General features: G+C 52.8%; 3 protein-coding genes across 3 annotated transcripts; 1 reads left to right on the top strand and 2 right to left on the bottom strand.

The window, feature by feature from the left end:
• Positions 1 to 207: 207 nt before the first annotated feature.
• LOC311193145 (cytochrome P450 4B1-like) lies at positions 208 to 10,793 on the top strand (the record flags this gene model as incomplete). The annotated part of the gene is made up of 13 exons (XM_084265870.1): positions 208 to 393; positions 950 to 1,091; positions 2,322 to 2,366; positions 3,033 to 3,160; positions 3,593 to 3,717; positions 3,813 to 3,964; positions 4,156 to 4,262; positions 5,065 to 5,255; positions 5,505 to 5,638; positions 6,108 to 6,172; positions 6,879 to 6,961; positions 7,644 to 7,821; positions 10,632 to 10,793. 13 exons carry the CDS (start codon positions 208 to 210, stop codon positions 10,791 to 10,793), a joined length of 1,698 nt encoding a protein of 565 aa, XP_084121996.1.
• Positions 10,794 to 15,841: 5,048 nt separating this feature from the next.
• PDZK1IP1 (PDZK1 interacting protein 1) lies at positions 15,842 to 23,319 on the bottom strand (the record flags this gene model as incomplete). Its single annotated transcript, XM_084266394.1, has 4 exons — positions 15,842 to 16,377; positions 16,916 to 17,014; positions 18,942 to 19,050; positions 23,247 to 23,319. 4 exons carry the CDS (start codon positions 23,317 to 23,319, stop codon positions 16,305 to 16,307), a joined length of 354 nt encoding a protein of 117 aa, XP_084122520.1. The 3' UTR covers positions 15,842 to 16,304.
• Positions 23,320 to 40,110: 16,791 nt separating this feature from the next.
• TAL1 (TAL bHLH transcription factor 1, erythroid differentiation factor) lies at positions 40,111 to 50,720 on the bottom strand (the record flags this gene model as incomplete). Its single annotated transcript, XM_084265869.1, has 6 exons — positions 40,111 to 42,030; positions 46,283 to 46,374; positions 47,182 to 47,782; positions 49,552 to 49,685; positions 49,730 to 49,895; positions 50,717 to 50,720. The coding sequence occupies 6 exons, from the start codon at positions 50,718 to 50,720 to the stop codon at positions 41,612 to 41,614; spliced, it is 1,416 nt and encodes a 471-aa protein (XP_084121995.1). The 3' UTR covers positions 40,111 to 41,611.
• Between the last annotated feature and the right edge of the window lie 3,271 nt (positions 50,721 to 53,991).

The raw sequence follows: 53,991 nt of genomic DNA, 5'->3' as shown, positions 1-53,991 counted from the left end.
GGCCGCCAGCCAAGCTGAGTCATTGTTACTATGATGTTCTGCTGCTATAAATCACTGCCAGCAATGCTTCACCAGGCTCAGCTCCAGCAGAGCAGGAGGGAGAGGATTTTTTGCCTGTGCCTATTCCTGTCAAGCCCAGGTGTAGGAGGAGCAGAAGAGGAGCAGGCAGGAAAAGGCAGTGCCAGGTATTCTGGACACGGGGCCAGCATGGCATCTCTGCTAGACAACATACCCAGACCTTCTGCTGCTGTTCTGCAGCTGTCTGTGCTGCTTGGTGTCATCTTTGTGCTGCTGAAGGTGACCCAGTTCTACCAGAAGAGGAAGAAACTCATCAAAGTTCTGGAGGCATTCCCTGGTCCCCCGAAACACTGGCTCTATGGCCACAATCACCTGGTAAGGAGCAAGCTGGGCTAACTCGTGGTGGGATGTCCCTACAGTTGTGCAAGATATCAGTCAGGGTGAGAGGAAGCACTGGGTAGTGTGTGTCCCCTGCTCCTGTCCCTTCCTACAGGAGAGGACCTCTGCACAGGGAGTACCAAACTTCTGCAGGGCAGGCAGAAAGGGAGCTGGGATATGGGATCTGATGGTTTGGTAAAAAACAGAGCCATGTTGTTTTCAATCATGTGCTTAAACACAGAGTTAGGTGATTTCTGGGACTTCAATGAAATTATTTAAATATAAGCAACCATAAAATGTCTCCTCTGGCATTACTATGTGTAGCATTAAACCTTCTACTCATAAGAGTGTCTCCCCCTGCACCCCCTTAAGAAGACATGACCACATGCTGTACAGAAAGCCCTCTGGGGCAAGTCCACCCACTCTCTCCCCATTTCCCAGGATAGGAAGTCTTGTGTGTGTCTTGCATGAGGGGGCAAGTTTAGACTCTGCTCTCCTTGGCACAACCCTCATTTTCTGCTTGAATTCAGTCCCTGCTTAACTGTCATTGCAGATAACTCCTGATAAAGCATTAAGTCAGATAGTGTCATGGGGAGAAGAATACCCCTATGCCTTTCCCAGATGGTTTGGACCAGTCCTACCTTCTCTAGTAATCCACCATCCTGAATATGCCAAAAGCATACTAGGCCGAACAGGTAAGTCTCTACATCTGGTTTTGTGAAGTCATGTGCTTGATGCTTCCCTACCAAGAAAATTCTGGGAAACTTGCCATCCTCTTTGCCAACTTCCTTCATGGCTATTGCAATTCCTCCTTTGCTTCCATTTGCAGAACACCAGCCCACCCTAGATTTCATGGAGCAGTTTGTATTCTCATGCAAAACAGTGACCATAGAATCATAGAATCATAGACTCATAGAATGGTCTGGGTTGGAAGGGACCCCAAGGATCACAGAGTTCCAACCCCCCTGCCACAGGCAGGGCCACCAAGCTCAGGCCTTGGATCTACGCAAGGTTGCCCAGGGTCCCATCCAACTTGGCCTTGAACACTTCCAGGGACAGGGCATCCACTACCTCTCTGGGCAGCCTGTTCCAGCACCTCACCACTCTTTCTGTAAAAAACTTCCCCCTAATACCTAATCTAAACCTTCCTTCCTTTAGTTTTAATCCATTCCCCCTTGTCTTGCCATTGTCTATCCTTTTAAAAAGTTGAATCCCCTCCTGCTTACCATGTGCCTGTTCCTCCCAGTCCACTGTCTCAATTATTGTCAGCCTTACTGTCTTCTATGGTATCTACCACCACAATGTCTGTGTTTCCCATTAAACTCAGTAATGTGTATGAGCTAGCACAGCACTGGCCCTCAGAAGACATCTCGAATCTTCTCTGCTCCTTTCTGTGGAGCATGGTGCCTGTGAGTGGCATCTCCAGGAACTCACATCCATTGTTCTCAACTTTGAGAACTGCCATGGCTGTTTCTTCTCTACACACAGTTTTTGTTACACCTCTCTGATTTTCTCAAGTCCACTAAGGTCATATTTGTAGAAGACCACTTTTAAATTCTACCTGTAGTGCTAGAGTATTTCACATGTTGAAATTAGACTAACTACACATTCTGATTTGGAGGACAAAACCTGAATTTTCTTTTTTGTTGTGGTGAATTCATTAGTGATTCATACTGTTCACAGAATGACAGACTGATTCAGGTTGGAAGGGACCCCAAAGCCCACCTAATTCCACCCCTCTGCCATGAGCAGGGACACCCTTCACTAGTCCAGGCTTTCCAAAGCCCCATCCAACCTGGCCTTGAACCCTGCCAGGGATCCAGGGGCATCACAGCTTCTCTGGGGAGCCTGTGCCAGGGCCTCACCACCCTCCCAGGGAAGGATTTGTCCCTAATGTCTGATATGCTCTCTATTTTGTTTCACAGACCGCAAGTCCGATATGCCCTACAGATTCTTAGTTCCCTGGATCGGTAAGCCATTCCCTTCCCTCATCCCTTTCAGCCACATCACACATTTCAGCAGCTTCTCTCTTGTTTTCTGTTGTTTCACTCTCTTCCATTCTAAACCCAGAACTTGCAAATGAAAGGGTTTCTTTGAGTGTGTGCACTAGTATTAGTGCTGCCCATCTAGTTGTGGAGCACATCAAGTGGCTTTGCCCTGGATCACACACCCTGACCTTCACAAAGCTACCTTCAGCTGGCTCCAGGACTGAATATCACCATGGGTAACAGGGGTGATGCACACCAAGGATGGGAAGGTTCAGGGCTTGCCCACACCTTTGAGGCAGCCCTCAAGGGTGCTGCTAACAACTGTCAGCATGGGCTGCAAAAAGCACCCAAACATTTCATTTAGGGCAGGAAAACCCACCTGGGAGAGCAAGCCACCAAGGTTTTGGTTTCAGGGTAGATGAAACATGCACAGCTGGTCTCAGTGAAGGGCATGTTGGGCATGCTTCTCCAAGTCATCCAACGAGGGCTGCTGTGGGTGGCCTCAGAGTGCTGGAGAAAAGGTTCCACCACCAACCCCTGCTCCCCTCATACCCTGCACGTTGCCCTGCCCTTGGCCAAAAGCAGTAGTGAGGCTGTCAGAACCGTGATGAGAGTCTGGAGGAGCTGATTGCTCCTTTGTGTCTCCAGGGCGGGGGCTGTTGATCTTGGATGGGACTAAATGGTTCCAGCATCGGAAGCTGCTCACCCCAGCCTTTCATTACGATGTGTTGAAATCTTATGTGGCCCTGATGTCAGACTCAGTCAAAGTGATGCTGGTAAGAATCACCACTCCTGCTACTTCTACCTTTTAACTGTGCACTGGTGAAAACAATCAGGTCTGGGAATGACCAAGGGAAAGAGGCTGGACTTAGATGGTTCCCAGAGTTTAACTGAAAGTTTTGTGTAGTTTTGGAGTTCTGAAATTGCTCCTCTGGCCTTCCTCTGGCCATTCCATTTACTCTCTCTTTCACCTGCTTTCCAATAAAATCAGCCATGGCTGGAATATCATTTCCTAGCCCAGTAACAGTAAACCTGGAAAAAGAAATGCACTGAAGGGTTTGATTAGACCCACAGAATGTACAGTGAACTAGGTAGAGCCTCTGCTTGGGGAAAAGAAAGTAATTAGCAGTGTGGATCTGGGAAAAGGGACAGGAAAATATGACCATAGATGGTAGACTGTCCCTCCTTACCCCTGTCTCCACCACTAGGATAAATGGGAAAAGAAGAACACGGAGAGGAAGTCAGTGGAGCTCTTCCAAGACGTCAGCTTGATGACACTAGACAGCATCATGAAATGCGCCTTCAGTTACAATGCCAACTGCCAGATCCAGAGGTCAGTACCTGAACTTTCAAATTCTGGGAAAGCAAGAGGGCCTGTGTCCCCTTCTTGTGCCACTAACACCAGGTTTAACCTTGGTCTCCTTACAGCAACTCAGACCATTACATCAGAGCTGTTTATGACCTGAGCTACCTCATGAGCAATAGAATCCAGAATTTTTCTTACAAGGATGTCTTCTACGACTTGACCAGCAAAGGCCGCGAGTTTCAGAACGCCTGCAAGCTGGCTCACACCCACACAGGTATTTCTCCCCCTTTCTCCCCAGACCTGTCTCCCCTGTTTGCACCTGAGGCAGCTTGGAGTGGGGTTGCAGCAGCACTGGCCAGAGGGTTACACATTAAACAGAACCCAAGCTGCTAACCAAGCAGGCAAGTGCATGAGCTCTCTGGAGAGGGAGAACACCTCTAATGTTTTGATAATCCTTCTATGCAGATAAAGTAATAAAAGAAAGAAAGATGTTGCTCTCCAGTGAGAAGGAACTTGACAAGATCCAGAAGAAGAAACACCTGGATTTTCTGGACATTCTTCTTTGTACCAAGGTGAATGTTTGAAATAATCGTATCAAAAGGCAAAGAACATCCCTGTGTGGTATCAAGGGTGCATCAGCAGAGAGCTCACCTCCCCTGGCTGGAGGTGCTGGCAACAGCTTCCCCACTCCAGATGTCCTAGCTAAGGGAAAGGTGGTTTGGAATAGAAGGAAATACGATTGTGTGAGATCATTGAACATAAATAGCTCAGGCAGATTTTTGTCTTCCTTGTTCATTTTCATTGAGTACATTAATGGCTTGAACAAAGTAAGCTGTCAGAAATCAAAGAATGAGACCTTTGGAAAGGTTACCAGGAAGCCACCTTGGCTGTAGCCCTCCTAAGAGGTTTTGTTCCTTACAGTCTGTAGTTTTACCTTCACAGACATCTTCAGACACTCTGGGCAGAGGCTGCCATTGGGTGTCCAGGAAGAAGATACCCTCTGTGCTCACTCTGTCCTTCTGGAACTTTCTTTTGTGTCTCAATTGAAACAAAAGTCACCCAAACCAAACTACTGAAAAACAGGGGCCCTTGATGGCAGATCAGGTAGAGTGTCCTTCTGTAGCGCTGGGATCTGGTATCCCCTCCAAAACCCAGCACTGTAACTCTGCTCACTGCAGAGTTGGCAATCAGCAGGTCTGACTGTTCTCACATGTATTTGATGTATTTCCTACTGGCTGGCTTCCTGGTGTCCAGAGAGACACAAGAGACACACAATCAGGTCCTCCTCCATCAGCATCTGGGGTTATTTTTATACCTGAAGGAGCAAGTCCAATTAAAGAGCACTTGCAAATGAGACACTCTTCTCTCTGTTAGGATGCAAATGGAGTTGGGCTATCTGATGAGGACCTGCGTGCCGAGGTGGACACATTCATGTTTGCAGGTCATGATACCACAGCCAGTGGAATCTCCTGGCTCTTGTACTGCCTGTCATTATATCCAGAGTACCAGCAACGGTGCAGGGAGGAGATCCAGGAGATCTTGGGAGACCGAGATACCATTGAGTGGTGAGCTAGGACTTCCTATTTCTTAATTTTGAACTCTTTACACTCATCCTGAGAGGGAAACTTCATCCACCTTATACTGCATCTGCACTGGGGCGTTCTGCTTTTCATGTGGCAACGCTGGCAGCAAAGGGACGACTAAGGAGAAAACCTAATAGGAGATTCAGCCTACCCAGCCCCCATTGCTGTTGTCTTCATTGTTGCCACTCAAACACAACCTGATACCCCATCCCACCCCCAATTTGCTTTCAGGGATGACCTTGGGAAGATGACTTACACCACAATGTGCATCAAAGAGAGTCTGCGCCTGTTCCCACCAGTTCCTTCCGTGTCCCGATACCTCTCTGAACCCATCAGGTTTTCCGATGGACGCAGCTTGCCAGCAGGTTTGTTGAGTTTGTTCATCCTTCATGCTGCTGTCCATGACAAGTGGGGTATCCTTGCTAGAGCTGCTGTGTGGAGGGGCTGCTGGGGCTTCCAGCCTCTCTTCTCTCGCCAAAGGGCTGTTTGGGGCCACCCCAGCTCACAATGATAGCTGTCCCAAAAGGGTGACTGGAGAGAGTTCAAGGACATGCTCCAGGGCACTGGAATGTTTGCAGAGCTCAATGGACACTTGCAGAGTGTTGATCCTGGACAAGAGTAAAAGCTCATCTCTGGTACCAAAATGGGTCCCCGTTCTGATGTCACTGTTTCTTCCATGTAAGGGTTTCAGGAGGTGGCTTGCCAGGACAGGCTGGGTATCCTCCCTGCCATATCTCCTGCAACAGCCCTGGGGAGGGAGACCATCCCACAAACACCTCTCCTGGGTCTTCAGTCTGACATGTCATGAGCTTTTTTTCAATTTTTATTTTCCAGGGTGCCAGGTTGGACTGCACATATTTGCTATTCACAGGAACCGGGATATATGGGAGGACCCTGAGGTATTTCACTTCTACAACAAGCAGTGGCAGATGATCTCAAAGCCCAGACAACCACTCCCCTTGAACAAGGCATCCTGTGCCTCCTCACCACAAGTGGATTTTTTCCCCCCACCCTCTTATTCCAACAGTCCATATCCAAATGCAAAACTCACTGAAGTTACCAAACAACCCAAAGTCTTTGAACATGACAAAGTGCTGGGAAAGGGTGCTGAATAGTCTCAGGCTGCTTTCAGCTGCTCTGGATAGACTTAGATCCCAGCGTGGCATGAGAAATCCCAAGCCCTCCAGGCAATGTGTGGTTTGAAGTTGATCTCTTAGAGGCCACAAGAAAAGAAATAGCTGGGAAACTTGAAGGAGGGGCTGCAGTTGCTTCACTCCAGCAGCTCTCTGGAGAGGCATGATCAGGCATTTCTGGACGGGAGCGAATCTGACTTGATCGCTGCTGCCATGGATAAAGAAATGCCTGCAAGCATCCTGGGTACTGTAGTGGGTAATCTGGATATCTCCAAGGGGAATGGAGACACTGTACAGCCACCAGTGCCCTCTTCTCATCCATCTGGGTGGCTTTGCAGAGGGATGAATGTCAGCTGCAGCTTCTCTGGGGCAGCAGAAGCCACATCCAGTCCTGCCTTGGGGACTGGGGAAGAAGCTGGTGTTGCCCATATCACAGCCAACAGTAACTAAATGGCCTTTTTTGCTCCCACAGATTTATGATCCCTTGAGGTTTTCTCCAGAGAACTCAGCACAGAGGCACTCCCATGCTTTCCTGCCTTTCTCTGCTGGATCCAGGTGAGAGATCCTTCATCACTCTCCTTCCCTGTAGGCTGCATCATATGGGAGACCTAGCTCAGAGCTGAGCTCCTGAGGTTAATCCCCCCTTAGTGCCCATGAGCCGACTTGGCTTAGCCAACTCAAGCAGGCTCTCCATAACAGGATCTCCACCATGCTCCATGAGCTCCAGAGCATTTCCCATACCCCAGGCTCTATGGTTGCTGTAGGGTTTCACACACTTTTCTTGTGGATTTGTGAAGAGGTTTACATTTTCTGGTGTCTGCATTTGGAACATGGGCTTCCTTCCTTAGGGGTGAATACCCAGTACACCTGGGTCCAAGTCTGTGTGGCTTCCATGCTGTATAAATAGACAGGTTACTGAAACCTCAGTATCCTGTAAGAAGAAATACCCTGCACAGGGCCAAAACAACTTTTCTGAGGTGTCTGGGGTTTTAGCTGGATTCCTACAGCACTTCCTAGTGAAGTAAAGCCCAATTCTCTCAATCTCATATCTTTAACAAATGAGTGATGCCCCATCACAGAGCTGGGTGCAGTTTGGTGTGGCATCAGGGGATTCCTAGGTAAGCTGTGTCATCCTTGCAGCAACTGGAGGACCCTCAGCTTGGCAGTGGCTGAGCCCAGGTCGGGGGTGGTGGGGGATAAAGGCTGCAGTCTGAGACTTTTGTCATCCTCTTCCCAGGAACTGCATCGGGCAGCAGTTTGCCATGAACGAGATGAAGGTGGCGCTGGCCCTGACCCTGCTGCGCTTCGAGCTGTCCCCCGACCCATCCAACCCTCCCACACTGATACAGCAGCTCATCCTCAGGTCCAGCAATGGGATCCACCTGCATCTGAGGAAGATTCAGTCTCCTCGTGGGGTACCACAGCAGGGGCCAAGTGCACTGCCAAGGACCACCCTCCACCCTGAAGTTTAAGAGGGGCAACTAAACAGACCCACCCACATCAGACCTCTCCACCTTAACCTCTCTCCCTGCTCCCACCCAGGGGGTTATGCTGGCCCCCTCACACACACACTGAACCCAGCAGGTCCAGATCCCATCCTTGCACAGGGAACAGCTCTGCCCAGGGGGTTTCACAGTGCAGCCGTGGCTTAACCTTCACCTCCACGAGCATCCTCCATGTCCTGTTCATCTCCTCAACTCCAGCCTGCCCTTGCACTCTGCCTGGTGGCCCTTCTGTCACCTACCTGTGCATCTGCACCATTGCCAGTTCCCACTTGGGCACGGCAGTGAGCAACACCATGGTTTGCATGGATGCCTAAAGCCTGGACACTGCCCAAGAACAATATTTCTTCCCTGCCTTCAGCCTGGGAGTGCTGGGGCAGGGAGCTTCTCCTCGAAGCCACACTACATCTCCATGCACCACCCTAACCCATTCCAGGGCTGGCTCTGTGCCTGCTGTTACAGGGATTAAGGCCAGAGGGTTTTTCTGCCTTGACACTGGAAGTTCTTGAGCTGAGGGCACTCAGGACCCAGCACAGAAACCTGTCACCAGCTGACCTGGAGAGAGCACTCATCTCCCTCAAAACAATGTGTAATCAGCCTTGTCCTCCTCTTCTCTCTGAAATGAGAATAACACCTTTCAGATGTACTCCCCAAGAGGGGCTTTGGCTTCCTTTGCATTTATGGACCAAGGGGGGTACAGGGTAAGTCCCCACAGCCCAGAGGCATGGCTGTGCCCAAGGGTACAGCCCTGCGAGTGTTTTCTTAAGCTGCAAGGGTTGTTTTAGAGGGTTTGCCCCTTGTTGAGCCTGAGGAGCCTGTTTCCACCCCTCCCATGCCACAGGTCACCAAGCCTTTGCCTCCGGGAGTTTCCATGGTAAGGAAACAACTGAAACATTCTGGGGTGACACAAAGCACAACAGAAATCCTTGCACTGCCCACCAAATGCTGGCAACAAGAATGAAATCGGCTTCCAAACAAGAAAGTCCCAAGAGGAAGCACAAGTCCATCTCAAGCTCTTTTCTGCACAGGCTGAGAACTGACTGCTCAGTACAGGAGTGAGCCGCCAGAGGGGTGTGGGTGGGCGCTGACCCTGACACCAGGCTCATTTTGGGGGTTCAGGCACCCACTGCAGGGTTTCCCCACCAGCACCGGCCATAGGTGGGCTCCCAGCCAAGGGGGGAGACCTGCTGTGTGAGCTGCGGGTCTGGGATGGGAAATGGATCACTAGGTGGCAGTGGGAGACCCAGGAAAAAAAAACAACCAGTCGAAATCCTCCCTGGTCCCTGGCAAAACCCCCTGTGCTGGGGAGGGAGCTGATGTGCCCCAGCCCACCCCCGTCCCATGCTCAGCTTCAGCCGTGCTGGGCAGCAGAGCCGGCACTGCTCCCTCACGGTCCCCAGCAGGATGCCGGTGCAGGAAAAGCTTGTCACTGGGTGTGCCCGGGCAGTCAGCAGGCATCGGGGGAAACTGAGGCAGGGAGGGCTGTACACATGCCACGTCACGGTGAGAGACGACACTGTTTGCCCAGCTCTCGCTTATGGCAGCAGCATCTCCAGCATCGCTGGGCACTAAGATAGCCAAACCCCTTCTGTCTGTCTGGGCAGCTCCACTCTGCTCGTGGCCAGACAAGGACAGCCCAACCTGAGCATCTCCCCGCTTGCATAACCCTCTGCAGCCCCCGGCTCCCCATCTCTGCCACGTCCTCAGTCTGAGAAACAAAACTCCCCCAGTGCTGGATCCGCACTGGGGCTTTGGCTGTCTCGGTTCCTACCGGCACAGGGATGCTGGGAATAACCAGCAAGGTGCAGCTTGTGCTTATTTTACAAGGCAGCTGGAGACAAGGTTCCTCTTCTCCCCACTCCCTGCCCCTCTCTCTCCAGGTGCAGGTTGTGTAGGTGCTGATGCCACCACCCTTGCACTGCTGCTGAGCTCAGGCTGGTCTCAAACACCAGAGTCCAGCTCTCCTCCCCAGCTCCAGTACAGCAAGGCCGTTGGAGGGCAGCAGTTTGATGCAGCTTCTTGTTACTGGCTCTGTTTGTCAGACCTATCAGCCACCCACCCAGCCAGCAAGCCACCTTGTAGCTTTGTTCACCCCCTCTCCAGCTCGTGGTCCAAGCAATGTTCTTGGGGAGTGTTTGGCTGCAAAGACCCATCCCTGCCTCCTTGGTGGTGTGTTGCAAAGGAAGCTAGGTGGCTCTTGAAGATGTCCCTATGGCATCTCCTGGTTTGGGCATGGGGCCTAAGGTCAGGGTAGGAAAAGTCAGATCTGATGAGGAGCCAGAACTGCTGCCCATTCCAGTGTCTGCGTGGTGCCCTGCTTGGCGTCCCAGCCCTGTGTTTCGAGGCCATCACCCTACTCACTGTCATGACCAAGGATGCTCACTTGGTTTCAAAGTGTCCTCCCAGCAGCTAGCAACAGCCAAACCCTGACCACCTCCAGCAGAGACAGACCTTCCCTGGGGAAACTGATCTGGGAAATCCCAAGAAAGAAGAAAAATTACTGCCATTTTTTGTGCCAAAAAAGGATCATTATTCCAGGCAGTTCTGACAATAATTGAGGTAACCTGAGCTAAACTCTTCAAAGTCTCTCCCCATTAGGAATCACACTTAACCCAGGTTTGCAGTTTGAGGGACCAAAGCTTTTGGGGAAAGATCTCCCAGCACCGATGCATTATGGATCCATAATGCAGTGGCATCAGGGAGAAAATTCTTCTGCTTTTCAGCTTATTCAGGTCAAACCAGGCAATCCAAACATCCTCCCCACCTTCAAACGCTGGCAGTTTCTGGACAGCAGCACGTTCAAGATAACCTCCTGTGCCAAGCCACCATTAAACGGCTCTGAGAGCAGCAAAAAGCAGCACGAGGAGCCGAGCAGCGCCCAGTGACACAGATCTAATCACCCCAGCATTTGCCCCAAATGTGTCCCTGCCAGGCTGTGACATTTCTACGCTGTCTCAGCTCTCTCCCTCCATCACCATGGCTACGGCAGCCGCCAATCCACAGGCGAGTTCTTCCAGGGTACCACCAAACCCTCTGGGAGATGCTACGAGAGCCAGCCCCTTTGGCAGGGAGACACTTCGGGGACCCTGGGACAGCCCCTAGCACTGAGATGTCCCCTTTCTCTTCTTTCCCTCCTCCTTTTTATTTTTTCTTTCTCTCTTTTCTTTTTTTTTTTTTTTTCTTCTTCTTCTTTTTTGAAGCACAAACAATGGAGCTAAAAGGTTGGGTATCAGGCCGATAATCATGAATGACGTGTCGTTATTACACACCACACATTCATTATCTCCCACTCCAGCCATGTCACAGGCGGCTGGAGGAGGGCAGATAACGGGGTGCCTTCATGCAGATGGCTTATTATCAGGATGTTCCAGGAGGGGCTTTAAGACAGTTAGTGATGCTGTTTGCCAGTTAAAGATTAGAGACCCCAGAGAATAATTAACAATCCCAAAACCCAGTTTTTCTGCTGGATTCTTCTGCTTTCTCCCCCCTCCCCCATCCTCTTTAATCTATTCACTCTAGCAGGTGTAATAAAGTGATAAGGACAGGCTCCGGGGATGTTTGTTTGGCTACTACGGGTGTATAAACCAACAATGGATGGTATTTTACTTCTGGCTTTCAGTGGCTTGAATCAAAACCAAAAACTTTGCAGCCCCCTTGCCCACACACAGCTACCCCTACACACAGGGCTCCCACCTGGGTTCCTTCCCCAGCATGAAGGATTGCAATGGTGGGACAGGCTCCCTTTTCACTTTTGGAGGTCCAAATCGCATTGCCTGGGTGTCAAGACACCCAATGCCAGGACATAAATCCCAGGATATACTGCTGAGGGCCACGGCTGAAGCTGGCAGCCCTGTCAGCAGCAGTTTACCTGTGTACAGCAAGGCTTTAATTAAACCACCTTAGAATAATTTCTATGGTAGGTGTCCACCTGTTCGAGCTGCCGCAGGGTTGTGGTCACAGCTGGAACAGAAACATCTTAAAACTCCACAGATAAAGGGCCCCAGGAGAGATTGTGGAAACATCAGAGTAAAGGTGGCATTCAACAAGATGCCCTGTTATCTGGGGATCCAGGAAATGAGTTGCCACCTCCCTGGACACAAAGGAAAGCTATGCTACATCTTGGAACAAAATGGTAAGGCAAAAAGACCACCCTCACTATCTTCTGCCCAAAAGGAGACTACCCTGTCAACAGCAGGTCCCAACCCTGAACATCTTACTGAAGCCCAGGCTTCAGAGACACTGGCATTACAGAGTGAGGGGTGGGATAGGGTACCCACAAGTGTTCTTCCTCTTCATAAATGAGCATGGGGTGACTTACAGAGGGCACAATCATCCCCCATGGTGCATGAAGAGAGGTGCTGGGGAGGATTTGTCCCCCAGGCAAGTTGGCTCAGGGCCCTTCAGATAGGTCAGCAAGGTTGTTAGAAGTGCCCATCACTTGAGAGCTCTCAGGTACAGCCCTAGCTCTGGAGGGCATCCCCCCAGCTCATAGGGTCAACACAGCAAGTACAAGTGCTGTGACACCAGAAGTTGCCTTCCCAATCATGCTCATCCTGCCAGGGAGGGATGAGACAGCATTGTGCTTTAAAGAGCATCCCCAACCCTATCAGCAAGAGATGAGATATCCTAATTATGGCAGTACAGGCGAGGATCCCGGCCGTATCAGCCAGCACAGAAAGGTAAACAAGAAATATAACAATGGACCCTTAACACTCATTAGCTGTGTCAGATAATACCTCACTTTTCTCCCTTTGGGGCTTAAAATCTAATTAAGATTTTCCAACAATAAATTTCATTTATGCTCGCTCCCTTTTGTTCTTTTTAGGATCACACTGAGAAGCAGCCATGAGTCAGCTGCACGGCTTGTGGGAAGGCAGCCCGCTTCACACAGCCAGCCTTGGGTCCTGTTTGACAGACAAGAGAAACCGAGGCAGGGCGGCACCCCAGGCAGTGCAGAGGTGAGGTCCCACAAGGGAGATGACACCCTGGCTCTCGTGAAAGGTGTTTTATCCAGGAAAGTGAACTCTGGATCCCAGAGCGTTAGGAGGTGGAAAGGACCTTAAAAGATCATCTAGTCCCACCCCGCCCCCCGCCAGAGCAGGGTCACCCAGACTAAATCACACAGGAACGTGTCCAGGTGGAGTTTGAATGTCTCCAGAGAAGGAGACTCCACAGCCTCCCTGGGCAGCCTGTCCCAGGGCTCCATCACCCTCACAGTGAAAAGGTTACTCCTTACATTCACATGGAACTCCCTGTGCTCCAGCTTGCACCCATTGCCCCTTGTCCTATCGCTGCCATCACTGAGAAGAGCCTGGCTCCATCCTCCTGACTCTCGCCCTTTACATATTTATAAACATTAATAAAGTCACCCCTCAGTCTCCTATTCTCCAGGCAAAAGAAGCCCAGCTGCCTCAGCCTTCCCTCACAAGGAAGGAGTTTCACTCCCTCAATCATCTTGGTGGCCCTGCACTGGACTCTCTCGTGGAGTTCTATGTCCTTCCTAAGCTGAGGGACGAGAACTGGGCACAATATTCCAGGTGTGGTCTCATCTCTGGTGTTGAAACCAAATGGTATGAAAGCTGGTATGAAACCAAGTACCAGGGTTCCTGAGCTACCCTGAAGCATATAGTGGTAAAGCCACATCCCTCTGTTTGCTTGGACCTACAACCACGAGACGGATCCATGGGAAAGGGACCCACCGAGCCCCCAGCATGCCTCCACATCTGCACCCATGCATTTGTCTCACTGCCAGAGCCTGCTCAGGGCAGGGAATAAACTCCTGCTGTTACTCATTATAAGGACACTGCTTCTAACTCCTTCTGCAACCAAGAGGTAAAAATTAATGGGCTCCCCTCTTCCCACCACACCCCCAGCCCGAGTGCTGACGCGGCAGGAGCACGCAATGACTAATCCACCTTAAACCCTGCCAAGTGAAGCATTACCCCCAACTCCAGGAAGCTTGTTTTTCCCAAAGCCCTCTGACGTTTGGCACCTGCCAGAGAAAAGTCAGGGGAGCAGCATCCACTCAGGGAACAAGTGGGGAGGTCCTGTACCCAGCCTGGGGCTGGCTCAACCTCCAGCTGCCCAAGGGAAGGTGGTAGAAGGGCACAGCTCTGATGTGATGCTGGGGATGGCAGCTGCCGTGCCTCTGCACCTGAGAGCTTGACCCCTCCAACCCTTCTGCCTGTTTTCTTCTATCCCTGTGGAATTTCTCAACTGGAGTTGTGATTTCTCAACACTGAGTCCTGAGGGTGTTTTCGAAACGCTTGCCTACGTGAGGCTTTTCAGGGAGATGCCTTTCGGGGTGGGTCTGTTATCAGAAGGCTCCTGTTTTACACCCATGCCCAAATTTTTGTGTCACCACCTGCTAGGGACATCAACAGCTTCACCTGCTGGAAGTGAGAGAGCGGCTCATGGTGAGCAGTAGCACCAGGGTCCAGCTCCAGCTCTCTGCTCCATCCCCAAGGGCTCCCCAAAGTGGGAAGAAGCCTGTTTTGGGCTGAGCTCCCCAGTAGGAGCATGACATCTTTGCTTTGGGGATCATCCATCAGGTTTCAGTGTTGTAGGAGAACAGGGTGTTCGGCAAGCCCTTGCCTGGGGAAGAAATCTGCTGCCTGCACCATGCTGGGTAGCACCTCTGCCAGGGCAGGCTTGGGGCTTTTAAGATCACTGACAAGCACAGAGGGGCAGGAAAAGTCCATTCAGGGTTGAAACACACAGAGCAGGAGCTCTGATAGTGGGAGGCAGAGATGCCTCCCGCCCAAACACACTCCTGCCTGCTTCTGGCATCACTACCTGCAAATGGGCCTCCAAAGCACCTCCTGGGCAGAAGCCAGGGCTCCTCCCAGGTCCTGACCCATCACAGCTGCTGTTTGACAGCAGATCTAACATCTCCCTTTGCCTCCATGCTCAGTTGAAAGCAAAGATGGCTCAGGCACCCAATGTCCCCCTGCCACCTCCTCCCCTTGCATTTGCACAGCCCCAAGCACAGCAGAGCCCCAAACCAGCCAGCTCCCCCCAAACCCAGCACCTGCCAAAAATGCCTCCCTTATAAGCCTCCCATCCCACTACTCCCAGTCCTGCTCCAACTGCAGCCCCCAGGCTGCCACGATTGCAGACCCTCTTAACCCTTTCCTCGCTGGTCACAGGGAGGACCCAGCACAGCATGTGGGCACCTGATGTCCCAGGGAAGAACAAAGTGTCACGGGTCTCTTGCTTCAACCTGCAGATGCAACAGCTTGGGAGTGATTGTTGCTCCCATGGTGACCCCAGCAGTGTCCCCACCACAGCGAAAAACAGACCCTGGTTAATGAACAGCCTGGCAGGAGCAGGTTGCACCATGGCCACTGCCCTGGGAGAGTCAGCATTGCTCAGAGCAGCCCCCAGCCACATCCTGGCACCACCAGCAATCACCATTTGCAGCCTCCAGCTCTGGGAACGGTTCCCAGTTGGCTGTGGGTCTGTGCCCTGTTGTTGTGGGATCCAGGGACCGCTGCCTTTCACCCATTAAGTAGTGCTGGGTCGGTGCCATGCCTCAGTTTCCCCACCTGGCAAATGGAGGGGGATACTGCTCACCTCCTCATATGGGCCTTTGCAGCAATCAGGTGGTCCAAATGCAAAGCAAAAAAAAAGATGTTCCACCTTTTTCTCTCCCCTGTTGGCACAGAGACACACACAAACCCACTCCTACCTTCATCCAAGTGAGGAAATAAGAGATGGATCCTACCCAGGAGGGACCACAGGGGAGGTGGGAGTGCTGACCTGCCTAAGCACCCTTCTTATTCCACCTTCGCTGCTGTCCTTCCCTTCCCAAACTGCCCAAAGGCTGGGAGTGCTTCGAGATGCCAGAGAGTCTTTTGGGTGATTAGAAAAAACGACTGTCCTTGCAGTTGTATGGGCAACAGTTCTCTTTATTGCTCACAGGGGAGATATATACAGGGGAGGTTTGTTCTGACATTAAAATGCCCGGTGTAGGTCTTAAAAAGAAAGTGAAACAGGGAGAAGAGGGTGGGTTTTCCATCAGCAGCTCCCCAGAGGGCAGCTGGGGATGTGGGGAGGTCCCAGGCACCCAACAGGGACCCCTCCATGTGTAGAGCAGGTCAGCACCCCCCTCAAACCAGGGATGTCAGCCTTGTCAACCAGCTGGGGTGTCAGACAGGCAGGAGAGGTGGCACCTCCGGACCTCTCCTGGGGACTGATATCAACATGGACAGCAGCCCCCGTGGCAGAAGAGCACGTCCTGCAGGTGGGAAGGGAAAAGATCAGCAGGTGGTGGTGCCATGGAGAGGTTGGGGAGCCGCAGTGCATCCAGTGCAGAGGGTCCCTGTGACAATGCCCATCACAACAGCAGGAAGCAAAGTGAGAGGAGGAAGGAGAGTGGCCAGCTGGTGTGCCTGTTACATGGAGGTGGTGATCACCCTCTCTTCGGGCTCCAGGGTGTTCTCGTAGGCGTGCTGACTCTCTTTGGACCTGTGGTGGGAGAAAGAAGCACAGCAGTGAGCTCACACCCAGCAAGACCAACCTTCCCAAAGCCACAGCTGAGTCCCTGACCTCTCTGGTGCCAGCTGTGTGTTGAGCAAGGGACGAGGTGGAGAGGGTGGGAGGACTCCCCCTGCAAGGAGAGCCAAGCGTGGGATGGGAATTGCTCTGATTTCTAGTGAGCACTGTTTTGACAGTCAACATCTTGCTTAGTGACCTATGGCCACTTTTAGTAGTTTCCTCTGTTTGAAAAGTGTGATGCAGAATAAGAAAAATGTTGTGTAGCAGGTTACAAGTTGGTGGATGGACCAAGGGCTCATCTGTGGATGAGGGCAGGTCGGGGAGGAGGGGCTACTCACTCACCACCTTCTCCTTAGCTGCTGGAGAGGACAAAAGCCCCTAAACCAAGTGAATGGGACATGTGAGATCCCAAGTGGGAGACACCATGGCTCTGTATGCCTGAGCTGTCCCCAGGGGGATGGAGCAGAACCTGGGAGCTGTGGGTTGGAAGTCTGAGCAAGTCCCTCACCTGAAGTCAGCTGCAGTACTTATGTGTTTCCCGTCGTGGCCATTGGACATGACAGCCTCCTGCTTGTCCTCGACGCTCACCACTGTCTCGACATTTTCCCTTGAGGAGAGAGAGAGAGAGAGCAATGGAGGGGACATGCCAGCACCTCACAGCAGTGCAAAGAAAGGGACCACTCCAGCACCAGAGACAATAAGGCACCTGCGTGATCCTGGCCCCAGGCACCCAGCTCAACCCCCTTCCCAGCGGGACATGGGACTGGAGATACCCTCGTGGCAGATTCACAGGGGCTGTGCCCAGACACTGAGCTGGTACTCCCAGAGCTGGCACTCAGCAAGCCTCATTTGTCAACACATGAGATTGTTTTCTCCCACTAACTGGTTCTTCCAGTCTTCTATGTAATCTGTTGCAAAATAACCCCCCTGAGTCCCAACAGACAGGGAGAGGAAGGCCGGGGCTCTGCCGGTGCCGCAGCGCTGCTGCAAGAGGGGGGCACACGTGTGGGTCCGTGCAGAACCGAGCGGCTTCCCCTCAGGTGTGAGTCTGGATCGCTCACAGAAGGAACTGTGGAGCAGGGAACAGATGTTCACTCTCAGCCAGACCTAAAAGCTCAGCTCTGGAGCAAGCCCACGAGCTGAAATGGCCCTGGGAGGGTTTGGCCATGGTGGGTGGGTGCAGGTTCACCCTGTGCACACATCCTTGTCTCCTCCAGTGATTCCCCAAGGATAATGTGGGTGGCTTTTCTGAGGAACAGACTGTCAGAAAGAGGCAATAGCTTGAGCTGATCACTGCTATCACAGAGACAGCATGGAGCTGGCAGTGCTGCTGGCTCCTCTGAAGAGAGGCCAGATTAATTAAACCAAAACTGCTCAAGCCCTCCTCAGCATCCTCTGCCTCTGGGCTGGGAAGAGGCATAGGCAGAGGAGGGAAACACTGTCCTTGCTTCCCACTCTGTGGACTGGGGGCTCCACCAGTTTGAGGACAAAGGTTTATTTTTTTGAATACAAAGACTGCAGTTGCAAATCAGACATATATATATATAATAAATATTGTATATATATATTAGGGGGGTTGGACCCGATGATCTCTCGAGGTCCCTTCCAACCCCTACAATTCTATGATTCTATGATTCTATATACATATATACACACACATTGCCCCTGACTGCAGCCCATAGGGTCCCCTTTAAATGCATCTGGGACAGAAGCAAATGTACTGAGTGTTGGGGTGCACCTCAAGTCCCCACCTCCTTGGCCAGGACAGGCTGCAGGGATGCACAGATACAAAAACACCCTTGGGTGCAAAGCCCAAACTGCATGTACCAGTGCAGAGGAACTGGGTACCAGGCTTCAGGGCACTTTGGGTCTTCATCCCCTGTTGACTCTGGGCTCAGATTCAAGATCAGGTTATTACAACTTAGCCAGTTAGCCTGGGTCAGCTGAGCAGGAGCAGCAGCCCGTGGCTTTGCTTCTTGCTGGCAGCAGGCAAGAGGTAACCGGTCCCACAGAGCCTTTTTCAGATGAATAAGGCCACCTCATTCACCTGTGCCATGGGGTCCCAGTGGAAAGTGCTGTCATGGCACGGCTACCTCCCTCTTCTCTCAGCTCCTCTCAGTGCCTTTGCACAACTGGGCTTGGTCTGGTTTGCAAAGAAAGCTGTTTGGGGCTTTTCCCACAGGTATAAGGCAGCTGGGAGCTGTACCCCCAAATCCATAGGAAATCAGGCTCAGGCCAGCCCCCTGAGACACATGCCCATGTAAACCAGCCATGATGAGGCAGCTCTCCTGTCCCCAGTGCAGTGCTTTCTCATGGAACCTCACGCCTGGCAATAAGTAACAGAGAGCAGAGGCCAGGACAGGGAGAAGAAGACAGTGAGACCAGGACAGGGAGTCTTTGCTCTCCCAGCCGGGCTCCTGGCAGAGCGATCACAGTGTTCCCAGCCCTGGCACAGGGACTGAGTCAGCTGGAAGTGACCCATGCAGAGGCAGCTAAGCCCAGCCCGAAGCACCCCCCAGTACTCCCACACTTACACCTTCTTCTTACACCAGAACCTATTGACTGCAAAAGCGATGGCCACCAGGACTAGAAACACAACCACCGCGATGACACCCTGCGACCATGGCTGGAGACTGCCCAGGGCTGAAGAAAATAAACAGAAAAGAGGACATATGTTAGAAATACATCCTTGGGCTCTATCTGCTCAGCTTCTCCCATCCTGCCTCAGCAACGTCCAGCCAAAAGCCTGGTCCTGCAAAGCCAAACAGAGCATGTGGCTGTTAATCCAGGCAGGATCACCTGGGTGATAGCAATGAAATAAAGTGCAAATAACAGCAGTGTCATCAGTGTTTGCGTGTGGAGCGTGGTGTTTCCCCTGAAACTTTGGTCAAAGAAGGCAGCAAACTGGTTTTTCTCCAGCCCCAGATGCCACAGACACCATTCCCAGGTTACTTTCCAAATGCTGTCCAGTACTATAAGGACCCCACAACCGAGACAGCATAAAACTCAGTTCTCACTCTCATGGCAAGTGGTTGCCAGCGTGGATTTCAGTAAAATCTACCTTTCAACAAGTTTCCAGAGCAGCAAGTTGATTTATGACGGGAAATTGAAGGCTGAAGCGTTCAGAGCAACGGCCTCCAGCACAAAGGCCAGGTGGGGCTGGCAAGGGTCCAGGCATTGTGGAGGGAGGCAGTGGCTGGTGGCCTGGAGCCGACCACAGCATCCCTGGCTTCCCTGGAGTAGGTGGCTTCATAGATTCATTTTGCTCTAGGTGGGTTCAAGCTGTGATGCAGCCACGGGTGGGAAAGCTGTGAGACGTATTCCTGGACACGGGAGGAACTCAAGGGCAGGGTGATAAGAAGAGGAAACTTTGTCCCAGCCCTTGCAGGGACAGGTAGTCCTCACCTGCAAATGGCTTTTGGGCAACAGGGATGTATCCAAACCCATCCCTAAGTGTTGTCCTGAACACCTGCATTCAGCACCAGGAAGTGCTTGTCTATGCACACATATCCCTTTGGGATTTAATTACTGCTTTTTTAGGCATGGCCTTTCCTCCATCCCATGATCAAAACACCAACCCTTGCACGTGGGTGAAGTCCCTCTGTGTGGGCAGACAAGGCATGTGGAGGATGCTCCCCACCAGCACCAGCTTGGACCACTCGGACCCAGCCTCTGCTGCTGGCACCACAAAGCAGAGCTGCCCCAGGATGGGTACGTTGCTACTTCGACTCAGGAGCTTTACATGAGCTGAACATGGTATCCGTCTCACAGGAGACAAATCCCTGCTATAAACAACAAATAATCTTTACTAGCAGCAATAAAGATGGGCTGCGTGCCGCTCCATGTGTGCAAACTCCTCATCCCCAGCCAGCTCCACACCAGTTCTGCTGCTGACAGCCCTCATCTCCTGAAGGCTTTGGGGAGGGGGAGACTATCCTTTGGTAAGACCCCCAGCTCCTTGAATCCTCAGGTTGAGAGGCTTTTATTAAAAAAAAAACCAAAAATAACCCAAAAAACCCCTACACAATCAAAACAACACCCATCCAAAGCTCTTGTCTTCTTGGAAGTGAAAGTGTGGCTGGCTGATTCACTGCCTGTGCCAGCCTGGAAAGCAGTGGAACCCCTGGGTGAGCAGCCCCAAGCAGCATCCCTCAGCTCTCCTGCCTCCCCACAGAGACACTTGCCATGTTAACTGCAAGGTCTCAGGCCCTAAAACTCAACCAGGAGGAATTTAGGGAGAAATCCCCTCTTGTATCAACATGTTTTGGCTGAAATCCCATCATATCAGCAAGCTGGTGGTGGTGGTACCAGGGGGTGGTGGCAGTGGAGAAGAGCAGGGTTTGGTCCCCTCCTGCCCTACCTGATGGGCAGTGATGCTTCTGTCCTGGCTGCCCACGGGTGCAGCCCCAAACACACCTATTGCCTCCGGGCTGAGCTTTGGCCCTCTTTGCTTCCTCCTTTGCTCTGCCCTTGGCTGTTATCCCAGCCACATTTATTTATTAGCCATGGTTTATTTTCTCTGCCAGGGCCAGGGTTTCCAGTGAAGCCTAGGAAGGGATGAACAGGTTGCTGAGGTTTCTGCTGGGCTTAAGGGAGTTTAAGGTCAGTGGTGGAATGAAGTCAGAGATTACTTAAACTGCCAGATTTGCATCTCAAATGCAAACGAGGACAGAAGATAAGTGATAGGAAACCTCCTACACTCAGCAGTCCTGGGGAGGTACTGAATACTTTTGCAAGTGATACCTCGCTCAGATGGACATTTCAACCAGATTTCAGAGCATCCAAAGCCAAAAAGGAAAATACCAAATGTCCAGTTTTGGGCTCCCTGGTATAAAAAAGACAGGGATCTCCTGGAAAGAGTCCAGAGAAGGGCTACAAAGTTGATTAAGGGCCTGGAACATCTCCCCTATGAGGAAAGGCTGAGTGAGCTGGGACTGTTTAGCATAGAGAAAAGAAGACTAAGGGGGGGACCTTATTAATATTTAATCTTAAGTATGGGACACAGAGGGAAATGGCCAGCCCCTTCTCAGTGGTCTGTGGGGACAGGACAAGGGGCAATGGCTGCAAGTTGGAGCACAGGAAGTTCCACACCAACATGTGGAAGAACTTTTACACAGTGAGGGTGACAGAGCCCTGGGACAGGCTGCCCAGGGAGGTTGTGGAGTCTCCTTCTCTGAAGATGTTCAAGACCCATCTGGATGCCTATCTGTGCAATATGAGCTGGGGAGCTGCTTGGCAGGGGGGTTGGACCTGATGATCTCTGGAGGTCCCTTCCAACCCCTATGATTCTGTGATTCTGTGAATCCAAACCCAAACAGTTCTGGCTTTGAGACACCACATAACACCTAGCTGCAAGGGGAGGTGAGGATGGCAGGGGAAAATGCCTCTGCATGGGCTGAAATAGCCCTGTGGCTGCAGGGAACTAACAAGGGCATAAGGAGGAATGGGAACCAGGCAGAGGGACAAGCTTGATAGCATCTTCTCAGGAAGATAGAGGATCGTGGCCTGGGGAGAACTGCCTGGCTGGAGCCCCACCAGAGCACACCTTGCTGCCCTGCCCTGCTAGGAGGGATGCCTGAAAGGATGAGTCCTATTCCAGGAATAATGCTTTAGCAAGGATGTCCCACCCAGGGCAGTCAGTCCCTCAGGCTCTGCCACCTCCTCTCAGTTTCACCACATAGCAATGATGGGTTTCCCCCTCCCGGAACAAGATCTTCTAAGCCAAAGTAAGCAATGTGGTAACTGCACCCATGACAGACATATGTCCGTATTTCTGCAGCTACAAACAAGACCCAGGGAAGTGCCAAGGCCTTGCACATGGTGTATCTCCATTTCCATACTCAAAGGCTGGTTTGAAGACACAGACCTGCTTTTTGATCCATCTTTCCCAAATGCTTGGAAAGCATCAACTAGCACCTATCTTTTCCCCTCTCTGAGGAAGCTGTGTCAGGTTTTGAATCCTCATTAGAGGGGTTGGTTGTTTGAGGTTTGTTTGGGTGGTTTTTTTCCTTTCCTTCCAAGCAACAGCAAAACTTTCAGTCCTGCTGAGGATGGAGACCCCAGCCTGTTAAATGCTTAGCAAGTTGGTAAATAAATACAGGAAGAGCTGTCAGGGCTGGGGCATCAGGGGGAGAAAGGGGGAGGGTGTTTGCCAAGACTTTGGCAGCATCAGATGAGTTTTAATTACACCTTGTTATTCATAGTGTTAGACAAGTCCTTCCACGAATTCCCTAAAAATAATGCCCAAGCCGTAGGAAGTTTCTCTATTGAGTCTTCAGGAAGGGAACAGGAGGATAATTTGCAGAGGAAAATATTTGCTCCCTTCACCTCAGCAGTGATCAAAATTACAGATTAACAGGAAAAGCTGCAAGCTGGGGAAGTGACCCCATGCACTGCTTGTCATGGGAGCAGAGTGGGAAGAAAGGAGAGAAAGAAAAAAAACCCAAAGCCTTAAGAAAACAGATTACTCATCCCGGTGCACAGTCCTGCCAGAGGTAAATCAGAGCTGCTATTATCTCTGTGTAAGCAGGAGAAATAAACCCCAGGCAGCAGTTTCAGCCTTCAGCAAAACAGGTAGAAAGTCTCTGCGTCCCAGGGCCAGTAAGTGGGTTCTCTTCCAACCCATCCGCCCTCATCACCTGCTGGGGTGAAGGCAGAGCTGAAGCTCAGGCAAGAGCTGGGATGTTTTTTCTCTTCCCAAGAGGCTCTCTCTCAGCTGTCCCTTGTCCCCAAAGCCACCCCACCGCTCAGCTCCCTCCTGCGCAGCGGGCTCAGTGCATCTTCCTGCCTCCCCCTTGCCTCAGTTTCCCCAGGGAGGTCAGGCAGCTGCCTGCACTTACCTTGCTGGCAGCAGGCAGGCTCCAGCGCCAGGAGCAGCCCCAGGAGGGGGAGGAGGAGGCAGCGGGCAGGCATGGCGACAGGCAAGGCCACCGGTTCTCGGGGCGCAGAGCAGCCGAGCACGGCCCCTCCTCGCAGGGTGCTGCGCCTGGGCACACCGCCCTCCCACAGGAAGGAGCGCTTGGTCAATTATCAAACGCATTAACGAGGGAGGATGATGCTCTCACCTGGTTATTCAAATCCTGCTGCGGGAAGGAGGTGCTTCTCTTTTTCTCCCAGGAAGGCTGGTGGGGAATGTGGGACATGGTGACTTGAACCTGACTGTCCCCTTAGGGTGTGGAAGGGGACTGAGCTACCATACGTTTGCATCAGCACAGGTGGGTAAATCTCTTCCCCAGCATGATTGGGGAAAGTGGCCAGACTTTGATGTCCCCCAAGTCCCCCTCCCATCAGCATGAGAGACAGGGGGTCCTCCAGCATCCCTTCCCACCCCACAGGACTCTAGATCCTGGTGGCACCAGGAGCTGCCTGGTACAGTCCCTGCTCACTTCCCTGCTCTTTTTTATTTCAGCAAGTGTCATTAACAACCAACAAAACACATTTGTGGCTCAAAATTACCCATTTAATAACCCAGACTCAATGCTGAGTGCTGCCTCCCACCTCCCACACCTTGTGTAATGGAGACTGTTAAACCAAGCAAACATGGAATTCATTTTATGGAGCCTTCAGGACTGTTTCCAAAGTTTCTTTGATACCAGAAGAAGCAAAAACACATGAAGACCTGCAGCAGATAGCAAACCTGCCAGGGTCTTCATATCAGCTGGGTGGATGCTGTGGGATAGGGAAGGTGTTCACAGGCCCGTAGGTCCCAAGTTAAGCGTGGTCCCAGCCCACACTGGGTTTGGGTGGCTGACAAACCCACCTCACAGGAAGAATAAAAGTGTTTTGGCTTCATGGCTGTGCAACATTGGTTATTCCCAAAGGAAATTTTACAACTGTGAGCCAGTGACTTCATCATCACTCTTCTCCTGGTGTGTCATAGGATCTCTATGAGCCCAGCCCTGCATCTGAGCTCACAGTCTCTGGGTCTGGTGGTCCCCCATTCATGGGCTCACCTGGACACCCTGTCTTCACACAGACACCCACAAGGGACCCATAGTCTGGAATACACATCGCTTCAGGAATACGTACCCACCAGTGCAGGAGTGCCCTCCTTCACCTCTCTTCTTTCCCCTGGATCTAGAATAACATTATTTATCCTGAAAACAAGCTGGATCTCCTTCCCCACTCTCTCCCAAATTTCTTTGCATGGCCAAATCCCCACCTGCAACATGGGACAACCCCACTCCCAACCCTGCTAGTTTTGGCTTATGAACTCCACAGGGCAGGGACTCTCCTGCTGCACCCAGCAAGGAAGTGGTATGAACAGGGACCAGCCCATAATAAGGCCCTGTAAAAGCAATCTAATCCTGTTACAGAGAAAAAGGAATGGCTTATGAAGAAATAAAAATGAGACTGAACTTTGGGTTCCCCATGGCTTAAGTCCATGTTATCTATCTTGGAAAGCATGCAGAACTTGTGATCTTTGCTGCCTGCCTCTTACTTCTCTCTTAGCAAAAGCCCAGCAAAAACCCTGGGTGTTTAGAGAAAAAGGCTTTATCAGCAGATCAGGAGTCCTAGAGAAGCCAGTCCTGCTGCTGTCCTTGGGAAATTCAAGGTCTGAGACATCTCTCTGCTATTGGTATCCACCCCCAGTCATGCCTGGGGCTGCAGGAGGTTGCTCATGACGTTCCTCTTTGTCCTCCTCCACACATACTCCAGGTTGTCTGCTCATCCCAAGGCTCTGCCTAACCTAGCTCCAGTGACCTTGGGCTGATCTTCCAAGGACAGGGATGTCTCAAGGATACACCCCTATCCTAGGGTGCATTGGGAGGGAGGGACATGACAGACCAGACCACAAGTTGATGGCAGGGCTGCTGTGCATTCCAGACAGGGGTCTTGCCATCAGCTCCATCCTGAGGAGCAAGTAACACTTTGCTATTGCACATTCCCACATTTTTAAGGAATTTAAGGAAATTTAGCTGTACTGGTCTTGTGGATGAGCCAGGGAATCGATTGTTTTCTTATCTCAAACTCTCCTGTGCTCAAATGCATCTCCTCTAGCCCATGGCAGCTATTAGGAAGGTATGTGCTATTGTGGCCAAAAGTGCTGGTGGCACCTGCTTCGTTGCATATCGCTGGGTCCAGCCTGGGGGGATGAGAAACAGCAAGCCATTGTAGTGGCAGAAGCCTTGTTGCAGGGGAAAAGTCAGAAATTTCAGTCAATAATTAGCCTTATGGCTCATCCTTTAGTCATTCTGGCTGTGGCTTGGGACCTGAAGAGATGAGAAGCTATGCCTTTCTGCTGCAGCATGCTGGGAGTCTTGCTGCCTCTCACATTGATGCCTTCAGTATTGCCCAGTTGTGGTGAGGCAAAGACCTAAAGGTCCACATTAAAGGTGAGGGAAACTGAGGCACAAGTCACCTTAGGAGCAGTTAATCAAACCCAACCAGAGCCAGACCCAGGTCAGTTCTCTCCTGGGGACTCATGTGAGCAGTTGTCCATACAACAGGTCTAGCACAAAGCAGGTATTGGAATGTGAGGATTTATGCTTATATTCACCAAAAATTGGCATTTTTCCCCTAGGAAATATGTTTGGCTTAGCCAAAATTAGCATTTGCTCAAAGCAACCTTCCTGAGCCTAAAATGTGTTCCTGGGTGATATGACCCAGAGCAGAGATGCCAGTTCCTCTTCAAAAAATGTTGTGGGGCTCTGTGGTTCAATGGGTGTTATTTCCCTCCCTCCCTCCCTCCCTCCCTTCCTTCCTCCCTCCCTTCCTCCCTTCCTTCCTTCCTTCCTTCCTTCCTTCCTTCCTTCCTTCCTTCCTTCCTTCCTTCCTTCCTTCCTTCCTTCCTTCCTTCCTTCCTTCCTTCCTTCCTTCCTTCCTTCCTTCCTTCCTTCCTTCCTTCCTTCCTTCCTTCCTTCCTTCCTTCCTTCCTTCCTTCCTTCCTTCCTTCCCTCCCTCCCTCCCTCCAAAAAACCCACAACCCAAATTTTTCATTGCTTAATTCTTTTGACATTTGCCATCAAAACCAAATATTCCTTGCTTGCCCTCAGAATTTCCCATCAACACTGGCTTTCAAATCCAGGCTGCTGCTGGGGGAGAGCCAGGGGCTACACCCACTATGAAAAGGGCATTTCCTTCTCCCAGAGTGCCAGCTTGGAGAAATGGCAGCAGAAGGCAGCCCCTGCTCAGGCTTTTCATTCATCACACCTCTGTACCCTCTTTAAAAGTGCCTTTAAACAGCCATATGTTTCCTTATTTATGTGCTGCTGTAGACCCTGGTGTCAATGGGGCATCACCCCACACTGGCCCTGGTCCTTCCTCCACCAGCACAGGATTCAGCTGGGACATTTGCTCCCCCACCCTGCACACAAACAGGGCCAAATAAAAAGCCACCTATACAGCATTTTATTAGACATTTTGTAAGATGGCTCATGAGTCCCTCAGGACTAATTGCTAATTGCAAGCCTTGGATAAGCTGGGACCTGAGAGTGATGCTGCTGCTCTGTATATTTAAGGGCAGCAATGGGTTCTCTTCTCTCCTCTTCCCAGCTGCCCATCTACATGCAGTTGCCAGGATTTGTCTCCTCTCAGCTCCCTGCTCCTCTCTCCATGGAGTTAACAGCTGCTGGGGATCTGAGGGCACATTCACATCACTCTCAGATCCCACAGCCTTGAGAAATTAGGCTGAGGAAACACCTACCTGGTCTGTCCCACCTTGCCCTGGGCTGGGAGGAATCAAACTAAAAATCCCTGAAACAAGAAGAAAATCCACCTGCCTCCAGTCTGCCTCCTTGCTGGGGGGTGAGCCTGCATCCGTGGTTCCCTCTCAGCTTTCCCATCTGTTCAGAGAGCATATTGCACCCCTAATTATCTCCAAGCACAGGGGAAAGTGCCGTTGCATTGCTGGAGTGGCAGATACCCAGGATCCCAATACACGATGCTCAGAAAGGCAGAAGGGAGCTGGCTTCCCTCTGGATATTCCCTCCTGCCCAAAGATATCGAATGGAATGAATAATTTACTATCTGATCATCTCTAATCTTCATCCCATAAAATCAGCAGCAAGCTGGGAGGGTTTTTGAAGCCTCCAGCTGCATTCACTGATAAGACATGAGGCAGAAGAGATTGGAAGCCCATAAAAATGATAATCTCAGGCTTCAGTGTAACTTGGTGGAAGGGTTTTCTCCTCTCCTTTCATTAAGGATGGATTTGATGATCTTCCTTAAATAACAACAACCCTTCTCATGTGGAATCTCCCACCCGAAAACTGATTGCATCATCATTAGGAAACTGGAGGCCAAGCAGACAGGAAAAAAATAGCTGGTGCACAGGCCAGCAGAAGGGCCAAGTCCCTGCAGAGTGAACAGCACCCATCTCTATGGGGTGGGAGGAAAGGGGGTGTCCGGAGGCAATTTCCAGATGCAGAGTGAAGCTTGAGGCATCCGGGCTCTGCCTGAGGAGAGCTGGGCACCAGCACCACGCTCATCTGCTGGCTACAAGCCTGATCATGAGCCTGAGCCCCATTGCCCTCATCCCAGATCTCCCTGGTGCAAAAAGAAACATCACATCTCTTTCAGCTTGTTTTGGTACAGCATCCTCCTCTCCATCCCCAAATCTGGTGAGACTGGAGAAAGGAAGGGCAAAAACTCAGCTCACCAACCATTTCCATGTCAATCTCAGCCAAGATGGCCAAGAGGAGAAGGAAATAGTTGGCTGGCTTCATAGGGGTGGATAGTTTCAGGAAATAATTATCCCAGATGCCAGAATAGGAGAAAATTAAAAGTGTAAACTATAATCAGATGTTAAGTTGCTTTTCTTCTGCTAATTGAAAGAATGTTTTCTCTGCTCCCCACCACTCTACCCCTTTCAGATGCTAATCCCTATCAAACACGGACTTACAATTACAAATTCATAGGCATCTTTCCCAGGAGCAGAAATTGCTTTGCCCTGTAACCTCTAAGATGAGGTCTTAATAGGAATTCACGAGCAGTCGCTGGTAAAGCTTCATTAGCCGGAGAGAATAGACAAGGGCAAGTTGCAGTGCTCCCTAACCACTCTAGGGAAAAATTAATTTAAATTACTTTGTAAAGTAACAAGGCCAGATAATGTGTTTCTTTCTTGGATTATTGTTTTCTGACACCCTAATGCGCTCACAGATTAGGTTGCTTTGCCTGTCTTGATGGTGGTCCATGCTAAGTTGTGGTTTATGGAGAGCAGAAGCCTTTGGAAGAAGAAACACCCAACCCTTGGGCAGGAGCTGGGTGGAGATGGGGTGAGGATCGGGCTGTTTCTCATCAGGTTGGGTTATGAAGGGCTGTTTGGGACACTGAGGCAGGCAGCAGCCACCTCCAGCACTGCTTCAACACAGCCTAGAAGAGAAACCTGGCTGCTGAAGGTTGCACCTCAGCGTTTCCCTGGTTGAAAATTGGTCCAAGGCAGTGGAGTGGAAGGAGCCCTGCTGATTTGGGGTGGCTCTGGATTTGCTTCTTGGAGACGAGATCCCGAGTGATGCTGAGCCACCCACAGATACTCTCAAGGGCTATACCAGCACAGAAAACCTCTGCCAGAAGCCATCACCCCTCAGCAGAGGGGCTGATTCCCAACCAATTAAAATTTAATATATGCTAAAATGTGCTGAAAACCAAGCCTGCAACCTCAGGGTGGGAGGGCTGTAATTTCTCCCCCACCTCCAGCCCCTGCAGAGACTCCCCAAAAGGGGCTGTACTTCTCTTCCCCTGGCACCACAGGGGATGCTCTTCACCCTGGGCTGGCAACGTGCTGTGCTTTTATGGAGCTTTGCAGTGAGCCAAGCAAGGGGCCAGGGGAAGATGCAGCGATAGGAGCTTGGCAGAAGAGCTGTGACTCTTCCCAGCACCCTGGGCTGGCAGCCGGACTTTGGTGGGTGCTGCCAGCGCCGGGTGTTATTAACCTGTGAGCTGTCACACAGAATGGGCCTGTCTGGCTAAACCCTCAGGGACATGAGCATCATTCAACCAGGAGACAAAGGGTTCAAAGGGCCTTTGGGCAACAGACAGTGCTGATCATCTCAGCTGATTAAATAGGTTCCCAGAGGATCTGGGAGTCCTAGGAGACCAAACTGAAGCTGGGAAGATTTATGGGGAGCTACCTGAATTGGAGAGGGAATAGATTGATTTCATTCTTGGCTTCTGAAGGGGATCTCTGGGGTTTTTTTCAGAGCAAATATGCATTGAGACAGAGGGATTGATAAGTAAATAAAGAGAAGAATGGACAGACTCATGACCCATACAATCATTTTCCTGTCCCCACTTAGTCAGGGGAAGATAGAGAAACCCCATGACACCCAAACCTACGTCCTGTTATTCCCTCATCCAAAATTACAACCCTTAGAAAAGGGATTATAACCCCCAAGTGTGAGGTTTTAAGTCACCCCAGCTCCTGTCATCACTTGAATTTCACAAAATCACAGAACTGTAAGGGTTGGAAGGGACCTCTAGAGATCATTGAGTCCAAACCCCTGCCAAAGCAGCTCCCTAAGACAGGTCGCACAGGTTGGCATCCAGACGGGTCTTGAATATCTCCAGAGAAGGAGATTCCACACCCCCCTGGGCAGCCTGTCCCAGGGCTCTGTCACCCTCACTGTGAAAAAGTTCTTTTGCATGTTGGTGTGGAAATTCCTGTGCTCCAACTTGCAGCCATTGCCCTTTGTCCTGTCTCCACAGACCACTGAAAAGGGGCTGGCTATTTCCCTCTGTGTCCCACACTCCAGATATTCATAAACATTCATCAAATCCCCTCTCAGTCTTCTCTTCTTGAGGCTGAACAGCCCCAGTTTATTCAGCCTTTCCTCACAGGGGAGATTTCTTTCATCCCCATCCACAACCAATGGTCCTCCAAGCCCTGTCAAATTCTGGGCCACCTTTGCTGGTGACAAGCCCTGAGATTCAACAGCTCTGAGTGCAATTAAATGTGCTCGAGTCCTGCTTGGTTTAGCTGCCTTGCAAGAGGCAGGAACCACCTTCACACATTCATCTACCTCCTGGAAAGCAGAGGAGCATCCCTCAGGGCAGGTAGAGAAGAGCCTGATTTCAGTAGGACCCCCTGCTCAGCACCATTCGAGGAGGAAGGCACTTTACTGCCTCTCGACCCTGAAGCCTTTCTGGGGCATGGGAAGGGTCCTGAGCAGAGCTGGGGAGCAAGCCTAATGCAGGAGATCAGCTTGAGCATCTGCCATGGTTTAACTTGGCAGACAGCTAAAACAACCACACAGTTGTTCTCTCACTGTCATCCCCCCTCACCCCTCCCCCCCGCCCCACCCTGCAGCAGGATGGGGAAGAGAACAGAAAAGGAAAAAGGTAAAACTCGTGGGTTAAGATACTGACAGTTTAACAGGACAGAAAAGGAGGGAAAAATAGAATATACAAAACAAGTGACACACAGCACAGTTGTGCACCACCCAAAGCCAATGCTCAACTAGTTCCTGAGCCACACCACCTCCTGCCCAACCCCCAGTTATATACTGACTATGACATCATATGGCGTGGAATATCCCTTTGGCCAGTTGGGTCAGCTGCCCTGGCTGTGTCCCCCTCCAGCTTCTCAGGCACCCCCCACCTTCTCGTTGGCAGGGCAGCATGAGAAGCTGGAAAGCTCTTGACTGCTTGGCAACAACTAAAATGTCAGTGTGTTATCAACATTATTCCCATCCCAAATCCAAACCCCAGCACTACACCAGCTGCTAGGAAGAAAATTAACTCCAGCCCTGCCGAAACCGGGACAGCATCCTTGAACAGTGGGGTCCAACCCACTAGAGCCCTGCCAGCAGGCACCAGCCCTGTTTATTTCCATACTCATCAGCAAAAGCAGTATGTTTTCGGGTGGCTGCTCTGGCCTCTTCCTTCTCAGCACCAGAGTGTTTGTTTGGCATCCAAAGAGGAAAAAAAAAATCAACGGCAGCGAGCAAAACACATCTAATAACCTCCACTTCTTTTCAACGAGCTCCAGTTGTTGCTTTACAAGTGTACTCCAACCCCAGCAAGTGCCAAACAAAAGCTCCCCTCTCCTCCTCCGTGCCTGTTAAACAGCCTTATTATTCCACCGAGCTGCATCTGCTGGGTGGCAGCCGCGATTACCATAACACAGGGGCAGGATTTGGCCTGGATGCTTCACCCTCGGTTCTGCAACAGGCAACAGCGTCGGGGCTGGAGGAAAAATTAAATGAAAAATAAAGGAGGAGGGGATCAAATGGATGAAGTCACTTTTCTGGCTGTCACCCAAGCAAACAGATGCAGGTAGCAGAGGAGATGGGGAAAATCACGTCATCTTCTGCTCTGAGCAGTGGCTTCTGTCGTTGGGGAAGGGGATGGGAAGGACATGGAAAGAAGGGATTTAATGCCAGCCCAAAGGGTGAAAGAGATGCTTCTCAGGGTATATTGAAGTTGAGGAGGCTTTTTGAGAGCTTAAACCCATTCCTGAAGCCTTGGAGGCTGCCAGCCCTGGCAGGATGCTCCTGCAACTGAGCTGAGTGCCGTGAGATGAGGACGGGGAGCTGAGGCTCCCACAGGAGGGACAGGATGGATAGGAAAGGGCTGGACAGCACTGAGCCATACCACTATGCCATGAAAGCTTAGATCAGGCTGCCCTTGAATCCAGCCCTGAATAGGTTTAGAAGACAGAAGGTGAAGACCCCTGAGAGATGCTTTGGCCTGGGACTGAGGGAAAGAGGCAGTTTCCAGGAGTGGGTGGGCTATTAATTAAAACTCAGTAGATAGCAGGGCATTGGCACAGCCCCTGGGAAGCACAAGCCTTTACAGGGTCATCTTGCCCCTGCTGAAATCCCAGAGGACTCAGCAGCCTGCACTCCTCTGGCAAAGACAGCAGGGACACAGTGGCTACAGGCACAGAGCCCATCACCCCCACAGCCTGGGGAGTGGGGACTCTCAGGACAGCACCAAGACCTCCAGGTCCTGGCTGAACTATGGGGGAACAGCATCTGTCCCAAGCTCTCTCTCTCTGCCTTTCTACCCCAAAATACCTAACTCTGCAGGAAAAGAGCCACACTGTTCACATACAGGGGTTTTAACATAAGGTTTGTTGGTGTGTGGTAACCCCATGAAGACCTGGAGAGCTGATCAGTGAGGGGGAAAGGAGAGGGAGAAGGGGGAAAAGGATGATGGGGGAAGGGAAGGGAAGGGAAGGGAAGGGAAGGGAAGGGAAGGGAAGGGAAGGGAAGGGAAGGGAAGGGAAGGGAAGGGAAGGGAAGGGAAGGGAAGGGAAGGGAAGGGAAGGGAAGGGAAGGGAAGGGAAGGGAAGGCAAGGCAAGGCAAGGCAAGGCAAGGCAAGGCAAGGCAAGGCAAGGCAAGGCAAGGCAAGGCAAGGCAAGGCAAGGCAAGGCAAGGCGAGGCAAAAGGGCAGGCCAGGGGAAGGGGCAGGGGCAGGGGAGAGGACAGCCTTTATCCTGCTTCACTCGGAAAACCCTGGAAAGCATCACAGCCCCAGCAAAGCCGGTTCCCTCCGGGCCCCAGCCCGGGCTCCCCCCTCCCTCCGCTGCGGTCTCACGGGCCGCGCGGCGCCCTCTGGCGGCCGCAGACGGGGCTGCGGGCGGGGTCCCGGCGGGCGGGGCGGCGGCGGGGCCCGCGGTGGCGGCGGTGGCGGGCGGGCGGCAGCGGCCCCGCGGGCTCCGGCTCCGGCGTCTCTGCGCTGGCAGGAAGCGCTGGTGCTGCGGTCGGCTTTGATCTGCCGTTTATCTGCGACAAGGGGTTCCCCGAAACCCGTTCAAAGGCGGCGCTGGCCCGGAGGCGGCTGCCTGGGGAGCAGCAGCGGCCGTGCGGGCTCGGTGACGGGACCCCCTCCCCCGCCCCGCAGCCGTGTCACCCGGGAGGGACGGGCCGGCCGGGACCTCCGCCGGGCCACAGTATTGCGAGGACACCGGTTGCGAGCTCCTGATGGAGGGCAAAGCCGAGCGCGCAGGGCGGCGGCGGTGTCACCATCCATCCCCGGGGCGATGTCACCATCCATCCCTGGGGCAGTGTCACCGTCGGAGGGGACAAAACACGCTGCTGCTCACCCGGGCTCGCCGCTGCCTGCCCAGCAGGGACTTTATCCTCAGCCCCACCGCGCCTGCACGCCGCGAGATAGAGAGGGGCAGCGCGGAGCGGGGCCGGAGCCAGATGGAGCGTGGCCCCGGGGACCGGGCGGGCAGCGCTCCTGCCCAGCGCCTGCTGAGATAGCGGCAACGGCCTCTGGCACGCTGGGCGAGCCCGGCAGTTCCTGCCGCCCTAGAATGCACCCTGAGAAAAGCGTCTGGTGCCTGTTTGGGACAGTTTGGTGTCTCCCGTCCTAGGAGAAGGGGAACAGCAGCTCAGAGTTTGCTAGTGTGAGGCAGGGAGCAGCCTGGGGGTGGTTTCTGCTGGTGCAAGCGACAGCAAAGCCATCCTGGTGTTTTGTGTGGTGATGAAAACAAGCAGAACAGCCTGCAAGGGGCAGGGGACCCACCTGTGTGAGCTTGGATGGTGTGAACACGTAGGGCTGCGTGCTCACATCCATCCGAATGTGTGCAGTTAGGACTGTGTCCTTAAAGGTACATCCACAGACGTGCCCATGGGTGTGGGACGTGCAAAAATGAGTGTGAGCCTTTGTGATCGCCTTTGTGCACCATCACAGGCGTGAGACTGAACGTCTCTGAGCACACAGGCCGTGTGTTTGTGAGAAAGTCAGTGTGCACACCTACCTGCCCTCTGTGTGAGCTCATGCGTGGACGTTAGTGGCTGGAAAGCTGCCTGGGGGAGAAGGACCTGGGGGTGTTGGTTGACTCCTGGCTGAATATGAGCCAGCAGTGTGCCCAGGTTGCCAAGGCAGCCAACAGCATCTTCGCTTGTATCAGAAACATCGAGGTCCTGGAGTGTGCCCAGAGAAGGGCAAGAAGGCTGGGGAAGGGGCTGGAGGGCAAATCAGATGAGGAGCAGCTGAGGGAGCTGGGGATGTTTAGCCTGGAGAAGAGGAGGCTGAGGGGAGACCTTCTCACCACCTACAACTACCTGAAGGGAGGTTGTAGAGAGGTGGGTGTTGGTCCCTTCGCCCAAGTGAGAGGTGATAGGACACTGGGAGTGGGCTCAAGCTGTGCCAGGGTAGGTTCAGGTTAGACATTAGGAAAAAGTTCATCACTAAACGGGTTATGAGGCACTGGAACAGGCTGCCCAGGGAGGCGGTTGAGTCACCAACCCTGGATGGGTGGATGAGGTGCTTAGAGATATGGTTTAGCATAGGACAGGAACAGTTGGACTTGATCTCAAAGGTCTTTGCCAACCTAGTGATTCTGTGATTCTGTGACAGGTATAAGTGGGGTGTGAGTGTCACCGTGGCTCCTCATGCACACAAGCACAATGTGTGACTTCACTAGCACACTTCCCAGGATGTCCCACGTTGGAGCTGCATCCAGGCTTATTCCCTCAGCACCCACAAGGCACCAGTTCACCAAACACATGGCCCCCAAGTACACACAGAGCCCTCCCAACCCCAAGCAGCAGCTTCCCACCCACACCATCCACAGCAGCACACTGCTGACCAGCTCTGACCAGGCCACACGCTCCAGCCTCCAGTTCCCTTTTCAACACCATTTCCAGGGACAGGGCAGACCGGATGCTGGGAGGAGTGATGCTGCACTGCTGGGCTGTTGCAAGACACATGACTGGGAAGGTGTCTATGTATTTTATTTCAGCTCCAGGAGCCTGTGGAGGGATGTCTCACTAGTGGGAAGCAAGTGAGGCGCTCCAGCAATGGGGCAGCTGCTGTAAAGCACCCCCTTGCCCATGTGCCATCCCAGGTAGTCTTGGATGGGCAATGGGTGAGGCTGTGGTTGTCCCTTTGGACATGCAAAGGTACCTTGCCTTTGGGTTTGGAGGCTCTGGACAAGCTGTGGGCAGCAGGGTGCTATTCCTGCCCCAGGGCTGTGCTGCAGGTGGTGACAGTGATGGAAGCAGGATGGCCACACGTCAGGGCCAGCCCCACTCCCTTCCCTGGGGCTTGGCCACCTCCTCAGCTAAACCTCCACGGTGGGATGGTCCAGTGTTCCTCGCTGTGAATGCAGGACAGTCAGCCCACTCTCCCAGCCATGCTCCAGGCTGTGACACTTGGCAGCCCAGGGCATTTTGGAACCAGTCACAAACCTCCATCCAGCATCCCCCTCTCCTCCCGCCAGCCCAGCTCGGGGTCCCACATGAGGGAAGAAAACAGCTCAAAGGTACCGCACACAAAGACCCACCACATCTGCTGTCAACCTGCTCATTTCACATGATGCAGCCCAGGGTGCTCTGCCATGGATTTCCTGGGTGCCCTTGGGACACTTCCCCAGCCCCCACCAGCCCAGTCAGTGTCACCTCCTCCCCCTGTTTCCAGCATCCCTTAAGCCACAGGATGTCAGCAGAAATCTGCCCTTCACTTTGCACTGTGCACACGCAGAGGAGCGTGGTACCACCATGGCTTTCTTTACTGCAGGACCCATTCCCACCTTGGCACAGCTGGATTAAGCTGGTGCTGTGCAGGATTTAAGCATCGGGATGGGCAGGGAGCGAAGCCCCTGGCACCACCACGTGCTGTCGCCGGCCTCAGCCCTGGCACATCAAAGTGCCGGGGTAGTTTTAACCGTGCTCCAGACGATCCCTCCCATTTCCTGCTGGATTCCCGTCTCGCTCCTGCGCCTAGATCAGCAAAACAGAGTGTAAAAATAGAGGCTGGGCTTCACCAAAACACAATAGTAAATTGTTCCCCGGAAAGGTCACCGGGGCGGTTGAGAATAACTCTGAGAGCAGGGGAAAAGGAACGTCTACCGGGGTCCAAGTTTGAATGTGCCTGTCAGACCTCCCCATGGGAGCTTTCCTGCATCCCCATCAGTGGTCCAGCTCTCCCCTCTTGAGTCCCAAGGGTATTAGAACATCCCCATCTTCACCCATCCATCAGCCTCCCCAAACCTCAGCACCCTCCTGGCTCCCCTAGAACCCAAAAAAACCAACAACAAAATAAAGGGAGCAAGCAATAAGGCAAAAGGAGAGGCAGGAGAGCTGAAGAGGAAGAAAAGGGCTGGGAGGAGACAGGGCATCCCGCTCGCTGTTCATCTCTGTGCTGCATCTGACAGCGCGGCGTCCCCTGGGCACTGCCAGCCGGCTGCAGCCTTTGTGCGGCGGTGGGAATGCTGGGGACCAGCCCCGGGATGAGGAGCGTATTGAGCAGTCCCAGAGAGCCATAAATTACTCCCTCCTGTTCCCACTGGCCTGCAATAGCGAAAAGGCGAGGCTTTCTCATCGTCTGCTGGGGTGGGAATGTTTGGGGCCTGTCATTTCTGTCAGCGTACTGAATTCAGTAATGTGGGAATCCCGCTAACGAAGCCAGTCGTGGCTCTTGGCTCTGGTGGTTGTTCCCAGGCAGGGGTGTCAGTTGCAGGCTGCCCTCAACACAGCTTTTCCAGAAAGGCTGTAATTAAAACCAGCTAATGAAGACTGAAAAATAGGAGCTGCCCAGATTTTGGGTGATTTTGGGGTGTTTTGCATTTCTTCTTTCATTGTGTCAGACACAGACGTCCCTCCCACCTTCTTGTTTCTCTTTTTTTTTTTAACTTAAATTTTCTCTCAATGCCCCTTCCCCCCCATTCTTGCTCCCCAGTTCATCCAAGCAATGGATTCTCTGCCACCAGGAACCCAGATGTCCCCAGGCTCTTGCGACACATTAGAACTGTGGGCGACCTAAAAATCCCTCTAAATGCACCTGCTCTGAGTTTGTGAAGAAACCACTATTTGCCCATCCCAACCCGAGTTCTTTTTTGCCAGGGTGTGGCAGACAGGCAAAAAGAACTCGGGTTGGGATGGGGGGGATGGTGTTTCCCCATATATTTGGATTCACAGAGCAGTGCTCCTCACTGCTTGCAGTATGGCTGCAAAACCAAAATTATAATCTATGGAAATTTACCATCAGAAAGCAAGGGTGGGAAGGGCTTTAAAAACTAGTTTTGAAAAGAAAGAAAAGGCAGGAGATGCCTGTGGCTTTCTCTGACATTTACATCTCAGTGGCCGAGCAGCAGCAAGGCACAGAGGATGCTGGAAGGAGGATGCTCACCCAGGAAGGATGGTGGCAAAAGGATGCCACCCAGCTGGGAACACATGCCCAGAGCCTGTCCCAGCTTCTAGGATGTCCCCACCAACAGTGTCCATCAGCACCCTCCCAGCCCTTTCTGTAGACTATAGAGCTATATATTAAATATATATGCACAAGGAGTGGTTTGAAACCTTCACCTTGAGGATGTTCTTCCCTTGGCAAAGGCCACATGGGCATGAAGGACATTTTAACTGAAGAAAGAAAAAAGCAAAAGGGGGAGGTGGGAGGAGATGGTGAGGGAAAGAGGGAGGAGAGGGCTGGGTGGTGGGAGGGAGAGATAAATGGCGGGTGAGCTATCAGGTCTCCCCGGGCTGTCAGCAGGACAGGGGATGGGGATTAAACCAGCTGCGCTGCCACGATCGTCGAAGTCCAGATAAGCACCCAGCAGCCACACGCTGCCCCACGCCCACCCAATGTCTTGTCCCAGAATTTGGGATGGAATCCAGCCGGGCCCAGGCTGTGGGGGCTTTGCTCAGCCCAGCCAGGTGCCCCCATGTGTCTAACATGGGGCTGTGCCTGGACTGGGGTCCCCACAACCCTGGACTGGGGGAAGAGACATCCAAAAACTTCAGAAGCAAGTGTGGGCTGCAGGCTAGGGTGCAGGCTAGCAGGTAGACTTTGTGGGATGCTTTAAAAAATTGATAGATGCTCTCAAAGACCCTGTTTAAGCAGAGCATGACTCCAAAAAAATCATAGAAATCAAGGACAAGAAAATACCTGTGGTGCTGTTCATGCTCCCCTGCTCTGTGCCACGGGAACAGTGTTGACCTGGGCCAGCAGCATGATGATATAGCTATATGCACACACACACACGCTCACAAAACCATATATACACACATGTTCACTGGAGCACTTAGCATGTAAACCCTCCCTAAATAATGTCACCAAGTCAATTGGTTTATAAAGCATTTGTACACGTGGCTGTCAGAACAACTTCTTTTCTTTTCTTAAAAAAAAAGAGGAATTACTGTCCTTGCCTATAGAACTGTGGCCAACGCTTGCCAGGGTGTGAAGGGAAGCAGCATTGCCCCCGGCAGCCCCCTCCCAACACCACCCCCCTCACCAAAAGAGGGGAAAAAGCCATCAAAGCCTTTGGGGGACCTGCAAATAATGTGCTGGAGGGGGTAACGTGGCGGCGGCTGGTAACGCTCGCCTGCGGCGGGGGGATTGCTTCACCGCCCGTCTTCCTTCCTGCTGGCCCTACGTGCTCTTCCTCCCGCTTCTCTCTCAGCAAAAGCCCAGCCTGGGCTGGACGGCGTGAGCTAAGTGAGAAACAAACCAGCAGAGCCTTTTGCAAAGGTTTTTGCTGCCTTTTGGTGTCTTTTGGTGGCTAGGGATGGACCACCCCGGCATCCTCACCTCCAAATGCAATGTCAAGGTAGCAATGGATCCAGGCGGTGAAGTGGGAGAGAGGCAGACAGCAAGTGGAGGCTGCTTTGTAAAACTTTATTTAGAAATATTCTTGATATATGCATTATATATATATATTTATATATACACACACATTACAACAAATGTGTTTTCTAAATAGCACATCCACAGTGGGTTGAGACTCAGGGTACCAGGTCTGGTTACTCCGTTTCTGCAGAAAAAATGCAGAAACCCCAGGGGAGGGCGGCAGAGAAAAGGGACCGAGGCTGAAAGACCCCAAAACCTTAAGGTGGGAATTCACTCACACGGTACAACATTGCCCCAAAGTGCTGTTTCCAACAGAAACAGGGGGGGCGATGGTCCACACAGCGAGAAATGAAGCAGGCAGGAGGAGGTGGGCAGAGGAAATGTACCATTCAAATCACAATTAAAGTACAACTGTACATACCCCGGGAGACCTACGGTGCACTCTGCTATGGGCTACAAGCAGGTGCAGGTGTGCGTGGGGGTGCTGGGGGTGTGCCGCCACGGTTGTACCATTTTCCCAACTGTTCAGATACTGTAAAGACACACACACACACACACACACCTCAAAATGTGGGGAATGAGGAATTTCTGAGTGCCAGCGACCTTTTGTTGCAATAGTTTAATAAAAAGGGTGCAAGACCTCACCCCCGGGTTATTTTGAATGCTGAAAACTAAGAACAGCTTTGCCTGTGTGAGAGCATCCCTCTCCCTTCCTGGATGGACCCCGCCTGCCAGCTCCCACCACTCACCTCTCCCAGCCCTAGGGCCAGGAGCAGCCCAAACCTCTTCCTCAGCATCACTCCATCACCCTCCCTTGTCCCAGGGGAAGCCCCCTTTCATAAAAACCCCCATGCAGGGGTGATCCAGGCACAGGAAGGAATTTTCCTCCATTTCCCAAGTTTGGGGGTTGGTGGTTTCAGAGGATTTGGGGTCTATGCTGGAAACCCTTGCTAGCGCTGGGACCCCTTCCCAAGGAAACTAATTCCACCTAACATGCCAAACCATGTGCCAGCCTCCCAGCCATTATTTACAATTAGGCATTAAATCCAAGCATGGATGGGAATGACAGGATGCTGAATTAAGCCTGGAAGGGCTTGCAGACACCTGCCCAAACCCTCTGTGTTTCCTTGTACCTCAGTATCCTGGAAAAGGAATGAGTGTAGTGGAAGGTGTCCCCGCTTGAAGGACTTTTCCCCTTCCAAAGGAAGTTTGTGGGCATTGGGGGTTTTTTACTGTAGCATGGTGGAGACTTCTGTGCCTTGACATCTCTGAGAGGGAGTGGATGGGCTTGGGGCAACCGCTCCATCAGGCGGTGGGTGAGGTGGGCCTGATGCAGTGGTGAAGGCGTGATGTGGTCCTCAGCTCCCAGCCGCCATGGCAGCCGCCTGCTCCCCAGTCCTTCCATTTCCCAGATGCCTTCCTGGGGTAGGGAGCAGCAGGGATCTGAGGATCAGCTCAGTCACAGACATCAATTTTGCAGCAAACTGATCGCTCAGGAATAGAGGCTTGTCCCACCACTGCTTTTAGTGCTCCCCTTGCCCCCCAGGATCTGGAGAGGCTGTGGCCTCCTGTCAGGCTCAGACAGGTGAGGATCCTTCTGATGTCAGACTGAACCCAGCACCTGGAGTCCAGCCTGTGGGCATTGGCACAGCTGAACCACCACCATTTTCACACAATAAAACCAAAAAATTCAAAGCATACCATTAAAACCCCTTTATAACCCTATGTACACACGCACTGTTGATGCATCATCGACTCCTTTTACCTTTCTGTTGCTTTTTGAATTTAAAATTTCCCCAATCCAAGGGGATGCTTCACTAATTATATTTTTTTCTTTTTCTTTTTTTTTTTTTCTTTTTACCAATTCTGAAATTCAGCTTCCTTGAGAGAAGCTCTGGCCCTGCAGAAACCACTGGGAAAACTCCAGGAGAGCACATCATTCTTGGATGCAGCTCACCCTTGGAGTGCTACCAGCAGAAAAACCAGGGCCTGGGAGGGTGGCAGAAAGCATCTATGTACCTTTTTGTTCAGTGGATACTGCATGACAGTGTTATACAGAAGTAATCCCACGTCATAAATACAACAACCCCAAACAATCCAGTTAGGTAGAAGGGAAGAAAGGGGGGAAAAAAGAAGAAAAAAAAAAGAGAGAGAAAAAGAAAAAGTCTTAATCCTTTTAATAGTTCTTTTGCTGAGGGTATTTTTTCACCTCTTTAAAAAGATACAGTCAAAAGCTCTCAGGCATCAGGAACACGCAGCCCTGGCTCCTGCTCAGGCTGGAGAAATGCTGCAGCGCTGGCAGGTTTCAGCAGTCTCCAGCACCACGTGGAGCTAGAAAGCATCGGTGGCCTCCCCCAGCAGTGAAAGAGGAGTTTCACCTCTTGCCCAGGCGACTGCTGAAAAAGTGACAGTCGTCAAGTGGCCTGAAAACCCTCTAAAAGCTGGAGAGGTGCCGGCCACGTCTCCTGCAGAGTCACGTCACGAGCAGTATGTACAATGAAGATGACTTCAACGCTTTTCTTCTTTGTACGGTCACGTACCTAAATGCCGAACATCCATCTGGTTTGGTCTCATCCTCGGCCGACACGCCAGCCGCTCCGTCCCCCGTGGGCTGGGGAGAACAGGGAGCCCGAGCCCCCGAGGAAAGGCAGAGTCACAAATCCCACGGGCACAAGTTCCGGCATCCTCACGCTCGGGTCTCGCCTTCCCCCCTCGGTGCTTCGGGAGCGATGCAGAAGGTCATCACCGCTGCGCGTTGCCTTCTACGGGGAGGATGGCGTGGTGCAGGCTCCGCGTGTGCTTGGAATCTAGCGTTTCGTGCTCCTCTGTGAAGCTGTCCGGGCTTGCTGCTCCGTCTAAAGAACTTCCACAGCTAGAGTTAGGAGACAACATGTCCTGCAGGAGGTCTTCCTGGACTATCCCAGAGTCTTTGTTCACTTTGCCCCTTTGGTTTCCTTCTTCCTCCTGGTCGTTGAGCAGCTTGGCCAGGAAGTTGATGTATTTCATAGCCAGGCGCAGAATCTCGTTCTTGCTGAGTTTTTTGTCAGGGGGGTGGGTGGGGATGAGCTTGCGAAGCTCTGCAAAGGCTCCGTTGACATTCTGCTGCCTCCACCTCTCCCGGCTGTTGGTAAAAATGCGGCGAACCACTTTTGTGTGGGGACCTGCAATGGCAACCGTGCAGAATTAGGAGCAGGGCAACAACAGGCCATCTGTTAGTTTGCTGAATAGGTCACCCTTCCCTAGAGTAACCAATTTATTTTAATGACATCAGCAAGGCACTGAAACAGGAGTTACCGGCTAACTGGAAGCTAACCTGATGACCTGAGGTAGCTGTAATTTCTCTTCAATCCAAGAGGAAGGGGAACATGGACTTGAATCTTTTCAGAGGTCCCCTGAGGAAGAAGGCTTAGGCCATGACACCTGTACAGAAGGTATCTATACTTTTAGGGCATCTCAGCAACAAAGGTCCTATGACAAGGTTCTCTCGCTGGATGGGTTTATTTTCTATCCCAGCATTGCCTTGACAACATACCACCAAGACAGGAGGAAATTAGCTTGAGCAGAGGCTTTGCCAACTCTAAGATCCAGATACCTTTCCTGGTGCGGGCAGGATCCAGAGCTGATAAAGACTATAAGACTGCCACCAACCTGCTGGGTGGTTTGTATGGAATGGGGTGGCAGGATTCACCCCGTAGCGATGGGGACAGGTGGCAATGTGACACACAGAGTGAAGGTGGTGTTCTTGCTGGAAGACTGATCAACTGGTGAAGGACAAAGCAGTTTCACAGCTGACACAAAGACCACCAGCTCTCTCTCTCTCTGCACATCAGTGCTGCAGGGCAAAGACACTAATTGGAGAGGGACTCTAAATTATTAGAGGTGTCCATTTGGCTCAGTTACATGTGAACTCCCTGTAATTTTACAGCTGGTTTTCCTGGTGGAGCATGCTACATGGGATGGGTGCACAAAACATGTCAATTCTCCTTTTGGATCATCAGGGTTACTCCTGTTGGCACAAGTGAGATGTCTCCATGCTAGGAGAGACCCAAAGGCATGTCTACACAAAAGTACTGTGCTACAGGAGCAGAGTCTGGGTCTGTGGAAACCAGCTCATGTAAGGAGATGCTATCATAAGATGCTTTTATTATTACACCATTTCCATCCTCACCTCTAGCAGACACCAACTGTGGAAGGGCACATCAGTCTCATGAAACTCTCAGGGAATAACCATGGCAAAACCCCCCATAGGATGGGAAGCATCACAGACAATGAAAATCATCACAGAGCATGAAGCAAAGACTTGCAGATGACATATGGGTGGACAGGTGGTGGATATTGCTACCTGCATCATCTCTCCCCTGTAGCCCCTTCTCTAAGACACTTGCCTAACCACTCCCTCAGGGTTGGACCAAGTCCCTGGCCACGGTAAGCAGTTTAAGCCACAGTTCTACCATCACCTGGTGAAAACAGCATCCTGGAAGGCATTTAAACATCTTTACTCTCATGTAGTAAAACTCACAGCTTCTTGGACTGTGGCAGGTCAGCCAAACAGATGTGACTTTTGAGGCATCCTAATCAGGCTGCACCCTGACGTGTCCCACCTGGAATGATGTGAGAAGAGGAATCCCACATTCCAGCTGATTAAACACCATCACACCTTCCTCCCTTGAAGGGAAACTGAGCCACTCTGTTCCAGCATGGCACACACAACATCCCCCACTGAAGGATTTGCACGGGACCACACTCACAAGCAGCCAGATTAAGGCTACCGGCTTCTCCAGTGTAGGAGCAACCATACAACTCACTTCTCCCCCCAGAGTGCTCAGCAGGGAGTCCCCTAAAATTGCAAAGAGCCCCTGGGATAAGCTTGGGGATGTCAGAATGAGAAGCTCATCTCGGACCTCCAAGATCCTGCCTGATGCTTTAATTAAGCCAACTTTCCACTCCCAAACAGCACATGAACCCTTCATATGAATTAATGTGCAGGAGCTCGTGGAAAGGGAAGGTTTCTCATCCCTGGTGTGCACAGCCCACTGTGCCATGGGGTCATGGGGAAGGTGGTAGGGACTAAGTGAACCTCAACAGCTCTGGGCTGCCCAGCATGGCTCATAAAGCAGTGGGAGACATGCTGCAACCTGCTACAATAATACATCAGCTTCAACGCTTAAATGCTCTCTCCAGCCAAGACAAAGCAACCAACCTCAAATCTAGAAGGGGATGCATCTTAAAACATTTTTGCTGCCATAAGGGTATGAGAAAAAAAAAACCAAACCAACCCAAAGAAAAATAAAACAAACAAAAAACTTGGAGACCACTTATTTTTTTTTTAAATAATAAATCTCAAGAGACTGCTGATCCTCACAGGCTTCAAATACACACCCGTATTCCCTGGCATTTGCCAACTGAAAGGCACCTGTTCATAAATAGGTCAGAAATCAGGAAAAACAGAGACCTGTTACTTGTCATTCAGGGGCACCCCAACCAACCATTGGTGTATAACACAAATTCTGGCACCACTCAGATTTTTGATTCCTGCACCAACGGAATTAAAGATATATCTTAGAAAGAGAGCTCAGGTTTTGGACAAAACATGTCAAGCAACGGAGAAATTTAAAATGCCCCATAGCTGTGTTACAAGAAAAGAGATTTATTCTCACAAAGAAACTTGCCTCATAATTAATTCAAGCAGTCGGCTGAGCATTTTTGCCTGGGTTTTGCTCCAATTGAACTGCCTGGTGCTTTTTAAATTGCACTTAGGGACCTGAGTGCAGAAGATGAGCTTCCCAAGTTCCAGAATATCCTTGCAAATGCTTTTTTTATTATTATTTTTTTTAATCTTCGTTTATATCTGCTTTTAAGGAGACATTCAGTGCGCCAAACTTTCTCCAAAATTAATAAAGATATAGTTGTGAAGACACACCACTGGCTTCCTTACAGAGGAAATCAAAGACGGAGCACCCGGCAAAGCTGTCCGTCCCTTCTGCACCTCCCTAGGGCTGAGGACCCGCAGGAGGGATGCTCCGGTGTGCTCACCTGGCAAGCGAGCATCAGAGCCCGGCGGGCAGCACAGGACACACATGCCTCCTGGTTAGATTCAGCCGGTGCCTACTTTCCCCCCTTCCCAAAAACAAATTGAGCCCAGTCTTGTGAATTCACAGGAGCCAGAACCTACAGGATCGGGCCCCACCTGTACACCTGCCTTACCTGGCAGGCAAAAACCTGGTTGTAGCCAAATATCACTGTAACCCTTACCGCCTGGTGTAATAGCAAGGCGAGAGCTTCGGCACCGTGATTCGATGGGGTCTCGCAGTAACCGCTAAGCCTCCGCATGGAAAGCCAGACAAAAAGACCTCAGCGAGCCGGGAGCTGAGACAGCCCCTGCCCCACGGGGAGACGGAGGGCGGGGAGGGGCTGACGAGCGCAGATATCGCCCTGAGCACCGTTCGGGAGCGACGGGGATTATGATTTGGTCTGATTTTGGATTTGCCGGGTGGAAGGAAAGGGACATCTAGCTAGAGAGAAGGGACATTTCATTGTCCGGCGGCTGGAATACAGCTTAAACACTCGCTAAAGAGAACACGCGTTTCGACGGACAGCGTTTGTGCGGGCTGTTAGCTCTGCGGACAAACGTGTCACCCTCCCACGTGTGAATTGTCCCTTGGCGTGAGCAGCCACCCACACCCCCCCACCAAAAGCCACGCCGCCTGCCCGGCAGCGGGATCCTGCTCTGCCTTTTCACCGCCTGCCTTGCTTTGAAACCATCCTGCCAGCTTGCCAGGGCTCCCCGCACCGGACTGTCACCCTCCGCATCCTCTCCCGCAAGACCGGACCCGGGGGCTTTCCCCCGCGCAGAGTGCGGATGCCCCGAGGTGCAGACGAACTGGCAAAGGGACCTGCCACAGTCCCACCGCGACCCTTGCAGACCTTAGGGGCAGGTTTGGTTCTTTGCTAACAGGCGGTTTAAAGGCGGGTTTGGCTCTTCCTGCCCGAGGCTGCGGGTCTGCCTTACGATGAGCGTCTCCCGGCTGAAAGGGTTTGCGAACACAGCACGTCACTGCAACGGCCCTGATCCAGCCTCTGCACTTCAACAAAGGCTTAAATTTAGTGGCCTCCTTCGGATTTAATCTCCGAGCAATTTGCAGAACAGGGATGTAATTAACCATAAGCTGAACTGCTTTGCTGCCTGAGAGCAAACCCACCGAGCACGCTGCGGGACGTTAGTCGGGGCAGACCTGGGCTCTGCTGCACGGAGTCATAACGGGGGGGGCTACCCTGCCACCGCGGGCATCCTGTTTGCCCTTTACGGTTTGGGGGTTTAATGCCGGCATGTGGCACCGTGCAGCAACCTGCCGCCTTCATCAGTTGGGGAACCCCCCTCCCCGAGAGCCGGCGCAAAAGGCGAAACGCTCTCACCGTCGGTGATCTCCATCTCGTAGGGAGAGGGTCTCCTCTTCACCCGGTTGCTGCCGTACATGGAGAAAGAGTCCGGTTCGCCGAAAAACCCGCTGCAAACGAAAAGTGGAGAGGCCGTGAGGACACGCCGGCATCCCCACCCCCCGCCCCGCAGGAGCCGTGCCGAGACGGGACGGGACGGGACGGGGGGGCGGGGAAGCGCTCGGGGCCGGCGGGAACCCGAGCAGCTCCGTGACCTCGGAGGGAGCTCACGGCTCACGAAGCCGAACTCAGGGTCGTGCGGCGACACGATGCGCGGCGGCCCGGACACACGCACCAAGGGACGCCAGCCCCGAGCGGGCAGGCTAGGGGGGTCCCAGGCAAAAACCGCACGCCCAACACCACGCCGCGGCTTTCCGACCCCCCACCCACTCCCCGAGCCGGGGCCGGCTCAGGGTGGCAGCGGGGGGCTCCGTCCCCGCAACAGGCGGGCCGCGCTCTGCCCCGGTGACACCGTTTTCTGTCCCTTGCGCTCCTTTGCGGCACTCGTGGGAGGACAGAGAGCCCGGAGAGCTGCCAGGGTCTAAACCGCTACACCCCAGTACGAGATCACCTCCCAGGAGCTGCTCTCCCGGGGTCATTTCTACCGTTACTTTTTTTTTTCCTCTTTTTTTTTTTTTTTTTTTTTTCTAGGAACGACAGTTTTTCGTTTCGGGTTATTTTTTTTTTTTTTCCTCCCCTTTCTTCCTTTGCGAAGTTGCATGCAAACCCGCGATGACTAAGCCCCGCGCGGAGGAAGGGATGCTGCCGCTGCTGCTGTCGCCCCTCTCCCTCCTTCCCTCCCACCTTCTTCCCCGGCACCGCGCCCCGCAGCCGAGCGGGGCACCCCGCGGGGGTGGGGGGTGAGGGACACAACGGACCTGTTGATGGTGGCCAGCGGCTGGCCCAGGTTGTAGAGCATGGCCCTGCCGGGGGGCTGCAGCGGGAGTGCGGGGGGGCTCAGCTGCACCATGCGGGCCTCGCAGGCGGCCTCGGCGGCGCGGCACGGCTCGGCGCCCGGCGCTCTCTGCATCGCTTCCCCCGCCGCCTCTCGGCTTTTTATGTCCAGGGAGCCCCCCCGGCGCACCAGCTCGATGACGGGCACGGGGGCGGCGGGGGGCCCGGGGGAGGGCCGGCCCGCCTCCTTGGACGCCCCGTTGAGTAGCAGCTGGGGGTCCGCCGGCGCCTCCATGCCCCCGCGGCTGCTCTCCGGCTCGCTCGTGGTCTCCGCTTCCGAGTCGTGCCGCCGGGGGGGGCGGGCATCGCGGGGGTCACTGGGGGGCGGCGGGGCGGGCGGCCTGTCCATCGTCCTGCGGAGAGAGGCAGCGGTGAGGGGCGGCTCGGGCTTTGGGGGGGAAAGGGGGTTACCCCGCCCTGGGCACCGCCCCGACGGAGACGGGGTGTGTGCGGGTGAGGGGTGCTTCGGGGGTCGGGCTTCGCCGGGGAGAAATTGGGGGGAACGGGAGGAAAGCAGGGGAGGCACTAATTACCCCAAATCAATTGGAATTTACCGGTTTGACGGGCCCCGTCACCCCCTTGCGAGAGGAGCCGGGGGATGCGTACAGTCACGCCGCCGAGCGTGCGGCGCTGTGACGTCACGGAGCGCCCCAGCCCTGCCGTGACGTCATGGAACAGTACGGCGCTGTGACGTCGCGCAGCGCCCCGGCCTCTCACGACGCACAGGGCGGCGGGGCCGGGACCCCCCCCCGTACCCTTCATCCCCCCAGGCTCCCGCGGTGTTTTACACTGCTACACGCGGAGGTCTGACAAGCCCCAGGCAGCTGCGGGAGCCAGAGGCGCTCGGCCAGCAGCGGGAGGGCCGCGGTTGCTGGGTGTGAAATTATACGGCCAGATAACGGCCGGGAGGAAGTTCAAGGCCTTTGCCCCGACCCCAGCAAAGGGGATTCTTCCCTGTTTTGGGGCTCCCGGCCGTATTTTCCGCCCTGTGGAGCCAGCCCCGTCGCGGCCCGGCCTGTCGGCAGCCGCGCTGGCCATCGCATCTCCTCCCATTTTTATTATTATTATTGTTTTTAAAATAGCGGAATATACCCGAAGCCACTTTTTTGGGGGGGAGGGGGTTAAAGCAGCCCATAGCGGAGTCAATCCCCCCGCGCATTCGCTACCGCAGGAAGGAGGAAGGGGCCCGGCGCGGAGCAGCCCTCCATCCGCGGCCGCACACGGGCATTGTCCCCTCTCTCCCATAGAACGAATACTGTCGCGACAGAGCACCTCGCGCCGAGGGCAAGCAGCGATATCGCGACTATCGCCACGCTCTTTCTCCCACACCCCCTTTCTTTCGTGGTTGGGTGGTTTTGGTTTTTTAAATTTTATTTTTCTTTTCCTGTTTTTCCCCCTCTCCTATAAATAAGGGGCTTTAGGGAGCAGAGAGCTGCCCCGCACCGGGTCTCCCCCTCATCTTTTTTGCTCTTTTTCCTTAGGTATTCCCCCCCCTTCCCCCCGTTTTTGTTGGGCTGAATTTCGAGAGAAAACGCCTTTTTTTTTGGGGGGGGGGAGGGGGGAGGGTAATATCTCACCATCTCTCTTGGAAACAAAAAATTAAAAATCAACAAAACCAACCCAAAAATCCAACCACCCAACCTACAGCACAATCTCTGTCTTCCCTCCAGCCCCCTCCCCGCCAGCCCTCTAGAAAAGAAAAATCTAATTGTCTATTCCGATATTGTATAGGAAGAGATTACTCACATGTGTCATATTTAAGTAGGGACACCGCAAGTCTCTCCTGTTTCAACAAAAGCGCTCTCAGTGTCAGGCAGAATTTACTCCTCCCACCTCAGGGTACTTACGACTTTACAGAGAGGAAGGACACCCGCATCGGGATAAAACTGCTAAATCCTGGGAGGAAGAGAAGGGGGGGGGGGGGGGGGGGAGAAAAAAAAGGGATAAAGAAAAAAAAGAGGAGAGGGTGGATCTCGTGGGCCCGGATCGCCGCGCATCAGTGGCGAGCGGGGTGTAAGGGAGAGGGGGAGACGGCAAGCCGGGGCGGCTCCTGTTATAGGGGACAACCGGCCACCCCCGGGTGTTGTGTGTGTCGTGTGTCCCCCCCCGCCGCTACCGCGCAGCCGGGAGCCGCCGCCTCACACCCGGGGCCACAACACGCGGCCGCGGCCTGGCGCGGAGAAGATAAACAGATTAAAAAGGAGCGGGGGGGGGGACAAAAAGACAAAAAAAGGAGGGGAAAAAAATCCCTGTATTTGTTGCGAACGGGGCGGTTTGTTGGCCACATCGCAAACCCGGTCTCTCCGGGAGGAAATCCCGGACGGGGCCGGAGTTGTTTTTCTCCCCCCGATGAGCTCGCAAATAGCGGCGGCGTTTCTCCCGCTCCTGGTTGGAAAATTTAACTTCTAAAGGATGAAAAATTTTATTCCTAAAGGGGGAAAAAAAATATTAATTCCTAAAGGGGCCCGTTACCGGCAGCGCTCCCGCCCAGGTGCCGCGACGGCCGGGGCCGGGCTGCCGGCGGGGTGAGCCCGCTCCCCGTCGTGGATCAACAGGAAGGCGAGGACGATCGTCGTCCCCCCCCCTCCATACTCCACCACTCCCCCCGCCAGCGAAATCTTAAAAAATAACGTTTTCCCTTTCGTAAAAAAATGAAATAAACCCGATGGCGTCTCCTCCCGCTTTCGTTAAAAACGAAATCCATAAACCCACAAAAATACCCGCAGTGTTTTGCCTTCATCTGGGGGTGATTTCGTTTAGAAAACACGGCGGGGATGGGGGAGGGGGGGGAGGGTGTGGGGGGGCATTAATTCCCCGCCCGTTGGTTTCTGCTCCTTAAAACCCTTTTGTTTTCCAGCCGCGGATCGGCAGGAAATTTCCAGCCCAGAAACGCACCTCTACCGTGGGCCTTTTGTAGGGAAATTGCCCCAAAATAGAGGGAGCGGTATAGGGGGACACACACACCAGCCCCCTCCGGGAACGACCGAACAGGCCCTGGCCGGCTCTTCCCCCCCTCCCTCCCCGCCACCACCCCGGGAGAGGCTGGGAGAAGCCGGGCCCGGTGGGCGCCTCACCCCCAGCTCCCCCACGCCCGGTACCACCCTGCTGCTCGCTGCCGCACCCCGGGGGGTCCCGGAGGGGTGTGGGGGCGCGGGGGTGAAGCGCACCCCATATTTGCAAAAGAGAAAGTGCCGCCTCCCCTCACTCACCCGCATCAAAGAGGAAAAAAAAAATAAATTAAAACCCAACCGCGGAAAACACTTTCCCCCCCCCCTCCCCTTCCCCCCTCCTCCTGTCTCTCAGATGGGTCAGAAGCCCCCCAAGCACCCCCTAACGTTGCTCCCCAAAACCCCAGCTGGCCGTACCCCCCCCACCCCAGACTGCTGCAGGGCCGGATCCCTCTCTACTCACCATTTGCTTTTCATTGGGAAAAGTGAGTGGAGCCATTTTGTGGCCTACGCATCGCGGCTATATTTGTAGTAAGTGTTGGGTGGCTTCAGCTGGGTAGGCTCTAATTCCACATCACGTCCAGTTTCCTATTTAGTATGGAGAGCGGAACACTACTGCAATGTGGCCGAGAGAGATAAAACCCCAGCAGTGGCCCGCCTGCCCTGATAAGCTTCTAAACCCATTATTTATGAAATGATTCATTATTATTTGGCAATTTTATCGAAGGAAAGCGGAAAATTATTGCAGGGATATGCATAGGAATAACTCCGGAATGCATGCCTTCTAGCTTTTTATGTGTGTGTGCTTAGATGCTCTTAAAAAGACACTGAAAAAAAAAAAAAGAGAGAGTAATAAAAAATTGCACTGTGGCTGCCCACATCTGAATAGCGAGTCTTTATTTTAGTCCTCTTGGAGGTTATTATGCCCCTGCTTTTTTTTTTTTTTTTGGCTTTTTTTTTTCCTTTTGCTTTTTTTTTTATTATTATTAAATATGGAACACCTACTCCGTTCTTAATTAAATTTAATGAGCCAAAATAAATTGTTGGAGATGCTGAGAGAGAGGGAAGGGGTGTGGGCTGCTTTGGGACAAGAGGAGGTAAATAAACCACATCAAGAGGAGGTGTTTTGAGATGTTTTGGAGAGAAGTGACCCCATTCCCAGCCTTCCTCCTCCTATACAGTGTGTTTTATCTGAAGGGCTAAATTGGGGTGAGCTCCCTATCTCCTCTCTCGCGCTGGGATGGGGGAGGCCGAGCATCCTTGTCGGTCGGGGTGATGGGGAGTCGTCATCCCTCGCCCTTGGGAAATTTGGAATGGGAGAAGAGGGGAGAGCTCGGAGCCAAGGTCAGGGCCGAGTCTGGACGAGAGTGCCCTGGAGAAAGGCAGAAAGGGCCCTTGGCCGCCCTGGAGCAGCCAGTGGCGCTCAGGGATTGGGACCGACTGCGCGCCCCGTCGGGGCTGGGGTCCGGGTCCGGGAGGACGGGAACATGCCCGGCCTTCGCCAAAGCCGCCGTGCAGACGAAGCGGTTGATGGGGAACGGGCGGATGAGCTGGTGTGGGGTAGGGGTGCCCTACGCGGCCCTTGAAACCCTCCCCGAATTCTCAGGGGGCCCCTACAGAGGAAGGAGGGAGAGGCGGGATTCTCTGGGCGGGGGTCCTGGGGCCACGCGCAGGTAAAGCGACGGGGAGAGCTTTTCGATAGCTCGGGGGGATCGACCTGCACGGGCAGCCGAAAATCAACGAAATAACTGCCGAAGCAGGGCGGAGGGGCGGGGGCCGGGTCTGAACCCCTCTCGGGGCCCCCCCTGGTCCTTTCTGCGGGGCAGGGACGAGGCTGCGGCCCCCGGCGGTGCGTGGAGCCCGGGGCGCGGGAGAGAAGCCGCCGGGGCGATGCGGGACCGGCCGCACCTGCCGGCTCTCCCGTTGGGCGTCGGGGGCGTCGGGGCTGGAGGTGCGGGGGTCGCTATTGTCTCCCCGCCACCTGCAGGCCCCCCCGCAGGGGGAAATGCCGGAGCTGTTATTCTTCCTTTCACTCCTTCCCCTCAGCCTCCCGCTCTGGACGCGGCCGTGGGAGAGGTTTTCCACCAACCCTGCCCGCTCGTCCCGCGGCGCGGCCGGGGTCGGGTCCCGGCAGGCAGGCAGCCCGCACGATGCCGGCGACGTGCGTGGGGCGGCGGGGCAGGGGCGGTCACGACGCGGTGGAGAGCCCGCCGTGCATCCCGCCAGGAAACACGACCATTTTCAAGCCGGCTCCTCTAACCAACAGGAAGCGTTAAAGATAGAACAGCCGGGGCTGGGCGGGGGAGATTAGGAAGCCGAGCATCTTCTGTGCGCCGAGAGCCGCTGCTGCAGGGCCATTCCCACCCGTGCCTGCCCCTGCCGGGGTGGGAGCCACCGCTGCCCGCAGTGTGCCCGTGGCTGGGCAAGCCCACCCCGAGCCGAAGGGGGAACACTGGTGTGGCAGGTAACAGGACCCGTTCTCAGCCCTGCCACGAGTGGGCTTCCCAGTCACCCCAAGCAACCCAGGGGCCATCCCCCTCTCCACACAGCCAAGAGCCACAAGCCCTGGGGTAGGGAGCACCAAAATGATACAGACGATGCTCCACTCAGGCCCAAGACCTTTTGAGCAAGCACTATAACTATCTTCCTTTGATTACACCAAAAGACAGCCAGAAATGACGAGCAAAAAAGAAAACACAACAAAAATAAAGCCTTAAACCACGTTGCCCCTCCACGTGTGTCATTGCCTGAGGCTGGTCCCCAGTGCCCAGGGCTAACAAAGCCAGACTTAGCTTTCTACATATTATTTTATTCCAAGCTGCAGTAGATGTTTCAGGAAAAAAAAAAAGCCAGGCATCTTGAAATTACTCAGCACTACACTATGTAAGGCAAAGCTGCTTTAGGAGGGGGTGGTTTTTTTGGTTGTTTTTGTCAAGCAAATGAACATTTCACTCCCCCCAAGGTTGCTGTCCAGGAGCGTATGATTTGTGTGACTTAATATAACGCCCCACCCTTGTCCTGAGCTGTGTGTAAGTAGCTCAGCTTTTGTTTCCAAACTGTTTCCAGCCTGTGAGCATTTGAAGAAAGTCTTTAAAATATTAACCAATACAACTATCATCTTCCTGTGTTTCCAGACATTTTACAATAGGAAACAAAGAACAAAACCCTACAACAATAGCTCAGAGGTATGAATTGCCTCATTCATCTCACTGGAATGTTCAAAAACATTAACTATTTTTTGACTGATTCAGCAGAAAACACGCTGCCAGACAATAATAAGCTTATGCACCATCCAGGGGAGATTCAGGGACTCAGAAAGGTTTATGTTTTTCGCACAGGAAAGGTTTTATTTTTCAGCACAGCAAAGAGGCACCATCCCTGGAAGGAAGCAAATATTCTTGCTGATGGAAGAGGCTGCGTGAGAAGAGAAATTCTGACTGGAAGGGGAGCTGCTGTCTTCCTCTGCCTGCTGGCTCTGAAGCCATGTGCTCTTTATCTCTCCCCCCCCCCCCAATTCTTAATACACAAAGGTGGTAGATGCTGGAAAAGGCACTCATGGCAGCATAGGCAGTTAATTAACCATTAGTTCCCACTCGGATATAACAAGTATGGGCTTTTGGATTGGAAAGGAAAAGGCCAGGGCCTTCAGTGAGAGGTGTTTTACTCTCTTGTTTAACACTCTTGGACAGGAAAGACAAGGTCAGGACCAGAGGCTGAACTTCTGTTGAGACAATGCCATCGTGAAAACAAAGTTTGTTCAAACTCCCATTAAAGCAGGTTGATGAG

Source organism: Gallinula chloropus (genome assembly GCF_964237585.1).
Source record: "Gallinula chloropus genome assembly, chromosome: 6".
Lineage (NCBI taxonomy): Eukaryota > Metazoa > Chordata > Aves > Gruiformes > Rallidae > Gallinula > Gallinula chloropus.
The sequence above is the reverse complement of the archived record's forward strand: the minus strand, read 5'-3'. Positions and strand labels throughout refer to the sequence as shown.